Raw genomic sequence first — 72,089 nt, forward strand, 5'->3', positions numbered from 1 at the left:
TGCCTGCGCAGTATGTGTGACAGTGGCTGCTGTCAATCACAGGCAAATATACCATCACAAAGAGCATGAGCAATCACTGAAAGACATTGGCTGACAGCTCTCCAACAGAAATCTACTAGGATCTCCAATAATAGAAGCTTTGGTTAAAATCCAAGACATATTTAAATCAGATGACTTGTGCAGAAACATTAGGAGAGCTATATGAGATTGACAGTCCTGGGGAAATGATATGTTCAAAAAATTACAACAACAAATTAGGAATCATACAGTAAAGAAAATGTGCAATTAATGAAAGGAAGGATGGAAGGAAGAAAAGAGGAAAGCCCAAAAAAACAAGAGAATTAATCCTAATTATTATCATTTCTCCCATCTCCAAATCAATTCTTACAGTAAGGACAAGGAACAGTGCCTTGGACTTTTGGGTTCCAGTTTCTGGGCCAAACACTGAAAAGAAATGTAAAGAGAAGCCCATAATCGCTCTGTGGATACTGGGGACATTAAATTAAACCTGAGATCAGAGGAACTTTAATCTCAAAGCAAAGCTAAACCCAACATAAGCTAACACGCATCCTCCCTACAACTTCAGGACAGAAATAGAACTCTACATTGGGGAAATGAAGAGGAATAAAGAAAAAAAGATTTCTTCAAGAATTCGTGGAAGACACACTTTGCCAAGAGTATTTATTCCAGAAATGCATATTTTAGGATAATTTAGATTAGCAGTATTAAAACTGGGTTTAATGCTATGGGATAATGCTTTTATACACTGGTTTAATAAAACCCGTTAGGCCAGTAGCCAGGCAGGAAGTATAGGTGGGATAAACAGACAAGGAGAATGCTGGGAAGATGAAGGCTGAGTCAGGAGATGCTAGCCCGCTGTCCAGGGAGCAGCATGTAATGGCACACAGGAAAAGCCACAGAACACATGGCAACATATAGATTTACAGAAATAGGCTGAGTTTAAGTGTAAGTGCTAGTCAATATTAGGCCTGACCTAATGGCTGAGCAGTTTTAATTAATATAAGCCTCTGTGATTTCTTGGGTCTGAGTGGCTGCAACCCCGGTTGACGGGAGAACACTCCAGCTACAGGTTAAGATGGTCTTGCTGACAGAATGAAGAGGGGAAAACCCTTCCCAGCAAGGGGAACAACCATCCTAAATCAAGTAACAGTTTTACAGAAACCAATACACCTCAACATCACAGATGGTTCCCATCCATTGGAAAAAAATGTTTGAATGTGAATGAAAATCAATAGCAATAACAGAAATCACAGAACCTGTCTGGACTTCAGGTTATTTGAATCTGAAAATATATATAAAAAGTTAACTATAAACCCAGTATTATGTATAAACTACAAAAAAAACAGAAAAATAAATGAATCATTAAAATATCATGGTAAGGAGTCAAGGTTCACATCTGAAATCCCACAACTGGGGAGATAGAAGCAGGAGAATGGGGCATTTGAGGCCAGACTTGAGGCCAGACTAACCTATGAATGGAAACAATCTCTCAAAAATATGTATTATAAATCAACTGCATAAAGCAGCTCATGGCATTTGATATGCAAAACAAAGTAGTTATCTGACATTAATGTTTAAGCATTAAGCCAAGAATACTACTGAAAAATAAATAAGCATTTAAGTAACCTGCACTTACTTTGTATTTTACATTAATTATATAATTGCATACATCTACTTTTCGTGCTCAAAATATTAAATTATTTCTGATGAACATTTTCAGATCTCCTCTGTCAACTGCAAACACACCATCATATGAGAGAGATAAAGAGGGTGTGGATTAAGGAAGTTCCCCATCTCAATCAAGGTCAAGAATTTGACAGATGAGTAACTGCCCCATTCAGAGTCGAACGAGTTGCCATGTGCTCTCGATTTTGCTAAACTTTGTACCTTGCTTTGTGACAGCTGCAGTGAGCTCAGATTGTGCTTTATGTCATTTACTGCTGCTCATTCACATTGGACACAAGGTGACTGGGGTCTTGTATATCCAAAGTCTCCTGCAGTTAATCATGTGCTTCTCATACTGTGTAAGTGGAGAGCATGAAGAATAAAGGACAAAATATCCGTGTTCTTTTATGTGTAATAGAAAAAGCTGGAAAGTCCTTAGTTACTGCTTTGCCCACAAATCAAGTTTCCACACTGTACAGGTGCATTACGTTCCTTGGGCTGGCATTAAAAGTGAACTAACTACAAACCTACTGGCTGAAAACAACACATTAATTTGCTCCCAGCTTTGATCCAGGAAGTCTGATGTTGATGACCTTGAGCTCATGAGACACAGCACCCTCTTCCATGGGTACCACTGTGGAATGAGGCCCAGGGAAGTCCTATTTCATCTGTAAAACAAGCAAAATGGAGGAAGAAGATGTTGTCATTTATTATGGTGGAAAAGGCACTCAATCTCTACATACAGGACAGTAGCCTAAAATGCAAACCTCCCTAATTAAATGGTCCAAATGCTATCACATGTTACTTATCTTTGGCACATCATTGAATATTTCCTGAAATTGTGTGAGAGGAAGAACAATAGACCAACAAGTTACAGCTAAGTTCTGTACACCATAGGAAATCAGCATCATTCAGGCAAAACCTTAATGGTCCTTTCAGCTCTACCATCCTCAGTATGGAAAAATGAAGCAAAAGAATAAGCATTATCCAATCTCTTCTAAATAAATAGATATGATTGAATGTAAGGGAAGTTTCAGGGTACCAATAATTCTTATTGTTCTGAAGTTGGTTAGTGACTTTTACATGATCTTTTATGCCTTCTTGTCATTTTTGGCTATGAGATAGAAACCCAAGCAAAAACAAAAAATCACCTCATCTGAATAATGAACTAAAAGGAAATCAGGATAGTGACTATAAATGACAGGCAGACAGAACAGAAAGAGCAAGCAGTATAAGCTGCTGGAGGGAATGCAACCTAGTACAACCACTGTGGATATACAATATGATTTAGCTCCTCCAGCACTAGGTATATATCTGAACAAATCTTCATAAAACAGATATACTTCCACATCCATGTTTATTGCTGCACTATTCACAATAGTAATAATTTAAATCAACCCAGTGTCTCTCAACAGATGAATGGATTTAAAAAAAAGGTACATATGGCAAAGAAATTCATACAGCTATAATAAAAATATAAATCACATAAAAGTGTTAATTTTTTCTCTGTGGCTCAATATATAGATTTGATTCAAAAAAAGACTCATTGTGCATGTGAATACAATACTTATTTTTCTTCATTTGTGGATGGAGTTCAGCCAACTTCTCCTGGTCCAGGCTGGTTAGTGGCAGTGTTGAAATCTTCTACATCCTTGGTGTCTTCCTTACTGCATATCCCATCAGTATCTGTGACAGCCATTGGGCAGGGTGGCACATGAGTGGTTGAGTCAGGACATTTGCAAAGTCAACGTAATCTTAGAAAACTTAGTAAGACCAAACTGAAAAAAAAATAAAAGGTTGTACTGCTCTTACAATGAGATGTTTTGAGTACCCGCATGAGAATGCAACCTTGACAACACCTTGGCTATAACTTACTAGAGCCTGAGGAGAGGACCCAGTCATACCCTGCTCAGATAATTATGCTGAGCTCATAAGTCACTGAGTTTGTGATAACTTCTTGTGCAGTAGTAGGAAAGTCATACAGTACATACATACATACATACATACCATTCTGAGATAGAACTGTAACTTGAAAAACTCAGAGATGTACATCTGAAGATCATTTTGTTGAGTTTTTCACTCCATGTGGGGAGGATACAAAAGCCCAAAGAAGGTTCATAAAGGAGTGAAGAATGTCTATGAAGTAAAACTTCCAAGACCATGACTTGTACACTTGAGCCTCTAGAGTTCATGTACCTGCAATGGGAGAACAACCAGAATATGAAAAGGACCTGGGTTAGTGTCATAATTCAGCAGTCAGGATGAAGAGGCTGCTGGGTTGCAGGTTCATAGTCACTGTATGCTAGATAGTGATTTCCAGGTCAGCTCAGGATATATAGTGAGACTTTGTACTCCTCCACCTAAGAAGACAACAAAAACTGAATCAGGCAAGAAGAGAATGTGGCCATATTATGGAAGATATTATAGAGAAAGATGTGAGTATCGAACAAGGGGAAAAGAACAGCTAATGAGTTTAAGCCCATGAATGAGCATATGATGGGCACAGAGAGGTAGATCAGAAGCTAGGCAGTAAGTCAGCTGCAGGAGGCTTGGGTGTGTGATCTGCTGAATAGGGACTTTGAAATCTCAAGCAAATAAAAGTGGAAATGTGACATCAGAGTGAGGATATCAACTACTGTCTTAAGACAACTAGCAATCTTCAATATTCAAAGCTCTTATTTTGAGATACCAAGGAAAAATTCCTGTGAATTTTAAATGATTGTGTACTCAAATCTATTGAACATAAAAAAAATGCTTTGAAATAGTATCATCGGGATCTTTATTAAGGAAGCAAATTGAAAAATTATAAAGCATACATAGTAGGAAAAACACACATTAGTTTAAGAAATCTCTGTTTCACGGCTTCTTCCTCTTTACAAACAAGATTTATAAAATCACATAGTTGAGATGTCTGGTGAGAAACTGCTCAGAGATTAAGCTTCAGTAAACAGCAAATCAAGGAGGTTTGTGTTTAGGCCTGGAGCACTATGGGAGGAAACTCAAAACTCTGCTGACAAAAATAGCTTGCAGCATCATCAGCCTCCACAGGACAGATGGTGAGGGTGAAGTCTGTCCCAGACCCACTGCCACTGAACCAGATGCTAGAGTAGATGCTAAAGAGACGAGGACTTCAGGGGTTCTCCTGGTTTCTGTTGGTGCAAGTGCATATAACTATTAGCAGATGAAGTGACACTCTTGCTGGCCCTGCAGTAGATGTCGGTTCTTTGTCCTAGAGGCACAGGCATTGAAGCTAGAAACTGGGTCAGCATGATGTCGCCAGTGGAACCTGAAATAATAAACACACCTTGTCACAGATATACTAAAAAACACCCCAGTGAAACACCATTATGTGTGTGGAATCTGTAACAGCACTCATGAGCTACACTCTGAGAAGCCATAAAATAAAAGGGAAACTTAACACAAATTAAATGCCATAATTTCAATGGTCAGGACATCAAGGCATGGAAAACAACAAGGTCTACAGGGGATGTTCCCAACATTTTATCCTCTCACCTGGAACCCAGAGCATCAGTACCCACACCAAGAGAGCAGCTGACCCCATCTGTGAGACCTGGACTAGAAGCTGCTTCTTGGGCACTGGTAAGCTGCCTTGAGAGGTATTTGAGCATTCTGCACTGTGACTAAAGTCTCAATATGCAAATCAGCTCAGAGAAGCTTGACTTGGTGCTCACAGGACACCTGCTCTTGTGTCACCCTGTGGCAGTTAGAGTTAGCAAAGGATTCCCTAGAGTGTTCTAAGTGGGGTATCCCAGGTGACTTTTTGTCTGGCCTTTCGGAATTGTCACTTTCTGTTATTTTGAGGTCCCATGTGAGGATTTTACTGTCACTGCTCTGATGTAAAGAATGTGAGTTGCAGAAGCCCTGTGATCCCTCATAATTAATCTTTTTTAAAATGATGTATTTATATTTATTCTGTGTGGAAGTGTTTTCTCTATAATTACCACAATCTGGTTGCCTTTGGATTCCAGAAGAGGGCATTGGGTCATTTGGAACAATTGTGGTAGATAGCTGCGAACTGCCATATGGATGCTGGGAATTAAGCCTATGTCCACTGCAAGACCAAGAAGGGCTCTTATCCACTGAACCACCTCGCTATCCTACACTAATTTTTGTGTCTCATAACCACAACATATTTTACATTGGGATACTTCTCAGCAAGAGAAAATAATTGGATTTAATAAGATTAAGAAAAAGGAATGTGTTCTGAATCAGATGACAAGGGACATTGGCTCCACTAAGAGGCTTTAATCTAAATGTCATCAAGAGCAGAAGAAGCAGAGAGCTGTGAGCACGGGATGAAGAAGGAGGCTGGAAAACTAACTTAGAGTGAACAAGCATTACTGAGGATAAGGCAGGTCTCTCCATCTCTTCCTCTAAAGCCAATGCTGAGTCCCATGAAGCCTTCACAAATGGAGAAACATTTAACCCTGTAACCACTAACACCTCAGAATCCACAGTTCCTCTCAGTCAGCATCCAGCTTAGGAGTCCCAGCTTGGTCTGTGGACAGAGTGTCAGATATCCCAGCAATGTCCCTACTATGAAACCCAGGGCAGATAATGATGCTGGACTTTGTGTCCCTCTGGACACTCACCATACCTTCTACTCCACATAGGACTACAGCTTTAAAAAAAAAACCTCAGGTTAACGGGGAAGTGAGGCATGTTCATAGTCATCATTTCCTTTCTATGTGGCACCTGAATGGAGGTACTGACAATGTGAGGGAAAGTCAGAGATTTCTGTTTCCAGGTATTTGACAAGTAGAAATGGCTCAGACCCTGATATCTTTGCACAGTATCATTGTATTTGAAGAAACTGAATGAAGTTCAGTCCTCTCCAATCAAGGACTGCAGTACATTGTAGCATGACTATCCCCACAAAGCCCATGCGGTAAATCCATGGTTCTAGACTGTTTTGTTGTTGTTGTTGCTATATTGGTTTGGTTTGGTTTGGTTTTTGGTGGTGGCGAGCATGTATGAATCAGGGCTACTAGGAAGGTTTGAGATCCCTAACCCTGTGCTCACGTGGAGAACTATGTGTCTGTGATCTCCTCCTCTTTCCTGCCCACAAGACACTTAGCTTTGCTCCATAGACTCCAGCCCCTGATGGGCTGCCTCACCACAGACTCGCACAGGGCCTTCTTCTCAGGGAGCAGAACCTCCAAAACTGAGCCAACATTAAACTCATTATTTCCTTTTCTTCTCATGACTGAAGCAGTGATGCACACACAGGGCTTCACCATTTCAACGTAATTCAAAGCAAGAGATGCTTAAGTCATTGCACAACTGAACACTGCAACACTCACTTCAGCGGATGTTAGTGAGATTTTCACTATTGCTTGTGGTGGTATTGTGTTCCCCGAAATATTGTGCAACCTAATAAATTTATCTGGGGTCAGAGAACAGAACAGCCACAATATTAAATATAGAGGATAGGCAGTGGTAGCACACGCCTTTAATCCTAGCATTCCAGAGGCAGAGATCTACCTGGATCTCTGTGTGTTCAAGGATACAGCCAGGCATGGTGACTCACGCCTTTACTCCCAGAAAGTGAGCCTTTAGTCCCAGGGAGTGATGGCAGAAAGCAGAAAGGTATATAAGGCGTGAAGACCAGAAACTAGAAGCTTTTGGCTGGTTAAGCTTCAGACTTTTGAGAAGCAGTTCAGCTGAGATTCATTCTGGATGAGGACTCAAAGGCTTCCAGTCTGAGAAAACAGGATCAGCTGAGGAAATGGCAGGGTGAGGTGGCTGTAGCTTGTTCTGCTTCTCTGATTTTCCAGCGTTCACCCCAATACCCAGCTCCAGGTTTGATTTTTACTAATAAGACCTGTTAAGATTCCTGCTACAATTGCTTTTCCAATTCTGTAGGCAATGTCCCTGGGATATTGATGTGGATTGCATTCTTGTATCGCACTGTTACCACAGCCTGCATGGCTTTCTCTATTGTTAAGTGTTGAAGGTCATTCTATACTCTATCTTCTCTCCAGCTTCATTATTGAACATCCCAGTGATTTTATTGTATGGATCTTTAACTTCCTTGCTTAAACTGGTTCCCAGGTAATTGTTTTGAAGTTGTGAATGAAATTTACCCCTAGCTTCTTCCTTAGTAAGTTTGTTACTATTACACAGAAAAGCTACTGATTTTTTTTAGGTTGACTTTGTATAGTGTTCTTTGTTTATATCCTGCTCTTTGCTGAAAGCATTTTCAGGTCTAGGAATTTTATGGTTGGATTTTGAGAGTCTTTTAAGTATAAGAATGTTTTGTTGTAATTTGACTTCTTCCTTTTATATCTCATCCTTGCCTTTTTTTTCTATGACTGAGGTTTGAGCGTTACATTGAACAAGAATGAGAGAATAGGTGTTCACCCTTTTCTCATTTCAGATTTGGGAAGCATTGCTATTTTCCCTCACTTAGTATAATTATAATGATATTTTATCATTTATAATCTTTGTTTTTGCTTTATATTGTTTTACTATGTCATTACACATTTCTTTCAGAAATACATTTTGTTTTATTATTATTATTATTATTATTATTATTATTATTATTATTATTATTTAATCCCATTGTGAAGCAGCTTGTCAATCAACTACAACACTGTCTAGCAGATGCAGAGTTAAAAACAGCTTGGCTTTTAACTTCTTTTAGAAGGGAATGGGGGCTGGGTTGGAGCAGGGAGACTGAAGGGGCGGGAGGAGGGAAGAGGGGATATCTTTGATTGGTATGTAAAATGAATTAAACAAATTTAATTAAACAAAAATACAGCTTGGCTCAGAGCTGCCCAGATCTGTCATTCTCTCATCCTCCACCTCTTCTGCTGCTACCAGGCCCCTGGTCTCTGGATCAGTAACACAGTTGCTGGGATGGGGACCCAGATCTATGATTTTTGAGCTGGCAACCACAGTGCCCTTAGCTCTCTGGAGATGCTTCAGGGGCATGAAGTTGCAGAAGCCTCTCTTGTGCACTCTCCCATTTCAAATTGGAGCCAGCAGGGTTTTCTGAAGTTAGACACCCAGGACAGCTGTGTATGGATTGACTGCCTATTAATCCAAGGTATATTCAACTCCTCACAGCCTTCTCAGAATCCTCTTAAAGGAGAAAATTGACATACATGTTCCCCAATAGGTGGGCTCCCAGGATGTTACAGACATTCATCTCCACTAGTACGTTGGTTCCACATCAGTAAATACTTCCTCAAAGAACCCATCACAGTGCTCCTGTGTCTCCATGTCTTTCACAGAACAGTGTGAGCCATCATACATCTGGGTACTATTTGGGGCTTTGTTTGATATTGTCAATAAAAATAGTCTCCCTAAGGGTCAGTTCCTTGTGCAACCAAAAACATCTGCCTCCTTGACCACATGTTCCAATTTTGAAGAAAAATGAATAGTTGACTTTGTCTGTCTCAGTGTTGACAATAGACATCAAGTATTATGCCTTCTACCAGCAGAAGCTGAAGACGCAGCTGCATACGCCACTAACTATGCCCTGTATTCTTAATTATCCAGGAAAGATCCTTCTATTCCTGGTTCACTTAGCAGTTTTATCATGAGTTTAAACGAATTTTCTGAACCTGTCAAGATGATGACAGGATATCTGCTTAAGCACTTTGTACTGAATTGCAGTTAGTATTTTTGTGTTTGAGCCAAGCTTTCATCCCTCAATAGAAGCCAATTTGGTTATAGTATACATTCCTCTTCATGTGTTCTTATATTTCATTTGCAAGAATTAGGGGGTCTTTGTATTGATCAGGGAAATTGGTCTCTCCTCTCTGGCTTCTTTTTCTTTTTTATCTTTGCTTTGTCATCTGGGTAATACTGGCTCTATACAATGAATCCGGTGGTGTTCCTTCCTTTTCTATGGCATAGAACAGTTCCAGGAGTGTAAATGTCAGCTCTTCATTAAAGGTCTGGCAAAATCCTGCAAAGCATCCATACGTCTTAATAATTTTATAAATAAATTATTTGTACTATACTTTGAAATGTTGTACAAGAAAAAACTGAAAATAATAATGCTTTATTACTCCCCACTTAGAAAGAAAATGCATTGCAAAATGTTGGCATTAAGACAATAATTATATTTCTTGTTTTTAACAGGTATTATACTTGACAACCTTTGCTAATGAGTTCACTAAGACTTGCTCCCCTTTCCCTTATGAAAAGTTTTACATTGCAAGTATTACCTTTGAATGGCTTCTACTGGAATATACAGTTGGAATGTAGTCCAAAACAAAATGTGCTACTAATGTAAAATATATTCAAAAGACTTACACACAGTTTCTTTTTATATTTTAAAGTGGTTAAAAATTAAAATTTACTATGCAGTTCTTATCATGCTGCCTAGTGCTAAAAGGACCAAGTGTCATCATGTCATCTGCCTCTTCCACATGGATGACCAGGAGCACCCATTGTAGATACCAAGTGTGTCTTCATAGACAGCTCTCTCTACAAACAGGCTACAGTTTTGATTTACCGTTATCTGACACATTTGTTATCTACTTTTAAAATTGGATTGCAAAATAAACTGCAATTTTATGATTTTTTGATTTTTTATTGAACATAATAATACTTATTCAACAGAAAAGGTAAACATCTTCTATAATTTATAACTTCAGAGCTGCCAAAAATTAGGACTGTCATTTATTAGACCTGGACTATATTAAGGGATACATTAACCTATGCCATTACTTGTCACTTTATATCAGGCTCCAGAAGCCCATGAGAACTTGCTGTTTCCCTGTACAGAAGTTACAACAATCATCTAAGTAGAGAGGATGCTCCACAGTTCAGCTGTCAGATTGTTCCCACTATGGGGTCCACCTTTCTCTACCCATTTCATGAGAAAGAGCTGATTTTCTGACATGTAAAAAATGAAAGGCACACATCTAATCTATAAAACGTGGCTGAGGATGAGTTCTTCTCTTCCTCCACTGTAGGACAGGAGTGAAACCTTTTGCTGTAAAACTTGCTAGTTGTGGTCTTCTGACATTAGGGAACCTGCTCATAAGTCATTTCAAATGTGACTTGTACAGTTTTGAGTAAAATCACCATGATGTATGTTCTTTTTCCTGTTGGTTCAAAACAGTTAATTCTGACATGTTACTCTGGTGGTGTTCATGTTTGACTGTGTAGTGAAATCATATTTTTCAAAAAGTGTCCCAAAGTGGCACGTTTTCATCTGCTTTCCAACAAGGTCACTCAGATCCAATTTCCAACTAAAACTCTTGCTGTATTCACTTCATCTGCAAGAACAATTAGTACATCTACCCCACTTGGTGCAGCTCTAACAGAACATCGAACATGGAGTCTAATTATGTGCATAACTTGTTCACCTCTCAATTCTTTATAACTGTGAAAGTCTCTTCATTTCTCAACTCCCTGTTTTGCTCAGTTTCTACGACTTGCCGTGTTTGCTATATTAGCTTATGAAGTTGCTGCTTTATCTGCTTATGCTACATCTCCAATTGCCTACTCATCCTTTCTAAGCCCATGAAGTGTTTCATATCTGGTAAAGGGTTTTCATTGTCTTCTTTCAATTCTCCCAAGAGTTTTGTAATCTGTCCTGTATGATTTCTTCTCCAACTGGATAAATGCAAGGATTCTTGTTTACCCTTCAATTCATTAACTTGACCATGGAAATGTTTTATAAGCACCTCTTTAGTCATGATTTTGCAATTCAGTTTGGCTGCTTTGGAAGAGAAATTTTCTAAGGCATTTTGGCAAAGGAGTTTCTCTATTTCTCTCTGATGTGATACTTTGACAGGCTCAACATATGTGGCTGTGTTGTCCTTGACCCTTTTCACGGGATTTTCAAATTGCTCTATTAATACTTCATGTTCCATTCTCAGCTTATTTCACTCTGAAATCAATCTGTCTATCTCATTTCTCAATCTGTAGTTTTCTCATAAAACCTTAGAAATATGAGAATCAGTAAAGGCATGTCTGTGGTACAGTTTGGCATGTAGGATTCCAGGGAAAGAGTTTGCATTTCCTATATTGGGTGCCAAACTTCTTCCTTCAGCCTTTTGGCAGAAGGTTCCTCTCTGATCGTGGGTCTATGTCTGGACAACATCATTTTTCTCTCCTTCTGCAGTCTCTTAACCATTTTCAACAGGTCTTGTAACTGTCTCCCTTTTTCTCCCAGTTCTTAGTCAAGTCTTTCCAGCTGTGCTTTAGCATGTGCCTGCTCTACCTAGAATTCTATGGACTAAAGGTTCTGATCCTCCTTGTCACTCTTCTTGTGTTCTAACAACATTTCCATGCTTAAGAACATCTATTTCAGCTTCCAGATTTTTGACAGTGATCCAAAGGACTTCCTTTATGTCCCCAAGTCCTGTCTTTAGTGCTTTTCATAGACATTTTATTGCTGCTTCAATAGTGTTGCTTGCTATGGTTCTGATAAGGTTGTTGATACTTTTGATTTAATTTTATGATAGTTCTGTGTAGAAACACCAATTTCTTCTAGATGTTCCAGTTTTGAGAAGTATAAGATTTCTAAATACTCCTTGGTGATCACCAGGATTTCATTTTAATCTATTTCAAGCCTCTCTCTTCTATCTCTGATTTTATTAATTTAGATATCTTTCTTTTCTCTAAGTTAGTTTGCATGCTGTTGCCCATGTATTTATTTAAAGAACAAACTGTGAATAATTTCATGTATTGTTATTTTAATCTCCATTTACTTGTCTCCTCCTACCACAGACTGCCTCTGAGAGTGGTTTTATCATTTCCTTAGAGTTTGAGGCTCATCACTACGTGCTTATTTGAGATCTCTCTGAATTTGGTCATTTACTTGAGGTCTTCTTGTTTTTTAATGTCGGCATTCAAAGCCATTAACTTCCCTCTAAGCAGCACATAGCTGCCTCCCAAAGATGCAGGGAAGCTGTGCTGTCAATTTAATTTGACTCTAGGAATTGTTTGGTTTTCCCTCTTACTTCTTCAATAAATCAATGGTAATTCAAGAGGATATTGTGCTGTCTCCAATTAATTATTTGGTCCCTGTAATTTCTCTCTGTACTGGTTTCTAGTTTCATTTAGATTCTCTTATTCTTTTTAGAATTTACATTATGACTTAAAATGAAGTCTACTTTTAGAAGGTTGATGGGATCTAAGAATGATAGATAATATACATGTTTACATGATAGCTGTGATATATTTTAGATGTCATGGTAGCCATCCATTTTTCATGCAATTTAATTCTAAAATTTCTAGAGTGGTTTTCAATTTGAATCTAAAGAAGAGAGCAGTGTGCTGAAATGACCCTCTGATATTGTATCAGGACAAATCTGAACTTCTGTGTCCATTCTATTTGTGGAGTACCCTTTTTTTGCAATCTGTTGACTACCAGTCAGTAGGACAAATGGGCAGAAGCCGTGACAGAGAGCTTTAAATCATCTGTGAACACAATAGAAATAGCCTTCTGGAAGGCATCTTCAGTGAGGCAACTCAACTTTATTCCAGAGTGAAGGGAAATTTAAAAGATGGGGACAGTGACTGAATACAAAAAGCCCAGTTATTGCTATCTGGCAAATTATTTAGCCCTGACACCTATTTCTGACCTCAGTTTGTGAAATGTATACTGAATAGTCTAGGCTATAGAAAATAACTTGAATCTATAACCCCTAATGAGAGCTGCAGATGTACTTAGACAATCAGTAGTTCCAGGAGAGAAAAATATATTTCAAGATTTAAAACACTTTTTATGTCACTGTGCCTTGGAAAACACCAAAGTGTGCCAATATTAGGAGATTTAAAGTCAACCTGAGTTCCAATCAAAGTACATAAAACACAGCTCTCTTTCTGTAAAAACTTGAGAAAGCCAGCACTTTTGTTAATCACAAAATGTTAATTTTCATTGTTAATACACTTAGAAATATAGGATGCATGCACAAATTCCTTATATTTCTTAGACTTCTCAATAGTTTAATTTTATAAAGCTATCTCTGTAAATATATAACAATAACTGGTTCTTTCTTTGAAGCTGCAGCTGCGAGATTACAGCCCAATCAACACGAGAGCTGTCCTTCACGATTTCCATACTACACGTATATCAGTAACTGTGAAGACACTGTGAAAACTCAAGTGGATCAGGATTCTATTCTGGCACATGAAGGATTGAGTGAGAACCTTTGCAAATTCAAGGTAATCTTGGGAAACTTAATGAAACCCTATTATAAAATTAAAAGAAAAAAAAGTTGTGCCAACATCCTCACTGGTCCTAGAAGAAAATTCTTTTGAGTACCTGGATGAGAATGTAGCCTTGACAACACCTTAACTGTAGCCTATGAGAGCCTGAAGAGAGAACCCAGACAAACCCTGCCCAGAATATACCTGTTAGGATTGTAGTCACTATGTTTGTGCTAACTTATTGTGCATCAGTAGGAAAGTAACACAATATGGTTTCAATATCCTGAATTGGAATTAAACTTAAAAACTCAGAGACCTGTATCTCAGAAAAATTGCTAGGGATCATTCTCTTGAGCTTTCTTACTCTACATGGGGAGGATGCAGAAGCCCAAAAAAGGCTCATATAAAAGTGGAGGGTGTGTACAAAGTAAAACTTCAATGACCATGGCTGTCCACACTTGGGCCTCTGGAGTTCATGCACCTGCAATGGTAGAACAACTATAAAGTGAAAAGGAGTTGGACATGGTAACATGTTATCCAGCAGTCAGGGAGGAGGGGCAGGTGGGTTTCAGGTTCAGGTTCACTAGGCACTAAATAGTGATTTCCAGATTAGCTGGTGATATACATATATGTATATGTATATATGAGACACTTGACACTCACCCCATATTAAAAGAAAGAAAAATGTAAAGCAGGCAAGAAGAGAATGTGGCCACATTGTGGAAGATATTATAGAGAAAGATGTGAGTATTGGACAAGGAGAAAAGAACAGCTAAGGAGTCTAAGACTGTGGATGAGCATCTGTGATGGACATGGAGATGCAGATCAGAATACAAGCAGTAAATCAGCTGGAGGAGGCTTTTGTGTGTGGTCTGCTGAAGAGGGGCTTTTGAAATCTCAAGAAAATAGAAAGAAGTGTGACATTAGTTTGTGAATGGCAGCTGTGTCTGCACACCACTAACAGTCTTCAGTGCTCAAGCTCTGATTATTTTGAGAGACTGAGGAAAGGTTCCTGTAAGTTAAATTGGTTGTCTACTCAGTCTATTGAACACACAAATTCACATACAGGTGCATGCATTCACACGGATGTGTGCACACACATATGATATTTTGAAAAGGAAATCTTTGAATGGGTGAGACAGTTGATTGGCTTGATCTGTTTGGGAGGCATCCAGGCAGTGGGACCGGGTCCTGTGCTCATTGCATGAGTTGGCTGTTTGAAACCTGGGGCCTATGCAGGATCACTTGGCTCGGCCTGGGAGGAGGGGACTGGACCTACCTGGACTGAGTCTACCAGGTTGATCTCAGTCCGTGGGGGAGGCTTTGCCCTGGAGGAGGTGGGAATGGGGGGTGGGCTGGGGGGAAGGTGAGGGGGGCGGAAGGGGGGAGAACAAGAGAATCCGTGGCTGATATGTAGAACTGAATTGTATTGCAAAATAAAAATAAAAAATTTAAAAAAAAGAAATCTTTAATAAAGAAGCAAATTGAAAAGTTATAAACCATCTGTGTTTGGACAAACACTCATATCAGTTTAAGAAATCTCTGTTTCACAGCTTCACCTATTTTAAAAACAAGATTTCTAAAATCACATGGTTGAGATGTGTGGGAAAGACACAGCTAAAATTGAGACTCAGTGAGGAGCAACCCCAAGAGGGTTTTATTTAGCCCTGAAGCACTGTGGGAGGAAACTTCCTGCTCTGCTGACAGTAGTAGCTTACAGCATCATCAGCCTCCACAGGATGAATGGTGAGGGTGAAGTCTGTCCCAGACCCACTGCTGCTGAACCTGGAAGGGACTGCAGATGCTAGGTTGGATGCTCCATAGATGAGGAGTTTGGGGTGCTGTTTTGGTTTCTTTTTGCACCACTGAATATAATTACTACAAAATAAAGTGACACTTTCACTGGTCTTGCAGGAGAAGGTGGCCCTCTACCCTAGAGATGCAGTCAATGAAGCTGGAGACTGGGTCAGCACAATGTCTCCAGTGGAACCTGGAATGACAAGCACACATTGCTGCCACAGATGTACTGAAAGCACCCCACTGTAAAAAATCATGTATGTGGAATCTGTGTATGTTAGTCTTGAGCTACACTCTGAGATCATAAAATAAAGGGGAAACTTAAAACCAATTAAATGACATCATTTCAATGATCAGGATACCAAAGCATGGAAAACAACAAGGACTACAAGGGATGCTCCCAAACTGCACCCTCTCACCTGGAACCCAGAGTAGCAGTACCCACAGCAGGAGAAGAGCTGACCCCATGTCTGAGAGCTGGAGGAGAGGCTGCCTCATGGGAACAGGCAAGCTGTCTTGCCTCAATATGCAAATCAGCCCAGAAAAGCTTGACTTGGTGCTCACAGGACACCTGCTCTTGTGTCACTCTATGGCAGTTAGGATTAACAAAGAATTCCCTAGAGTATTTTAAGTGTATCCCAAGTGATTTTGTGGCCGGCCCTGGGGAATCACAATCTGTTACTTTGAGATTCCATCTGGGGAGTGCACTCTCACTGCACTGCTTGCTGGGAAAGATTTGAGTTGTTTTCCATTTCCCCTACTCCTCAACTTCATTAAGGTTTTCCGGCTTATAGTGTTGGACAGACTAGATTCCTTTCCTGATAGCCATTATTCATCTATTTCTCTCATGACATGTACATTATGTCTGTGCTCTCATGATTGAAACACTGTTTTTTCTGTGTGCATAGTATTTTATTGTATCTTCTGAAGGGCTGTCTTCATGGTCATGAAACATCTTAGTTTGTGATTGTCTTGTAATGTCCTTATTTTTCCCTCAATTTATAATACAATTCTGCCTTTTTACTGTTGAGTAATATTCCATTGTGCAAATGTACCACATTTTCTTTATCCATTCTTCTGTTGAGGGGCATCTAGGTTGTTTCCAGGTTCTGGCTATGATGAAATTTTAAGGCAAATGGATGAAACTAGAAAAAAAAATCCTAAGTGAGGTAACCCACAGACAGAAAGACAAACATGGTATGTACTCACTCATAAGTGGATATTAGACATAAAGCAAAGGGTAACCAGACTACAGTCCACAACTCCCAAGGAGCTCAGTAACAAGGAGGACTCTAAGAGGGACATGCATAAATCTCCCTAAGAGATGGAATGAGATAAGATCTCCTGGGTAAACTGGGAGCATGCACAGGGAGGGGTGAGGGGGATGGCAGAAGGGAACATGAGGGAACAGGATTGTTGAGTTGGGGCAGGGACAGAGAGGGAGAACAAGGAAAGAGATATCTTGATAGAGGGAGTCATTATGGGGTTATGGGGGAACCTGGTGCTAGAGAAATTCCCAGGATGAACCCAGCTAAGGCTCCAAGCAATAGTGGAGAGGGTATCTGAACTGGCCTCCCCCTGTAATCAGATTGGTGACTACCCTCATTGTCATCATAAAACCTTCATCCAGTAACTGAAGGAAGCAGATGCAGAGATCCACAGTTAATCACTGGACTGAGCTTCTGGAGTCCAGTCAAAGAGAGGAAAGAGAGATTTTATGAGCAAGAGGGGGTCAAGAATATGATGGGAAAACCCACAGAGTCAGCTGACCCAAGCTAGTGGGAGCTCAGGGACTGTGGACTGACAGCTAGGGAAACTGCACAGGACCTAACTATGTCCTCTGAATGTGGGTGACAGTTGTGTGACCTGATCTGTTGTGGGGCCCCTGGTAGTGGGACCAGGATTTATCCCAAGTACATGAACTGGCTTTTTGGAGCCCACTCCCTATGGAGGAATATCTTGCTCAGCTTTGATGCAGGTGGGAGGGACTTGGTCCTGCCTCAACTTCATATGCCAGACTTTGTTGACTCCCCATGGGAGGCCTTACTCTCTCTGAGTAGTCCATGTGGAGTGGGAGAGAGGGGGGAGTGAGAGGAGGGAAAGGAGGAGGAACTATGGTTGCTATGTAAAAAAGTTTTTTTTTTAAACAAAAATATACAATTTTGCTGGAAATAGGTAACCAATTTAACAATTACTTACTATCAAGACCTGAAATATATTGTGCCATGTTTTCTGGACTTTAAGGTTTCAAATGAGAGTTCAGACATCATTCTGACAGATTTGTCATTGGAGTTGAGTTGGCATTTGTCCATTATATCATTGGATTTTTTTCCTTTGTACTTTTTACATTATAGACACAATCTGTGACATGGGGAGGTTCTTCTCTGGTGTCATCCATTTAGACAACTAAATGCCTTTCTGTGTTTGTCACTTTTTCCTTTTTATATGTAATTTTCTGTTCTCATTTCACTCAATATGTTCCCTATGTCTTTGGTTTTTATCTCAGATCTTCTCTATCTTATGATTCTTGGTATGGGTCTCTTCATCACATGCTAGAATTGTTTGATATTATAGTCATGATAATTTTTTTAACATATGATACTTCAATGTTGTTTCTTCTACTACAACCTTGATCCAGGATGTCCTTCTTCTGTTTTATTGAGACTGTTGATGATTTCTTTGTTCAGTGTGTTGAATCTAACACACTCAGTTTAACTCCCAGCATTCCAATTTTGGTTTTCCCCTTACTCACTTTTTCTGCCCTGTAGCTGCCTGTTTTATTCATCTTGCTTATATTTGTCCATATATCACTAACTTCTTGTGTGGTGATACATTGTGTCCCCCATATATTGTGTACCCTAATAAAACTTATCTGGGGTCAGAAAACAGAACAGCCACTAGATTGGACCTGGGAGCCAGAAAATGGTGGCACACACACCTTTAATCCTATCACTCAGGAGGCAGAGATCCGTTTGGATCTCTGTGAGTTCAAGGCTACATGAGAAACAGCCAGGCATGGTGACACATACCTTTAATTCCAGCACTTGAGATCTCATATCTTGCTTGGGAAAGACACACATCTTTGATCCCAAAAAGTTATGTCAGGAAGCAGAAAGGTATATAAGGCATGAGGACCAAGAACTACAGGCTTTTAAGCTTCTAGGATTTTTAGCAGCAGTTCAGCTGAGATTCATTTGGGTGAGAACTCAGAAGCTTTCAATCTGAGGATTCATGGAAACAGAATCAGATGAGTTGGGAGATGAGGTTGGCTGTGGCTTGTTCTGCTTCTCTGATCTTTCAGAATTCACCCCAATACCTATCTGGCTTCACTGTTTTTTGTTTTTTGTTTTTGTTTTTGTTTTTTTTATTAATAGGATCTTTTAAGATTCGTCTTCCATTTCTGACTGAATAAATTTTTTGTTTGTATCTCTTATGGTGATTCACATTTTTATGAGCATGTTTTTGAAATCTCTACCCAACATTGTACCTATTTCAGATCTTCGAGTTGAATCCTTATGGGAATTATGATCCTTTGGGGCATCATTTTTTATTTGATATTTAAGGATCCTGTGTTTCTGTGTTATGATTTGTAGCTCTTGGTTTACACAACCCTTTCGGTTTCTCTGATGCTTTTCTAAATTTATCAACCTACACTCAAGTTTCACTACTCAAAATCACTCAACTTTAAGGCATTTGTTGGAGATCACCAGCAATTTTATGTAGTCTATAACACACTTGTTCCCTGCCATATCTCTGAAATAGATGCTCAATAAGTTTCTTAACCAGAATATGGACATGATTAATTAGCACATTGATTTTACATAGAAGCACAAAATATTCCTTTCTGAAAACATTAAGCTTTATTAATTGATATGAAATGTAAAGACTTGAAGGCAGCATCTGCTGACATAAAGTTATATCCACCATTAGAGTGGACAGAGGTTTCTCAGATTCTACAGTTGCAAATCAGATATGGAGACTTCAGAGGGAGATGTGACCTGAGAAAAAAAGGCAACAAATATCACATTTCCCTCTTTTGTGGATCCTAATTATGTGGATTCTGAGTATGTGAAGTCCATGTATGTATTGTGTATATGTGTGTATGGATATGGATATGTGTGTATCTATGTATGTATATGTGTGTATGTATATGTATGTGTTGAGTATGGGGGTGTGTCTGTATGTATGACATAGACAGATAAAAGTAGAAGAAGAACTAGGGAAGAAAAGATAGCAGGAAAGGGAAGGAGGAATGGGAAAGGTTAGTGCATAGGGTCAAAATATGATATACTGGAAAAATATTGCTTTTAAGAAAATTGTGTACAGTGACTTAACATCAATAAAATATTTTAAGTGTCAGCAAGATGGATCAGATGGCAAAGACACTTGACACCAAGCCTGATGACAAACCTGAGCTTGATCCCAGACCCAAACAACAAAGAGATATTCAAGTCCAAGTGTCCTCTGACCTCTAGAAATATGCCTTGTCACATGTGCACCTAGAAACAAGCACACTCATATGCACATTAAAGAAAATGTAAAAAAAATGTTGAAGGAATTTATGGAAAGGAAAAGAAAAAAAAAAAACAGAAGAAATGGAGAGCAGTAAGGAAGTAAGAAAGCACTCCAGAATCTAGAATTCTAGAATCTAAGAAAGAATTCCAGAGTCTAGAAAAAAGCAGGAAACACTCTTCCACAGCCTCCAAACCAACATACAGTTTGTCATCATTGTCACTTCAGCCCACAGACTCTTATGCTGGACACCGGACTCCACAACTATAAACAGAAAAATCCCTCACATTCAAGCAAAGAATGAAAGGAAAATAATGCTGAGTTCTCCTTTGTATTATCATATAAAGGTTTTTCTTCATACCCAAAGACATAGTACACATTGAACGCATTAATTTTGCTGGGCTCTGCAAACATTTTTGTGAGTGTTCATTGATGTTCAGGCTCTCAGGCAGAAGGGGGAAGTGCGCAGGTCCAGGGCTGTGTGTGGTGCAGGCAGCTGGTGAGACTCTCAAAGGAGGTTTTTGCTGGAGGCTGAAGCACTGTGGGAGGAAAACTGTGTTCTTGCATACAGTAATAATCTGCCAGGTCTTCAGCCTGGACACTGCTGATGGTGAGAGTGAAATCTGTCCCAGACCCACTGCCTGTGAAGCGATCAGGGACCCCAGTGTCCCGAGTGGATGCCCAGTAGATCAGGAGTTTAGGAGACTGCCCTGGTTTCTGCTGGTACCAGTTCAAGTAGTTCTTCTGGTCATCACTGTCTAAAAGACTCTGACTGGACTTGCAGCTAATGGTGACCTTCTCTCCTACTGACACAGCCAGGGAGGATGGAGACTGGGTCATCGTGATATCTGCACAGGCACCTGCCATATGGAAGAGCAATGATCATGTGTAATAAAAAAAAAAACTACAGAATTCAATACAGGTGAAATTTCTCATTTAATGTTCTTATAATGCCATATTGTCAGAGTATTATTGCATAAAAAATATTACACCCTGGCACACATTGTAAATTTTCTATATACAAAGAAGTAACTCTAAAATGATTATAATACTTTAAAATTTCTCACCAGACACCCAGAGCAGCAGGGACAGAAGGACCTGGGTCTGCAACTCCATCTTCCTCCCCATGTCTGTCCGATGCTGCTCACTTCTCACTGTAAAGCGCTGGTTTATAAATTCTGAGCAGCTGGTCTAGGCTGGAGAGGCCCATGCAAAGCAGTCAGCAAATACAAAGGCGGATGCCTGAGCAGTGTGTGTGACAGTGGCTGGTGTCAATCATCAGGCAAATATACCAACATAAAGAGCATGAGAAATCCTTGAAAGATATTGGCTTACAGCTCTCCAACAGAAATCTACTAGGATCTCTAATAGATGCTTTGGTTAAAATCCAAGACATATTTAAATCAGGTGACTTGTGCAGAAACATTAGGAAAGCTATATGAGATTGACAGTCCTGGGGAAATGATATGTTCAAAAAATTACAACAAATTAGGTAACATAGTGTAAGTAAATATGCAATGAAAGAAAGGAAGGATGGAAGGAAGAAGAGGAAAGCCCAAAAAAAGAGAGAACTAATGCTCATTATTTTCATTATTTCATTATCTCCCCTTTCCAAAGCAGCTCTTACAGTAAGGACAGTGAACAGTGCCTCAGACATTTGGACTCCAGTTTCCAGGCCAAACATGGAAAAGAGATGTAAAGAGAAGCCCATAATCATTCTTTGGTGATCCTGGGGCATTAATTTAAACCTGATGTCAGAGCAACTTTAATCTCGAAGCAAAGGTAAACCCAACAGACACTAACATGCATCCTCCCTACAACTTCAGGAGACAGAAAGAGGGTTCTAAATTGGAGTGGAATGAAATAAACAAGATTTCTTCCAGAAGTCATGGAAGGCCAACACTGCCAACAGTATTTACTCCAGAAATGCATATTCTAGGATAATTTAGAAATTAGAAGTATTTAACTGGGTTAAGATGGTCTTGCTGACAGAGTGAAGAGGGGGAAACACTTCCCAGAAGGGGACACAGCCATCCTAAATCAAGCAACAATTTTACAGAAACCAATAGAACACACCATCAGAGATTGTTGCCATCCAAAGGAAAAAAAATATTTGAATATGAATGAAAATCAATAGCAATAATAGAAATCACAGAATCTGCCTGGACTTCAGGTTAGTGGACTCTAAGAGCATATATATGAAATAAATTATAAACCCAGTAATATGTATAAAGTACAAAAATAAATAAATAAATAAATAAATAAATAAATAAATAAATAAATAAAATATCATGGCAAAGAGTCAAAATTCACATCTGTAATCACAGAAATATGGAGAAAGAAGCAGGAGCATGGGGTGTTTGAGGCCAACTATGGGTACATAGAAAGTTCTAGGCTGGTCTATTCTATGCATGGAGACAATCTCTAAAAAAAATATACATACTATTAATCAACTGGTTACAAAGCAGCTTATGGCATTTGATATACAAAACAAAGTAATTATCTGACATTAACATTTAAGTATTAAGACAAGAATATTTTTATTAAGAGACTTTCTATTTGTTTTACATATCCACAGATTCCCCCGTCCTCCCTCTTCTAAGAAAGCTTTTAAGTAACTTGCACTTACCTTTTATTTTGCATTAATTATATACACTTACCTTTCATGTACAAAATATTAATTATTTCTGATGAGCATTTTGAGATCTCCTCTGTAAACTCTTATCACACCATCTTAAGAAACAGACAATTGTATATAGGAAGGGTACTGATCTTTTTTAGTTGATCTTGTATCCTGCTATGTTGCTGAAGGTGTTTATAAGCTGTAGCAGTTCCTTGGTGGAATCTTTGGGGTCACTCAAGTATACTATCATGTCATCTGCAAATAGGGAAAGCTTGACTTCTTCCTTTCCAATTTGTATCCCTTTAATCTCTTTATGTTGTCTTATTGCTCTGGCTAGAACTTCAAGTACTATATTGAATAAGTATGGGGAGAGCAGACAGCCTTGCCTTGTTCCTGATTTTAGTGGAATTGCTTTGAGTTTCTCTCCATTCAATTTGATGTTGGCTGTTGGCTTGCTATAAATTGCCTTTATTATGTTTAGGTATGTTCCCTGTATTCCTGATAACTCCAAGACCTTTATCATGAAGGGGTGTTGGATTTTGTCAAATGCCGTTTCTGCATCTAGTGAGATGATCCTGTGGTTTTTTTCTTTGAGTTTGTTTATATGGTGTATTACATTGACAGACTTTCGTATGTTGAACCACCCTTGCATCCCTGGGATGAAGCCTACTTGATCATGGTGGATAATTGTTTTGATGTGTTCTTGGAGTCTGTTTGCCAGTATTTAATTGAGTATATTTCCATCAATGTTCATAAGGGAGATCGGTCTGTAGTTCTCTTTCTTTGCTGTATCCTTGTTTGGTTAGGTTCATATCAGCATTGTTTGTAATAGCCAGAACATGGAAACAACCTAGATGCCCTTCAACTGAAGAATGGATAAACAAAATGTGGTACATATACACAATGGAATACTACTCAGCAGAGAAAAACAATGACATCATGAGGTTTGCAGGCAAACCGATGGATCTAGAAAAAATCATCCTGAGTAAGGTAACCCAGACTCAGAAAGACAAACATGGTATGTACTCACTCATAGCAGGATACTAGATGTGGAACAAGGATGACTGGACTGCTACTCACATCACCAGGGAGGCTACCTGGAAAACAGGACCCCAAGAAAGACATGGGGATCACCCAATGATGGAGAAATTGATGAGATATACATGAACAATCTGGACATGAGTGGGGGTAATGAAGGGCAAGGGTGGAGGGAAAGAGGGCTTGGGGGAGCGGGAGATCCCAGCTGGATCAACAACAGAGAGGGAGAACAAGGAAGAGGAGACCATGGTAAATGAAGACCACATGAGAATAGGAAAAAGCAAAGTACTAGAGAGGCCTACAGAAATCCACAAAGATACCCCTACAATAGACTGCTGGCAATGGTCGAGAGACAGCCCAAACTGACCTACTCTGGTGATGGGATGGCCAAACACCCTAATTGTCGTGCTAGAAACCCCATCCAATGACTGAGGGAACTGGATGCAGAGATCCATGGCTAGGCCCCGGGTGGAGCTCCGGGAGTCCAATTAGTGAGAAAGAGGAGGGTTTATATGAGCGAGAATTGTTGAGATCAAGGTTGGATAAAGCACAGGGACAAATAGCCAAACAAATGGAAACACATGAACTATGAACCAATGGCTCGGGGGGGGGGGGGCGGGCAACGGGATCAGGCCCTCTGAATGGGTGAGATAGTCCATTGGCTTGATCTCTTTGGGAGGCATCCAGGCAGTGGGACTGGGTCCTGTGCTCATTGCATGAGTTGGCTGTTTGAAACCTGGAGCTTATACAGGGTCGCTTGGCTAGGCCTGGGAGGAGGGGACTGGACTTGCCTGGACTGAGTCTACCAGGTTGATCTCAGTCCTTGGGGGAGGCTTTGCCCTGGAGGAAGTGGGAATAGGAGGTATGTTAGGGGGAAGAGGAGGGGGGCGGGTGGGGGGAGAACAAAGGAATCCATGGCTGATATGTAGAACTGAATTGTATTGTAAAATAAAATAAAATAAAAAATCTAGATGGGGCAGAACTAAGATTGGGCAGAATTAAGATAGAACTTAGAGGGGACAACAGTTATAGGTAGAGACAAATCAGGCAAGAAAGGAGCTAGGGGATGAGAGCAGAACAGAAGCTGTGTAGAAAGAGAACTGACACAGAATAATAAAGTATATGGACTAAGGAGTTCTGTGTACATGGATTCATTTCTTTTCATCAAAGATTAAATTATCAGCTGTTTGTATATTCTTCCCGGACCCTGGAAAGGGACTATCAAGGGGCCGGGCAACCCTAGTCACCAATAGAACCTGCTCATAATGTCATCTCTAATGTGATTCGTTAATGGTTTGTGGTAAAATATACTATCATGTATGTTCTTTTTCCTGTTTGCTGAGGGCACTTAATTCTGACATGTTACTCTAGTGATGTCCACATATGGTTGTGTAGTGGATCCATGTTTTTCAAACACTGTCCCAAAAGTGGCACATTTTCATCTGTTTTTCAATGAGGTCACACCGTTCAGAGGTCCAACTAAAACTCTTGCTGTGTTTACTTCCTCTGCAGCAGCGACTGGCACATCTAGTTCACCTTCCACAGAACCTCTAGTAAGGAGTCTAATTTTGTGCAGAACTCATCCAGCTCCCGATTCTTTAGCTGTGCAAGTCTCTTCCATTTCTCAACTCCTTTGTTGTGCTCAGTTTCTACTACTTGGTGTGTTTGCTGTATTATCTGTTGGAGTTCCTGCTCTCCCTGCTTATGCTCCATCTCCATCTGCCCCATCATCCTTTCTAAGCCCATAAAAGGTTTCATCTCTGATGTATGGTTTCCATTATCTTCGTTGAATTCTCCCAAGAGTTTTGTAATCTGTCCTGTAGGATTTCTTTTTCAACTCGAGAAAGGCAAGAATTCTTGTTTACCCTACAGATCATTAACTTGACCTTGAAAATGTTTTATAAGCACCTCTTGAGTTGTGATTTTGTGATGCAGTTTGTCTATTTTGGAAGAGGAATTTTCTAATCCATTTTTGTAAAGGAGTTTCTCTGTTTCTCTCTCATGAGATGCTTTGAGGGGCTCAATGTGTACAGCAGCAGCATCCTTGACCCTTTTCATGGAGTGTTCAAATTGCTGTATTGTATTGTATTCAGATTCCATCCTCAGCATACTTCTCTCTGAAGTCATACTGTGTAGCTCATTTCTCAATCTGTAGTTTTTTTCATAAAGCCTCTGAAATATGGGGATCAGTAAAGGCATGTCAGTGGTACAGTTTGGCATGTAGGGTTCCAGGGAAAGAGTTGGCATTTCCTCTATTTGGTTGCCAAACTTCTTCCTTCAGCCTTTTGGCAGAAGGTTCCTCTCTGATCCCGAGGCTATACCTGGACACCATCATTCTTCTCTCCTTCTGCAGCCTCTCCACAGTTTTCAACAGGTCTTGTATCTTTCTCCCTTTTCTCCCAGTTGTTAGTCGAGTCTTTCCAGCTGTGCTTTAGCATGTTCCTGCTCTACCTGGAATTCTATGGACTACAGGTTCTGATCCTCCTTGCCATTCTTCTTGTGATCTAACTTAGCATTTTCATGCTTAAGAACATCTATTTCTTGAGTTAATCTTGTATCTGGCTCCATTATTGAAGGTGTTTATCAGTTGTAGGAGTTCCCTGGTAGAATTTTTGGGGTCACTTATGTATACCATCATATCATCTACAGGACTGGACAAGGCTCTCTGGGTAAACAAGACAGTTGTGTAGCTTGATCTGCTTAAGGGGACCCCTATGGGGAGATACCTCAAACAGCCTTGAGACAGGTGGAGGGGCTTGGACCTGCCTCTACTGAATGTACCAGGTTCTGCTGACTCCCCATAGGAGACCTTGCCTTATCTGAGGAAAGAATGGGGTGGGCTGGGGGGAATGCTGAGGGGAGGGACAAGAGAAGAGAGAAGGATCTGTGGTTGGTATGTAAAATGAATAAAAAAATCTTAACTAAAAAAATGTTAAATATTTTTAAAATTAAAAAACAACATGTGGATGTATATTATAAATGCAAGACTTTCAAAGTGCATTTGAAATAATAAAACCAAGAACCTAAACAAAAGAAAACTGTGTACAATGAGTTTACATCAATAAGAGATTTTAAGGGCCAGCAAGATCGCTCATATGCCAAAAGCACTTGCTACTAAGCCTGATAACAAACCTGAGCTTGATCCTCAGAACCCAAATATCAAAGAGACAATCAAGTCAAGTGTCTTCTGACCTCTAGAAACATGACATGTTACATGTGCAACTAGAAACATGCACACTCATGTAGAGATGAAAGTAATTAATTAACTAAGTGTAATAAAAAGTTAAAAGAATTTATGGAAAGGAAAAGAAAAGACAGAAGAAATGGACACCAGTAAGGAGGACAGAAAGCCCTCCAGAATCTAGAAAGAGCAGGAAACACTCTTGCCAAAGCCGGCAACAGAAATATAGTTTGTCATAATCGTCACTTCAGCCTCTAGACTCTTATGATGGACACCAGGACTATAAAAAGATAAATCCCCCATAGTCAAGCAACAGAGTTTATGCTAATGTGTTACAGAACAAATAGAAAGATAATACTGAGTTCTCCTTTGTATTATCATATACAAGTTTTTCATACCAAAAGACATAAGAGATATTGAACTCATCATATTTTTCTGGGCTCTGCAAATGTTTTCATAACTGTTTCAGGCACACTGGCTCTCAGCCAAAAGGGGGAAGTGTGCAGGTCCAAGACTGTGTGTTCTGTAGGCAGCTGGTGAGACTCTCAGAGGAGGTTTTTATTGGAGGCTGAAGCACTGTGGGAGGATAGCTATAATGCTGCTGACAGTAGTAATCTGCCAGGTCTTCAGCCTGGACACTGCTGATGGTGAGAGTGAAATCTGTCCCAGACCCACTGCCTGTGAAGCGATCAGGGACCCCAGTGTGCCGAGTGGATGCATAGTAGATCAGCAGTTTAGGAGATTGCCCTGGTTTCTGCTGGTACCAGTTCAAGTAGTTCTTCTGGTTTTCACTGTATAAAAGACTCTGACTGGACTTGCAGCTGATGGTGACCTTCTCTCCCGCTGACACAGCCAGGGATGATGGAGACTGGGTCATCACGATATCTGCACAGGCACCTTCAATCAGGAAAACAAGTGATCATGCATAATAAAAAATCCCCACAGTATTCAATACAGATGAAATTTGTCATTTAATGTCCTTGTAATGCCATATTGTCAGAGTATTATTTTTAAAAACTACTACCCCCTGGCAACATTGTAAATTTCTTATATACAATGAAGTGACTGTGAAAAGGTGAAAAGATTATAATACTTTTAAATTTCTCACCAGACACCCAGAGCAACAGGGATATGAGGACCTGGGTCTGTGACTCCATCCTGCTCCCCATGCTTGTCTGATGCAGCTCTGTTCTCACTGAAAAGGCCTGGTTTATAAATTCTGAGCAGCTGGGCTGGGCTTGAGGGGCCCATGCAAAGCAGTCAGCAAATACAAATGCAGATGCCTGGGCAGTGTGTGTGAGAGTGACTGGTGTCAATCAACAGGCAAATGTACCATCAAAAGAACATTTGAAATCACTGAAAGATTTTGGCTTACAGCTCTCCAACAGAAATCTACTAGGATCTCTGATAGAAGCCTTGGTTAAAATGGAAGACATATTTAAATCAGGTTACTTTTGCAGAAACATTAGGAGAGCTATCTCAAATTGACAGTCCTAGGGAAATGATACAACAACAAACTAGGAAACATACAGTAAGAAAATGCACAATAAAAGAAAGGAAGGATGGAATGAAGAGAAGAGGAAAAAAATGAGAGAAATAATGCTACTTATTTTCATTATCTCCCATCTCATAAGCAACTCCTTTTTATTGAATTTTTTATTTATTTTACATACCAACCAGAGTTTCCCCTCCCTACTCTCATCTTTTCCATCTCCCAACTCCTTTCTACCCCCTCATCCACTCCTCAGAAAGGACCCTAGCTGTGGGTCTTGAGTCCATGGGCTCCCATGACCTCAGGTCAGATGTCTTCGTGGTTTTTCCTGTCATGATCTTGAACACCCTTCCTCATATAATACCTCCTCCCTTGTTCAACTAGACTCCCTGAGCTTGGCTCAGTGCTCAGCTGTGGATTTCTGCATCTGCTTCCATCAGTTCCTGGATGAGGTTCTACAGTGACAGGGTAGTCTCCAATCTGATTCCAGGAAAGGCCACTTCAGGCACCCTCTCCATTATTGCTAGGAGTCTTAGCTGAAGTCATTCTTGTGGATTCCTGGGAGTTTCCATGGCACCATGTTTCTCCCTAACTGCGTAATGGCCTTCTCTATCAAGATATCTCTTTCACTACTCTCCCCATCTGCCCCACCCCCAACTCGACCATCCCAATTCCTCATGTTCCCATTCCCCATGCCCTCCCCTCTACCCACTCCCTTGCCCCAGTTTTCCCAGAAGAACTCATCTATTTCTCCATCCCAGGGAAATCCATGCATCCCTCTTTGTGTCCTCCTTGTTACCTAGCCTCTCTGGGGCTATGGATTACAGCCTGGTTATCCTTTGCTTTATATCTAACGTCCACTTAGGAATGAGTATATATGGTGTTTATCTTTCTGGGTCTCAGTTACCTCACTAAGGATGATTTTTTTCTAGTTCCATCCATTTTCCCGAAATCTTCATGACATCATTGTCTTTTACAACTGAATAATACTCCATTGTGTAAATGTACCACTTTATTCTTCAGTTGAGGGGAATCTAGGTTGTTTCTAGGTTCTGGCTATTATGAATAATGCTGCTATGAACACAGTTCAGCAAGTGTCCTTGTGGTATGATTGAGCATCCTTTGGGTATATGCCTAAGACTGGCATAGGTGGGCTTGAGGTAGACTGATTTTCAATTTTCTGAGAAACTGTCATACTGATTTCCAAAGTGACTGTCAAGTTTCCACTCCCACAAGCAGTGGAGGAGCGTTCCCCTTGGTCAACATCCTCTCCAACATAAGCTGTCATCAGTTTTTTTATCTTATTTTGATCTTAGCCATTCTGATAGGTGTAAGGTAGTATCTCAGAGTCATTTTGATTTGTATTTCCCTGATAAGTAAGGATGTTGAGCAATTCCTTAAATATCTTTGAACCATTTGAGATTTCTCTGTTAAGAATTCTCTTTTTAGAACTGTACCCCATTAGTTAATTGGATTATTTGGTATTTTGATGTCTATTTCTTGAGTTCTTTATATATTTTGGAGATTAGCTTTCTGTCAGATGTGGGGTTGGTGAATGTCTTTTCCCATTCTGTAGGCTGCCATTTTGTCTTATTGTCCATTTCCTTTGCCTTACAGAAGCTTTTCAGTTTCAAGAGGTCCTATATTAATTGTCAATCTCAGTGTCTACACTACTGGTGCAGGAAGTGAATCAATGAATTCAAGTCTATTTTCCACATTCTCTTCTATCAGGTTCAGGGCATGCAGGACCAGAGAATTGGCACCCACCATCAGGTGTTGATCCACATAGACCCAATAAAGCTTAAAGAGTATTCTTAATGCACAGAAAAGGAGCCACACTGGGCTTCCTGGTCTTGCAGTGTCATGCCAGCAGCCGCACAGAGTGTGTCTTCCAACAGCCGCCTGCAAGATGGAGCTGGCTGCCAGCCCCCATGAGCTAATCAGCATGGTGGGCTCTCACAGTCTCTCCCATAATCTGTGGTACAGAAACGCTTCTTCCAGCCACTGCTGCTGCCTACAGGCTTGAGAGCACAGCGGAAGGCTCTAGAATACAACTTCACACTACCTAATACTGCTTCCCAGAGAGAGTGGTAAAAGTAACTCCAACATGTTGAAAAGCCAAGCCTACAGCTGCGGCTGCTGTTTTGGTCCTAGCCACACTGCATTTTACAACAATGGTCAGAAGGAATAGACAATCATAAAAAAGAAATATATTCTTTTAAAATAATAAAACGAAGTCCTTAAAAAGGAGAATAAAGTAATATAAAAAAATAAGACACATAGCCGGGCGGTGGTGGCGCACGCCTTTAATCCCAGCACTCAGGAGGCAGAGGCAGGTGGATCTCTGTGAGTTCGAGGCCAGCCTGGTCTACAGAGCGAGATCCAGGAAAGGCGCAAAGCTACACAGAGAAACCCTGTCTCGAAAAAACCAAAAAAAAAAAAATAATAAATAAGACACATAAAGATGGAAACTACACAGAGAATCTGGATTATATTGTGTTTGGGATTTTTAACTGCAGAAAGACGTTTGATTGTATGGGCTATTTAGTTAAAACCATATGTGTATGTTATAGGTATCTTGACTTCAAAATTCACGTCTAAGGATGCATTGCTTTAGAAAAGAGGTTCTGCTTTTGTTTCCACAGAGATGAGGACAGATAGATTATTTCCAGGCTAATATGATTTGATCAGCCAAGACCCCCTGAAAGATCGATACAGCCTGACAGACTACTACAGCCAAGATTTAACTATAATTCTTAATTTTCTCAGAATCTCCAAAGACTGCCAGTGCCCCCAAACACCAGGAATTAGTATGAGAAGCTATGCCCAAATTCCCAAAATATTGTTTATAAATGTTTATTTTTATTTAAAGGAGGTTGATTATAAATACAATCTCTTTCTAAAGAAAAAAAGGGGGATATAGATATGATAGGATAAAAGGGTAGATTATTGAATCTACTTTTAAAGAGCAAAAACTTGTTTAAAATGTTTTACATTGTTATTGATTTTAGTTTATTGATACAAATTTAAAGTTAATTTTGTTACACTGTATATATATTTCTACTCTTGTTTAAGGTGTTATATTTATGCAATTCATTTAATATTGTAATTTATAATTAAGAAATACAGATTAATAATTAGTCATCTATGAAAATCAAACTTACAGTCATGTTAATTAAGTTTTCTAGGTATACATAGATATATTTCAATTATGTATGTAATCTTCCAACACTTCGAATATGGTATTTAAAATGTTTCAAGAACTTCAACTTTTCTGGACATTGAGATATGTCTGTTCCTGGTAGCACCAATCTACTTCAGAGAAGATGATGGGCATCAAAGAAACTCCATTTGAAGTTTGCTTTCTTTATGGCAAGAATCTGCTCTTCCTTGCTTGCCATGAGACTTGTCCACCACATGTGACTTGCCCTTGTGACTGTACATTTTCCTCATATGACGTCTCAAAACCCTCAGTGTATAAATTGCATGATGCGCTGAATAAAATGGTCTATTACATGAAAAAAAAGAATCTGCTCTTGCCTGGACTGCTTGACAATATGTTGTATAAACTGGATATGCAGGACTCATAGGAAGATGACCACTGAACTTTGCAAGGTGAGATAATCCTTCAGGTTCCTGCTTTGCAAAAGAAACTGCCAGACATTCCACAGGACACAGGGAAAAATGACAGATGAACTTTGCAAGAATGGGTGGAAGAGCCCTTAAAATATCCTGAATCTCACTGAAAACTGTCCCAGATACTCTAGGCATATAGGCTAAAGATAGATGCCCCAACATTACAGTGGAAATATGAATGACTGTCCAGGCAGCCAAATGTCTCTGTAATTTCTAAAATTATGGAAGTTGCTTGCAATGCACTTCCTGTTTATTTAGGTAATATTATATCCTTCTGGGGTATTTGATGTACTTGAAAACTAGATAGTTATAATTTTTCTTGGTTATGACAAAAGATAAATTAGATATGAAACTTTAGACTCACAAATATAGGATAGATGATAAAATATTTTCTTTAATTTTGCCAAATAAGAATAGACAAAATATTGTAACTATAATTCTTTCTTGATAACTATTTTGTTATATGTAATTTTACTATATTAAAATTAAAACCTTCTTTTTTTGATTAGACAGAAAAGGGGAAGTGCTGTAGGATGTCTTTCTGTTTGCTGTGAATGTGTGTTACTCTGATTGGTTGATAAATGAAGCTGCATTGGCCTATGGCAGGTCAGGATAAGATTAGGTGGTACATTCAAACTGAAGATGAGACAAAGAAGGGTGGAGTTGAGGGAGATGCCAGCCTGCCACTCAAGGAGAAACAAGATACCAGCAGACAAGTAACTCCATGAACACATGGCAAAATATATAGAGAGATTAATAGAAATGGGTTGAATTAAGTTATAAGAGCTAGCTAACAAGCACCTGACCCTTAGGTCATACAGTTTGTAAATAATATAAGCCTCTGTATGTTTGCTTGGGACCAAGCAGCTGTGGGATGTGGGTGGGAGAGATTCATTCCAACTGCAGGGCTAGGCTAGACCTGAGAAACTTCCGGCTACAGAGCCTCTGCAATGGGGCACTTCTGTGAGATTGCAGAGAGCAAAATCATGCTTTATCAACAGCCTGTGTTTGGAGGGGTGGGATTTCCATGGGAACCCCTTGGCCAAAAGCTCAATTGAATGCAACCTAGTCCTACCACTGGAAGCCTCACTTGGCTACAAGTGATGGACATATCCCCCAATACAACAGTCCTCATTCTGCTCACCTCCATAGATTCCAGGAAGTTTCCACTCTAGTAGGTTTTCAAACACTCCCAAGGGGATCCCAATTCCAGCCATGTCTCCCCACCATCTCTCCCTTCAACTCATCTCTGCCACAACTGATTCCACTGCTCCTGACCATAAAATCCATTCTATTTCCCACTACCAGAGAGATCCATGCACTCACCCTAGACCTCTATTTTTACCTACTTTTCTTGGGTCTACAAGTTGTATTTTGGTTATCATTTGTTTAGAGGCTAATGTCTCCTTGTATATGAACATATAACATATTAAACAGAATATGAACGTGATTAGTTAGCACATTTTTTACACAGGAGCACAAAATACTTTCCTTTAAAAACATTAAGCTTTATTAATTGATATGAAATATAAAGACTGGAAGGCAGAATCTGCTGACACAGAATTATATCCAACATCAGAGTGGAGGGAGATTGTTCAGTTTCCACAATTGGAAATCGATACAGAGACTTCAGAGGGAGATGTGACCCCAGAAACAAGGGTAAGAATGATCACGTTTTCCTGCCTTTGTAGATTTTAAGTATATAAAGACCATATGTGTATGTGTGTGTATATGAGTTCATGTGTGTATATATGAATTCATGTATGTATGTATGTGTGAATATATGCATATGTATGTGGATATGCATGTATCTATGTATGTATGTGTATGATGTATATGTGCATATGTTTATATATATATATGTGTGTGTATATATATATATATATATATATATATGATGGATGGGTGGGTGTGGGTGTGTATGAGAGACACAGATAAAAGTAGAAGAGAGACTAGGGAAGAAGAGATAGCAGGAGAGGATAGAAATAGGGAAGGCTCGTGCATATGGTCAAAATATATGACATACTGGAAAAACATTGCTTTTAAGAAAATTGTGTCCAATGAATTTACATCAATAAAATATTTTAAAGGAAAGCAAGATGGATCAGATGACAAAGACACTTGCCAGCAAGCCTGATATCAAACCTGAGTTTGATCCCCAGAACCCAAATGACAAAGAGAAAAGTCTGCTGCAGAATATTAATTAAAGATGTGTTACATTTGTTTATGCTGTGGAGTATTTCTTTAATGACACAAAGATGTGGTGCATTCTTTTATGTTGCATTTGTTTGACTCTGTAAACCTATGTTACTTTGCCTGTCTAAAACATCTTGTTGGTCTAATGAAGACCTGAATAGCAAATAGTAAGACAAGAGAAAGGATAAGTGGTGCTGGCATGCAGAGAGAATAAATAGGAGGAGAAATCTGGGAGAAGATCGAGAAACAAGAAAGAGGGGGAGAGGAAGACTCCAGGGGCCAGCCATCCAGCTACATAGCAAGGCATGGAGAAAGAAATTAAAAAGGGTATACAGAAATAGAGAAAGATAAAAGGCCAGAGGAAAAAGATAGGATAATTTAAGCTAAGAAAAGCTGGTTAGAAACAAAGTATTCATAAGTAAGAATAAGCCTCCATGTATTCATTTGGGAACTGGTGGCAGGCTCCCAAAAGACCAAAGAGTAAAAGAGTAAAAAAAAAAAAAAAAAAAAAAAACCAACAACACAAGTCCAAGTGTCCTCTGATTTCCACAGCTATGGCATGTCACATGTGCACCTAGAAACATGCACACACATACACACAGAGGTAATTAATTAAGTGTAATAAAAGTTAAAAGAATTTGTGGAAGGAAAAGAAAAAACAAAAGAAATGGTCACCAGTATGGAAGTAAGAAAGCACTCCAGAATCTAGAAAAAGCAAGAAACACTCTTTCCACAGCCTCCAACAGAAATGCAGTTTGTCATCATCATCACTTCAGCCCATAGACTCTTACGATGGACACCAGAACTCCAGAACTATAAAAAGATAATTCCCTCATAGTCAAGCAACAGAGTTTGGATAATAGGTTATAGGAAAAAATAGCAAGATAATGCTGAGTTCTCCTTTGCATTGTCATATAAAGGTTTTTCATACCAAAAACATAAGAGACATTAAACACATATTTTGCTGGGCTCTGCAAACTTTTTCGTCAATGTTTCAGGCTCACTGGCTCTCAGCCAAAAGGGGGAAGTGGAAGTGTGTAGGTCCAGGGCTGTGTGTGGTGCAGGCAGCTGCTGAGACTCTCAGAGGAGGTTTTTGTTGGAGGCTGAAGCACTGTGGGAGGAGTACTATAATACTGCTGACAGTAGTAATCTGCCAGGTCTTCAGCCTGGACACTGCTGATGGTGAGAGTGAAATCGGTCCCAGACCCACTGCCTGTGAAGCGATCAGGGACCCCAGTGTACCGAGTGTTTCCCCAGTAGATCAGCATTTTAGGAGACTGCCCTGGTTTCTGCTGGTACCAGGCCAAGTAGTGACTAGAGCCTGAAGTGAGACTCTGACTGGACTTGCAGCTGATGGTGACCTTCTCTCCTGCTGACACAGCCAGGGAGGATGGAGACTGGGTCATCACAATATCTGCACAGGCACCTGCAATCAAGAATATCAAAGATCATGCATAATAAAAAAACCTACAGAATTCAATACAGATAAAAATTTTCATTTAATGACCTTGTAATGCCATATTGTCAGAGTATTACTGCATAAATAATATTATAGCCTGACACACATTGTAAATTTTTTAAATACAAAGAAGTGACTCTAAAAAGGTTATAGTACTTTAAAATTTCTCACCAGACACCCAGAGCAGCAGGGACATGAGGACCTGGGTCCGTGACTCCATCCTGCTTCCCCTGCTTGTCTGATGCAGCTCTGTTCTCACTGAAAAGGCCTGGTTTATAAATTCTGAGCAGCTGGTCTAGGCTGGAGGAGCCCATGCAAAGCAGTCAGCAAATACAAAGGCGGATGCCTGGGCAGTGTGCGTGAGAGTGGCTGCTGTCAATCAACAGGAAAATGTACCATCACAAAGAGCATGAGCAATCACTGAAAGATATTGGCTTACAGCTCTCCAAGAGAAATCTACTAGGATCTCTAATGGATGCTTTGGTTAAAATCCAAGACATATTTAAATCATGTGACTTTTGCAGAAACATTAGGAGAGCTATATGAGATTGACAGTCCTGGGGAAATGATATGTTCAAAAAATTACAACAACAAATTAGGAATCATACAGTAAAGAAAATGTGCAATTAATGAAAGGAAGGATGGAAGGAAGAAAAGAGGAAAGCCAAAAACGAGAGAATTAATACTAATTATTTTCATTATCTCCCATCTCCAAAGCCATTCTTATAGTAAAGATAATGAACAGTACCTCAGTTATTTGTGCTCCAGTTTCTGGGCCAATAATTGAACAGAGATGCAAAGAGAAGGCCCTGATGGCTTTGTAGAAATCCTGAGTACATTAATTTAAACCCAAAATCAGAGGAACTTTTATCTCAAAGCAAAGGTAACCCCTACAGAAACTCAGGAAACAAAAATGGCTCTAAATTGGGGGGAATGGAAGGGGAATGAAACATACAAGATTTCTTCAAGAAGTCATGGCTGTAGACCAACACTGTTTATTCCAGAAATGCATATTCTAGAGTAATCTAGACATTAACAGCATTAGAACTGGGTTAAGATGGTCTTGCTGACACAGTGAATAGGAAAAAAAACCTTCCTAGAAGGGGGCACAGTCATCTTAAATCAAGTAACAATTTTACAGACACCAACAGACCTTACCATCAGAGATCATTGCCATCCAAAGGAAAACAAATGTTTGAGTATGAATGAAAAATCAGTAATAATAACATAAATCACAGAACCTGCTTGGATTTCAGGTTAGTGGTCACTGAAAGTACATATAAGAAGACATTTGTAAACCCAGTATTATGTATAAAGTGCAAAAAAAAACCGAAGAATGAATGAATGAATAAATAAATAAATAAATAAATAAATAAATAAATAAATAAATAAATAAATAAAATATCATGGCAAGGAGTCAAGATTCACATCTATAATCCCAGAACTGGGCAGACAGGAGCAGGAGCATCATGAGTTTGAGGCCAGCCTGGGGTACATAGCAAGTTCGAGGCCAGTCTAATCTATGCATGGAGACAATCTCTCCTAGACTTGTCCACACCTAGCCTCCAGCAATTTATTAAAATATGTCAGGTTTTTCTTCTCTTCCCTGCTTCCAAGAGAGAATTATGTCTTGTTATCTTGTGATTCTCTGTAACAGCCTGTGTCTGTAACCTTGGGGAGTGGCTTTTGATCTGTGACCTCCTTTCTCCTATGGGTCTAAACAGAGTTGATGATTTTACAGTTTGTTCAATTTCTTCCTTTTTGTTAAAATGGAGTGGCCTCTTCTAGGAACCTCACATGAAGAACTAGAAGCTTCAAGGCTCTGTTCCATTAACTTTTCTGAACTGGATGTACTAACTCATTGATTTCTCAAACCAGGTTTGGAATATATGGCTGTGTGTACTCTGTAGGTATGTTTATGTGTTTTGTGTGAGCTTAGTTGTTCCTATGACTGCTGGACACTCAGAGTGAGGATAAGCCACAGTGTCTGATTTTCATGAGGTATTCAGACTCTTCAAAAAAAACTTCCATTAGCACTTGAGTATTCGATTTAATTTTAAGCACCAATATCACTTTCAGCTGATGTTTTCTCTTTTTTAATATGAAAACAATTGTCTGTCCTCTTTGTTACATGCAGAACATGTGAGAGGACCACCTCCTACATAATTAAATTCTTGACTTCTAGTGGAATCATATCCTATTATGTAAAAGTAACCTCACTTTGCTTCTTGAATTTATCATTCTTCCTATAAAGAATGATGTTTTAATGGACACATTTGTCTAGTGATGTCTTCCATGTCATAACCAAAGTTGTGGAATGCTACAGTCTCTCCAAGGCTTTCTCCATTTAGTTTGTTCTTCAATGGTGCACTTTTGATCTAAAACATCAGAAGAAAGAAATCACATGCTTTAAAAACAGGTATGGTGGAGGAGCTGACAATTAAACCTGGAATGAAATGCGTTTTGTCTTTACAGCAGCTTCTGCAGAGTTAAAGGGCTGATGAAGGTGCAGCAAGAACAGTAACAGACTCTGACTGGTCCCAATAGAGAGCATCAGCACAGGGGACATTCTCATTACTCTTTTCAGTATTTCTGTCTTTGCTCTGGGCTTCTGACAAGTGATGGCTGTGGTGGTATTGTGTTCCCCAAAATACTGTGTAGCCTGATAAACTTATCTGGGGTCAGAGAACAGAAAAGCCACTAGATACTTAGGATAGACAGTGGTAGCACACACTTTTAATCCTAGCATTCCAGAGGCAGAAATCCATGTGTTCAAGGATACAACCAAGCATGGTGACTCACGCCTTTACTCCCAGAAAGCGAGACTTTAATCCCAGGGAGTGGTGGTAGAAAGCAAAAAGGTATATAAGGCATGAGGACCAGAAACTAGAAGCATTTGACTGGTTAAGCATTTGGCTAGTTAAGCTTTCAGGCTTCTAGCAGCACAGTTCAGCTGAGAGCCATTCGGAGATGAGGACACAGAGGCTTCCAGTCTGAGGAAACAAGATCAGCTGAGAAGTTGGCCAGGTGAGGTTAGCTGTGGCTTGTTCTGTCTCTCTGATCTTCCAGTGTTCACCCCAATAACTGGCCTCAGGTTTGATATAATTAATAAGACCTTTTAAGATTCCTGCTACATACAGCACTCATCATTTCTGGAAGCTCCTCGAGATTGTGTTTTACTGGAGAAAATGAGGCTTTGACTGAACACTGTTTTCTTATTTAGACTTAATGTCCAAGAGGTGGAGCCACTAACACTAATTTTACTATACAGATCACTTCCCACAGTGTGCAAAGTGACTTGAATGATTATAGAATAATCCAAGGTTATTATTCTTAAACATATCAATATTTCAAACTTCCAATTCTCACTCTTTTCTTTGAAGTAAAGTGAAGCTAGAAACACCTTAACCTGTATTTATGGGATTGTGAAGAATAAAAATCCATTTGAGTGATTAATGTTGCAGATTCTCATCCAGACATGTTCAAAACATATTAGCATGGCAATGTTGCTTTCTGTTTGTGGTGACTAATGTATATTGAAAAACATGATATTAGCTCAGAACCAGACAACAAAATAGAATAAGGGGAGAGGGTGTTAGAGCCCTACATCACTCCTCATGGATGTGCCATTGATGACCTAAAGACTTATCGTTAGACCTGAATTTTGAGATTCCTCCCACCACCCAAAATGGCATGTTGGGGAGCCAACATTTTGTCACATGGACTTGAGGGTCATTGCAGATCCAAAGGTGAAAACTCTTGTAGCTTAATAGAAACTGATTTTCACTTAGACCCTCATATTGTAAATAACATTACTAATGAATATCTAGAGTGAAAACCTCCTGAATAGTCAAATACTTTACAGGAGATGCATGACTTTGCTAATATCTTAAATTTTCACCCAAACATGCCCTTTTCAGTGACTTCCATGCTGCAGAGGAGGGAAGTGATTGTTAGAAAAGAGCATTATCTGGGACTTGGCTAGGATTTGTCTTCAAAGTTCCGCCTTGTGCGGAATTGATGGTGACTCTGAGAAGAGTAACAAAGTACAATTATCGAAGCTTCCCCGTGTTTCATAGGGAAGACAGTGCTGTTTTATCTGATTCTCTGCCCCCCCAAACCAAGCTGAGACTGCTGAGTTAGAAGCTGATTGACAGGATTCCTGGGTCCAGAGTGAATGACTATTCCCAGCTTAAGTTCTCATGAGCACATCTTCTGTCTTAAGGGTTGATGATGACTTTCAGAACTTCAGGCCTCACACTTTCATTGTAGTGAAGGGAAGTGACAAGAACTACAGCTTTACTGAAGCATTCTGGTCAATGTTGATTGGTGTACACAAAGGACTTTCTTAAGAGTGCTTGACAAAGATTTTGTTTACTTAATAAAAATAATGTCCTACAGAATTTAAAATAAATGAATAGAGTATATAGAGTAAAATAACTCATGTCTAACCAAAAATGTCAACTATCTGACACTATAATGTTTTTAACCCTTTGTATTAACTGATATATGTTTGTCTGTGGGTTTATTTAATAGAATTCTTTAAGATCTTTCAATTGACTCCTTTCATCTAAACCTCCAAGCAATGTTTTAACTTAAAAACTTTAAGTGATTCTCTATTATTCTGAGAGAATATTAACAAGTTTTGGTGGGATCATTTTAAGACAGCATAGTTGAAGTAAAAATAGTGGTTATTTTACTTAGAAAATAAGGCAGAAGCCCTGCATTGGATCTTTGATAACGCATTTGTTATTACTTTGAATTTTAAAAGACCACAAAATGCAGATTATCTTTAAAATCCTCTAAATATTTGTATTCAGATGTACATTTATTTATATATGTAACATGATTAAGGCACAGACATAAGTTATTCTAGTCTAAAGAGGGGAATCTTATCCAGTAGGAAACTTGTGCTCTAGAGCAGGAAGAATCACATCTTTAGGCATTAAGACCCAGCATCTCTTCAGTGGCAACAGCTGGCATTATCCTTTAAGGATTTTGTTTGTTTGTTATTCTGTTGTTGATGAAATCTTTCCATCCAAAAGTGTTAGCACTTTCTGCTAGTATGTCAGTGTTCTGTATCATGTGAAAACTGTATCAAAATTAAAACATTAAAATCAAAACATAGACATCTTTTTAGCCCAGGGAAGCTAAGCCCTTGGGTAGTTGAGAGGGTGGTTGGAGGAGAGGGAAAGTGATAAAATGGAGTAACATTTAAGTCTCCCTAAGGAGTGTTACCAGCTCAGCTTTACCTTCAACTTTTTGTAATTACCTTTTAGACTGTTTTGTTTTCCTTTTTCAGGTAACAGAGTCAGAGGGCCCTCTTCCCCAGAAAAGGAGTTCAGGATATCCGGAGAAATAACACGTTTGATTCTGAAGTGGGAGGGCTGACTCCCACATTCCAGAGCATTCTTCTCAGCTCAAACTTACACAACACAGGACAGGTTGTCAGCAGAGGCGCTGCTTTGACAGGGAAGGGGCCCATCAGCCTGATTAGGTGAGAGAGGGTTCAGGGAATTAAGTTTAGAGGTTTGAGCTGCCAAAACCTGATGTGCAGAAATGAAGAACTGGGACGAAAACAGAACGGAGATGGTGGCAAATATTTTAGATCTTTTGTCATTTTGAAGTTGTCTGAGTCAATGCCTGCCTGTCCCTCGCACTCCTCTGTTTCACAGGGCGGCTTCCTTGCAACACTGTAAGCAGATTTCGGTCTCAGACAAGCTCCATGCTGGACCACAGTATCAGGAAGAGATGGGGCCTTTCATCAGCTGGCATACACACACGCACACATGCAAGCACGTACACACGCACTCATGGGTGTTTGACTGGAGCTAGAGCAACCTCCAGCTAGTACCTCCATCTGCTAAATCCTTCCGGGGAATCTCTTGCTCTAGTAGATACAGTTAGTTCAGCTAAATGGATAAGAGCCATTTTAGGAGATCTCATAACTGCATTATCAAATGAAAACAGCAAGAAGAAAAGAAAAGAAAGAAACAACCTCAATGTGCCACTATTGATCCAGCATATCATGCAAACAGCTCACAGTTGTAGATTATGTATGTTCAATATTGGAGAAAGTTCCATGAGCTGCTGAGAAGAAGGTATATTCTTTTGCATTTGGCTGAAATGTTCTGTGAATATCTGCTAAGTTCATTTGAAGTATGACATTATTAATTTCAGCGTTTCTTTGTACAGTTTTGTCTGGATGACGTTTATCAGCAAGTGTGGAGTACTGAAGTCATCCACAATCACTGTGTGAGAGTCAATATGTGCTTTCAGCTATAGAAGTATTTCTTTTATGAACTTGAGTGCCTTTGTGTTTGGTGTATACATGTTTAGGGTTACAATATCCTTTTGAAAGATATTTTTCTTTGATGATTATGTAGTGTCCTTCCATATATCTTTTGATTTGTTTTGGTTTGAAATCTATTTTGTCAGATATTAAAATAGCTATACCAGCTAGCTTCTTGGGTCCATTTACTTGGGATAGCTTTTTTCAAACTTCTACAATGCAGTGATATCTATCATTGATGTTAAGGTCTACCTCTTAGATGCGGCAGAAAGATGGATCATGTTTTCTAATCCACTGTGTTATTCTGTGTCTTTTGATTAGGGAATTGAGGTCATTGAGAGTAAATTCTTTGATAACGTTTATTCTTTTAAATTCTGTTTCCTGGAATTCGTTTAGTAAATTCTCATTTTCAAACATTTCTACTGTACTGGTAGGTTTTGAAGAGGAGATCTTGGCTTGATCTTTCATATTGTTGGTAATTTTGAGATGAGATCTGGGCATGAGGACTTCTTTGGTTAGTTCTATGCTGTGGATAATTGATAAAGTGCTGATTGGCCAGTAGCCAGGCAGGAAGTATAGGCGGAACAAGGAGAGAGGAGAATTCTGGGAAGTAGAAGACTGAGGCAAGGAGAAAAGCTGCCAGCCACTGCCATGAGAAACATGATGTAAGATACTAAGCCACTAGCCATGTGGCAAGGTATAGATTTATAGAAATGGGTTAATTTAAGATATAAGAACTAGATAACAAGAATCCTGCCACAGCCATACAGTTTATAAGTAATATAAGTCTCCGTGTGTTTGATTGGGTCCAAGCGGCTGTGGGACTAGCAGGTGAGAGAGATTTGTGCTGACTGTGGGCCAGGCAGGACCAGGAAAACTTCAGCTACAGTTCTAAGTTGACGTGCACAAAGTATGTTGGGACATAAAGGAGGATATATGGGATGGTTGGGTCTAGAGGTTGGAAGTGGCTTGGGAAGAAGAAAGTCAGATAGATATAGGGTCCTGGAATGGTGAACAGAATGTGCCTCCTGGTCCAGTCCTTGAAGGTGTTTGTATATCTGGCTGGGTGAAAAGGCTGGGTGTCCATATGGGAGGGCCCTGTAAGTTGAAGGATCAGCAGGAAGAAGTCCTAGCAGAATTCTAGATGTTGCTTGATGCACAGACAGGAGTAGCCAGATAAAGTTGGGACAATGAATATGGGACTGGGGCTTAGTCTGGCTGGTGGGGGAGGGTGTGTGGTGGAAGGAAGTCAGGGAGATTCACTGGGTTAGTCTGAGGAAAAGGATGTAGGAGATGTGGTTGGAGAGGTTTTGTATTCTATTTTCATTTAATTCTAGGAATTTCAAATTTTTCTTCTTGATTTCTTCCTTGACACAAATATCACTCAATAGTGTGTTTCCTAGTTCCTAGGAGTCTATGTATTTTATATGTTTTCCATTGCTCTTCTTATCCAGTTTTCTTACCTTGTGGTCATATAAAATACATAATGTTTACTTACTTTACCTATATTCGTTGAGCCCTGCTTTCTGTCAAAATACATGGTAATTTTTGGAGTAATTCCATGAGCTGAGGAGAAGAAAGTATTTTATTTTTTAGGGTTCAATGGAATGTTCTGTGGAGGTCTGTTAGGTCCATTTCATTCATGCTTTCATTTAACTCCAGTGTTTCTCTGCTTAGGGTTTTCCCAAATGACTTGTAATTGGTGAGAGTGGGGCATTGAAGTCATCTACTATAATTATACTGTGGTTAATCTATGGTTTCAGATATAATAATATCTCTTTTATGAAATTGAGTACCCCTGTTTTTAGAACATATGTGTTAATGATTTTATACTTCATATTTTGATCATATGAGGGAGTGAATCACCTCAAAACTTGAACTAAAATAAATCTTTATTTCTTAAACTGTTTCTAATGGGGATTTTAGACACAGCCATACAAAGGTAATTAATTATAAAATAATCTCTTGTTTCAAGGAAGTAGATATCTCTAATAGGAGATTTATTATTGCCCATTCAGATACCTATGGTGAGGTAGAGACTTCAAAGTCTCTTGTCTTCAGATATGTCCAGGAAGCCCAGGATGGGGCCTTGATGTTCTTTTGTCCCTACAGTACTTTCCTGGTGATGCTCTAGTCCTCATTTCTACCAGCATCTTTATATGTATGCTTAGATATGAACATTGACTCTTTCCACTCTCACTCTCATACCACACAGTGGGACCCATAGTTGAAGGCCCTAGACAAGACAAAGCTTATGTAGGAAATGGGCTTCCAAAAGTGCTGGTGATGAAGAGGAGCAAAAAACAGGTAGTATTAAGAGAAAATTCAGAATCCTCACTAAGTCATAATGGGAAAAGAAAAGGAGGAATGTCATCACATCTATAGAATTTTTTAAAAAATAGATTCATTTCTTAGTATGCAAATGACTTGATGCTCAAAATTTTCCAGAATGCAGAGTACTAATTTAATCTGCATTTCCATAAAATGATTGCTATATAACTGTTGCTGATGAATTATAGACTGTGTAAGTTTTCTCAAAGGAACACATTTTTGAGCTCTCACATTAGATCTGAGAGTCAGAAAAGCACAATACAATAAACAGCAACAACTGCAGATAGATGCAAGGATATATGTAAGGATTGTAAAATACCATCATGCTGTTGCAGGCAGATGGGAGCCATGGCACTCCAACCCTGGGTCACAAGGCAAGTATCAGGAGCACATGTTTACCCAGTCCACAAGTTCTTTGACAAATGAACTCTAACTTCTAGGCAAGCAGAATATTCCTCACTTACATCTACAAGCTTCCTGAACACCTGACACTATTTTACCTAAGCAAGGTAATGGCTCCAGAGTAGATCTCAAATTCTAGCTCCTTGTGTCTATAGTGTCTTCTGCTTTGTTTCAGAATGTCAACTGAATATACAACTCAGACCACTAAGGGTAGTAACCTATGTATTTACTGCACTTGAGAGGAGAGTAGTTGTTTCTGTGCTACACATGCTGAAAAGATGAAAAGTTGGGATTCACGAGATTCACCTGGCTGCTTACACAAAAAGCTCACAGTGTCCTTCAAGGGCAGACAGTACCTCACAAACATTCTTGCTGATGCAGGCACCAGGAGGAGCAGGTGAGGCAGCTCAGGTTCACACTTTTGCTTCTCTGAATGATTTAGGGCATGACATGTGTCACTGTGCGAGGGGTGTCAGAACTTTGCTGACAGTAGTAAGTGGCAGTATCTTCAGCCTCCAGGCTGCTAACTGTGGGAGAATATTGTATCTCAGATCCACTGCACTGAACCTCAATAGGACCCCATCTTCCAAGTTGTTTGCACCATAGATCAGGAGCTTAGGAGCTTTCCCTGGTTTCTGCTGGTACCATGATAATATAGTATAAATGTCCTCACTGGACTTCCAAGTGATGGTGACTCTGTCTCCCAGAGATGTAGACAGGGAGGATAGAGTTTGTGTCATTTGGATGTCACATCTGCCACCTTCAATTAAAAGCACAAATCATAGACCAGTGAGGTTTCTCAGTCTTCACAATTCAAAAGAGGATGGATAGACATCAGAGGAGAATGGGGCCCATAAAAGAAGGGAAGAAAGAAGAAATGCTTTTGAGTATGTATGTGTGTGGGGGTCATACCTTAAGTATAATTTATAGACCCTAGATATTATAGAAATCTAAATTCTCATATGTATATGAGTCTTAATTAGAAAGTGGGGGGAGGCAAAGCAGAGCAAAACTAGAGAAAGAATGCACCAAGTAGGTGGTAGAAAAGGGAAAGGATAAGAAGAGGGCAAATATTTTTCAAAAGGTATGTTATATTTTAAAGGAATTGAAATACTTTTAAGACAATTAATATACTACAGCAAAATTTTTGATCAAACTAAAAAAAAAACAGAAAGAGTGGAGGTACTAGTCACAATGGCAGAGTAGGGAGCCCACCAAGAGATGGAAAACAAAAGAAGGTGTAGTGTCTTCCTGAGCCTCCATATGGAAATGTAGGGACTGGAGTGATGTCTCAGCACTGGCTGCTCTTCCTGAGTACCCAGGATCAATTCCTAGCACCCATATAGCAGTTTACTACTATTTGTAACTCCAGTTCCAGGGACTAAATGCCCTCTTCAGGCTTCTGTGGGCACTGTATGCACAAGGTGCAAGACTACATACAGGCAGAACACCCATGCACATAAAAATTACATAATTAATATTAAAGCCTTCACCTAAGATTGGGGGCTGCCAACATCTTACCTTCAGGCCATTGAGTCTTGTGTTAGACTTCTGGGTTGCAGTATTACAAAATGATGAATTTCCTTAGTTCAAGCCATAGTCTGTGGTAAATTGTTACAGAAGAAATAGCCACTTAAACTGAGAACTTAAATACACTGTGCTCCAGAGATCTAGGAGACAATGTGCTTATTAATTGTCTGGTGGGTCTCACAAGTTTATTCATCAATGTGCCAGGTTCACTGACTGTAAGGTAGATGAAGGAAGTGTCCGTGTGTGTGTGTGTGTGTGTGTGTGTGTGTGTGTGTGTGTGTGTGTGTGTGATGTATGATGCAGGCAGCTGGTGAGACTCTCAGATGGGGTTTGTGTTGGAGGAGAGCTGTAATGCTGCCGACAGTAATAACATTCAGGGCTTCAGAATAGACAGCAATGATGGTGAGAGTGAAATCTATCCTAGATCCACTGCCAGTAAACTTATCAGGAACTCAAGACGCCTAAGAGACCAGCAGTTTGGAAGACTGCCCTGGTTTATGCTGTTACCAGGCCAAGTGGTTCTTCTGGGAAGACCTTCAAAACAGATTCTGACTGGACTACAGTTGATAGAAACTCTCTCTCCTGCTGACACAGCCATAGACTTTGGAGACTAAGTCATCATAATATCACCATAGTCACATGCAACTGAGAAGAGATGAATGTGATACATACACATTAGAGATTTCATGACACAATCACTGATATTTAAAATGTTCCTGCTCCCCCCCCCAAAAAAAAAAAAAAAAAAAAAAAAAAAAGCCGGGCGGTGGTGGCGCACGCCTTTAGTCCCAGCACTCGGGAGGCAGAGGCAGGTGGATCTTTGTGAGTTCGAGGCCAGCCTGGTCTACAGAGCGAGATCCAGGAAAGGCGCAAAGCTACACAGAGAAACCCTGTCTCCAAAAAACAAAAAAAATTAAAAAAAATTAAAAAAAAATAAAAAAAATAAAATGTTCCTGCTCTACTACGAATAAAGGAATCTATGAGTCTACTCAAACTTGAGAGCCTAAAATTTCTCCCATCTTACACTCTATCTCATCACTTAATTCATTGTTTCCTTTGAATACCTGAATCTTATGTCGTTGAAAGGGTGTGAAAATGTCTTCAGCACTGTCTATGCTGTGGCTACAGTCATCATTTCCTGACTGTCCTTTATAGGCAGGAAGGTCTATTTAATTGCTGTTTTGCTATATTTCGCTATTTAATACTTATTTCCTTTTTTGGTTGCCTGATATAGAACATGAAATTAGGACTACGAACCATTCTTTATTTTGTGAAGTATCATTGCTCAATTTCCCATTTGAGTGCTGATTTAGTGTAACCCACTAGTTTTAATCCCACATACTTATATTTTCAATCAGATTCAAATGTTATCTTATTATATTGGTCTGTGAGTTATTTGAAAACAGATAGGGAGTGACCAAATATTGGAGAATTTTTCAGATATATTTATTTATAGCTTAATGATGTTATATGTCAATATTGTTTAATGTGTAAATGTGACCAAATGCACATAATATATGTCACTGTTTCAAGAAAGACTGATTGGGATTTTGAAAACAATACTTATATTGCTGTGTTTAGAAGTACAGTTCAACCAACTTCTCCTAGGCCAGGCTGATTAGAAGTAGTATCAAAATTTTCTACATCCTTGATGACTTCTAGACTACATGTGTTGTGGTTTGAAAGAAAATGCATGGCCCAAAGGGAGTGGCATTATTAGGAGATGTAGTCCTATTGGAGTAGGTGTAGAGGAAGTATGTCACCGAGGGGGTATGCCCTGAAGTTTGATATATCCTCAAGCCATGCCCAGGTTCTCAGACTGCTTCCTGTTTCTTTAGGATCAAGATGTAAGGACTCAGCTCCAGCACAATGTCTGTCTGCATGCTTCCTGCCATGAAAATAATGGACTAAACCTCTGGAAATTTAAGCCACCCCAATGAAATGTTTTTACTTTATAGGAGTTGCTGTGGTCATAGTGTAGCAATAGAAACCCTAAGACAGAAGTGGGTACCAGGGACTGGGATATGCTCTTCTTTGAAGGACCTTGGAACTGTGTCTTAGAAAAGTAGTTGAACACTTTAAGTACTGCCTAAGGGGTCATCTAGTAAGAACATGGAAGACAGTGATGCTAGGTGTGATTTCAGTGGTAGGGGGATGGCTCCAGGGGTTTCACAGAAGAAGTTTAGTATGTTACCTAAGAGATTGCCCTTGTGAAATTTTGATGAACAATGGGGCTGCTTTTTGCCTCTTTCTGAAGAGTTTGCCTGAGGCTGATGTGAAGATTTGAATTAAATCCCTTGACAAAAGAAATCACAGAACAGCCTAGTATGGACTCTGCCATGTGCTTATTAGTGGTAACTCTAATGAACAATTATAATGAAAAGGAGAAAGCTGAGCGAGAAAAATACACAATGTAGAACAATTTCAGGAGAAAAGAAGCACCAGGAAGTAAAATGGAGTTAAGTCCCCTGTTCAAGGAGATAAACAGATTAAGAAATGGAATAAAAGGAGTGGTGGCCTCAGGGCAAGATCCTACCCAGCTAAGTTTCCAACTTATGAATGTAATTAAAAGGAAAGCTTAGAGCCAGGTGTGGTCATCTTTAATCCCAGCACTGGGAAAGCAGAGGCAGGCAGATCTCTGAGTTTGAGACCAGTCTGGAACAGAGCAAGTTCCAGGACAGCCAAGCTTAGGCAGAGAAGGAAACCATGGAAACCAGAAAGCTGGTGAAGATGTAAATGAATGAAGGGGCCATGTTCCAGCCCCAGCAAGCAGCAGAACTTGGTGGTGCTTTGGCTGCGTGGTTCTGGCTTTAGAGGCAAAGAGAGAAGAAATGGGTTATGGAGTATTCCTCTGAGACTAAGGAAAGCTGCTGAGCCAGGCATGTGTCAGGGTGTCCCTGAATGGTAGCCTAGTTTAGAGGCCATTGCTTGAAGCTGTGAGGTTGATTTCCTTGGAAACCCCAAGATGTTGGAGATGCCAGAGTAGTGGGATATCTGCTGAGGAAAGCTGCTAACAGGGAGTGGAACCAGTCCAAGAGAAAGAAGGGTGTTGCAGTCACAAAGCTGAAAGAAGTTGGAGATCTGAAGAGTGTTTTGACATCAGACATGGAGATACAGAGTTTGGAGTTTGCCAAGCATGTTTTCAGTCTTGCTTTGGTCCAGTATTTTCTCACTATGCTTTCTTTCCTTCATTTTGGAATGGTAATGTATATTCATTATATGTTGGAAGTATGTGATCTGTTTTTCGACTTTGATTTTATAGGGGATTATAGTTAAGAGATTGCATGAATCAGAAGAGACTTCGAACTTTGAACGTTAAAACATTGTTGAGACTGTTATAGACTATGAGGACTTTTGAAGTTGGAATTAATACAGTTTTTGCATTACGATATGGCTACAAGACTTTGGGGGCCAGGAAGTGGAATGTGGCAATTCGAAAGAATATGGCTCCCAAAGGAAGTAAGACTATTAGAAGGTGTGGTTCTATTAGAGTAAGTGTGGCCTTGGTGAAGAAAGTGTGTTACTGTGGGTTTGGGCTTTGAGGTCTCATATATGCTTAGGCCACTCCCAGTGTCTCAGACCACTTCCTGTTTCCTTTGGATCATGATGTAAGAATGCTCAGCTCCAGCATCATGTCTACCTGCATGTTACATTGCTTCCTGCCATGACAATAAGAGACTAAACCTCTGAAATATAAGCTAGTCACCCCATTAAATGTTTTCCCTTGTAAGAGTTGCTGTGGTCATGATGTCTCTTCACAGTGATAGAAACCCTAACCCTGACAGCATGTGCTGTCAGTAACTGGGAAAGTCATTGGGCAGGATGGATCAGGCTTTTAATTCTGGCACATGAGTGGTTGAGTCAGGACATTTGCAAAGTCAAGGTGAACTTGGGAAACAAAATGAGACCCTATTTTTAAATGAAAACAAAAAAATGAAGGCCTGGTAAAAGAGTTTGTTAATAGAACATAGGTCTGGCATGTATAATACCTATTTACAGTTCTAAAAATGATATAGAGAAACATGTTTAACTCCCCCAGGTTTGTTAATTCCATGATATTTCCTTAACACTTATTTCAGCTATGTTGAGAACTGCATGAATATGGAAATGACTATGTTTCCTATTAAATCCACCATTTCATTATTATGTAAAACCCTCCTTTATTCCAGGCATCTACATGTTCTCCACTCCTCCCCTTTTCTCTCTTTATCTTTCTCTCTCTTTCTCTCACTCTCTTTTTCTGTATCTTTCCAACCAAAATTCCAAACAAACAAATTTAAAAATAACTACACAAAAAAGTGCTGTATGTATGTTCTTCTGTAAAAATTATGAGAATTTTGGAATCACTTTGAAATCTCAATAATATCATGCTTTCAAGCAATAGTGCTTTTTACATTGTGATCCTTAGCAAGAAGAGAAAGCAATTGAATTTTATTCAGTAGTGAAAAGATATGGCTTTCTCTTGGTTCCAAAGGGAATTTACAACACTAAGTGGACCTAAGCCAAATTATAAATGGCATCAAGAGCTAAAACACTAAGACATATGAGCATGGAATGCAGATCATTGTGAATAAGCTGGTTCTCCCCATACACTAGTCCAAAAGCCAATTCTGAGCCAACAAGATACCCTAAATACAGAGCAATTGTCCAACTGGGACATATTCAGAGTGGGGAGCAGCTAGTTATCCAACTACCACTTTTTCTGTTCTCATCACTGGAAGTTTCAACTGATGAACCCAGGTTATTCTTTCAAAAGTTCTAATGTATCTAAGAGACTGGAGTGATTACTAACTAATGTTAGATTGGTTTTGAAAACATGAAAACATAAAGTCAAAACTATTACCGTAAAATATCTTAGTGGTTAAAAATATAAAGAGTCAACTGAAAAATCTAGTGAAACAGTCTACTTTGTGGTCATGAACAAACACATCAACTATCATAAAAGTTTTACAAATATTATAGTCTTTGCAACAGACAGAAACCATAGTAGAAAACTATAACCAGTTGAAATCTGAGTTGTCAAGCCCAGTCCCAATGGATACACCTACAAAATAACTCCCTCACCCAAAATTAAGAGTGGTCAGAGTGATTGTAAGAGCCAGAGATTCACGAAGTTTCCTATGAGACTGTGTCTCCTAGTGTGGTCAGAAGACATGCCTATAAAGTCTTCCCATAATATCTGCCTAAACACAAACTGAACAAGGACAGCAATAGACATGCTAAAGTGAACAGGGAAAGATCTTAAGGCCTCAATCCTATACAAAGAATCAGAGGCTACTAAGGAGTGCAGAGTGTGGAAGAGTCTTCTCCAGGAAGACCATCCAACACCCAGTGCTCATTCTGAAAACATACATACAATAACACTACACAGACTGAGCAGGTTGTATTCAGAAATATATGTGTATACAAATATACATATATGTATACAACAACCATTAGTGAAAAGAGATGCCATGAAATTGAAACAGAGCAAGGAGTAGTATATGGGAAGGATTAGAGGGAGAAAAGGGGAAAGTAAAATGATGGAACTACATTATAATCTCCAATAACAAAAGAGGTAATAAACATTTTGAAAACTACTATACACTACAATAATTGACCTATTATTTGCATATGACATTATGTATTGTCATATACTTATTTATATATATTTTGATTTTACAAAATTGTATCTTTTGAAGTAAACAAAATTGTAGGTAAGATCTCTGAAGAAAGAAATTAAATTACACAAACTGATTTGAATAATGTGTACCCAAATTAATGCCCAAGATTTTGCCTTTTTCCTTCAGTGTGTGTGTGTGTATGTGTATGTGTATGTGTGTTGTGTGTTTATAAAAATAAAACTAGACCCATATTTATCACCTTCCACAAAACTAACTTCAAATAGATCAAAGACCTAATTCAAAAATTCAAAAACAGAAACTTATACAAGAAAGTACAGGCAGATTTCCACATGGTATCAGCACAGGAAAGAACTTTTGAAGAGAAATTCATTTACCCAAGAATCATAGCCAATTATTAACAAGTGGAACTTCATTAAAACTAAAAGGCTCTCAGACATTAAAGACAATCAACTGGGTTAAGAGGAAACCCAAAGATTAGGATGAATATTTGCCAGGTAATATCTAAGAGAGAAATAATATCCAGAATATACAAAGAGTTCAAAAAACAAAGAATAAAGATAAAGCAAACAAACAGCATAGTTCATTCAAAAAATTAGCTTGTGATCTGAAAAGATATCACAAAATAGAACAGAAATAAAAATAACTGAGATATATCTTTAATAATTTGTCATTCCTAGCAATTAGTGATAGAATTAAAATAACTTTGAGATTTCATATTATCCCAGTGAGAATGGCAAAGATCAATGGAAAAACTGAAAGAAATGCTGGGAAGGATGAAAAGAAAAGATAAATCTCATTCTCTGTTGGGGGAACTGTAAACCAGTCTAGTCACTCCAGAAATCTATGTAGAGAACCAAATAAAACTACAAAATAAATATGACAAAACTACTCCATTTCTTCCATATGCCCCAAAGACTCAATCAACAGCCTACTCCACAGATAGTCGCTCAGTCAGTCATGTTCATTGGAAACAACCTAAGAGTCCCAGAATGGATGAATGGATAATTAAAATGTTGCACATATACATTATGGAATATTATACAACTCTAAAGAAAATTTCATTTGAACATAATGGATGGAAATAGAAAAGATCTTATTGGATGAGGTAACTCAGAACCTGAGAGACAAACATCAGAAACCTCTATCTCCAAATCCACATTCAAATATATAACCTGGAGTAACTTCAGAAACCAGAAACATATAAAAGAAATCATTGTGGGGAAGAGAAGCAATAGATAAGGTAATGGAAGGGTAAAAGTGATCTGAAGTGGAAAATACGTGCTGTAATTAAATAGAGAGTGGGAGAAATATAGTAAAAGGAGATTGAAGAGTAAAGTAACTGTAGAAATGTCTGAAATGTGTAGGCAATCATATTATTAACTATTTAATTGAAAATTCCTATAGTACATATAATTTTGTATATGTGTAGACCATACACATACGTATATAATATTTTAATGAAGTTTCTCATTTATGCTGACAATGTTCTCCCCAAGAGCCATAGACTAGCAAAGAAAGAAAAAGGAAAAAAAGAAAAATATCAGCCATGAAACACTGTCTTTTGAGTTGTTGCTCAGGGTTGTTCAAGAGACTCCCAACACTTTTAGGCTATTGCTGTTGCCCTTTATCTCCACCCAGAGGCAGAAGAAGGTAAGTCCCTATTATACTTTGGACAGAAGATCCAGAGGACCCAAGCTGGATATGGCATGTATGCACACTCTCTGAAGACTAGCTTTAGGTAACATAGAAGCTTCCAAATCAGGAAAGCAACCAATAATCCTTCCCAGCTATGATGCCTATGAACCACAATAATGACAACCATGGCACAATAACCCTACAATTACAGTAATCATACACATATCCTGAGAGTAACCAATAGTTCTCTGACCCAACTTAAAGCCTGTTCAACAAGAAAAACATTGTCCCTGGTACTGGAAACCTATCCAACTATTTGGTGCTAGTGAAGCCACAGGTACTGGAGGAGAACCTACAACTATCATTTTACTAAGGCAGCACAATCACTACATTATTATTGTCTTTATACCCAAAGATCAGCACAGTTCTCACTCCTCATCAGGGAAACTACTCTTTGAAACATATGAAGATTATTTCAGAAAACCACAATAGATCAAAATGCAGACATGAGGAGTTTAGTGACGAGTGACACACCTAAAACACAACTCTTACACCTAAGGCCTAGGGATCATTTAGGAAGAGGAGTTGAAAAGATTGTATGAGTCAGAAAAACAGCAAGTTTTCTGTGAGGTTGTGTCTGCTATAAATGTCAGAAGCTACACACGTGAAGCCTCACCAACATGTCTATCTAAACATGAACTGAACAAGAATGACACCAATAGACATTAATGTGAAAAGGAGAAAGCTCAGGAGCCGTCAACCCTAACATAGAACTACAGGTAACTAAGGAATGCTGAGATTAGGAGAAATAGTCTTCCTCAAGGAAGAGTACACTAACTGGTTATCCAATATCAAATGGCTAACCCTGAAAATGTATGCATACAAGTCATATTATATGGATGGATTGGGATGTATTTATATATTATATTTAGAAATATATTTATATATGTATACAGATGAGTACATATATAACAATTCAAAGAGATCATGAATTTTAAAGAGACCAAGACAGGTATGTGGGAAGGGTTAGAGAAAATTGGATATACTCGTAAGGAATGTTTCTGATGCTGGTCTGGGAATAAAGGGGACCCCATTTAGGTTTTCTCTGTCTAAACATGAGAGGACCTTCTCACGCATCTCCAGGAGATCTCAGGCATGGGCTCCTGGGCAAATGAGCTGTTGCAACAATAGAAATTCATTAGTTGGTTAAAAAAAATACAAATCAGTGTCATGAGAAACTCGGAAATCTATACAGCCATCACCTTCCCCACTGAGCTCACTGCCAGAGAGATGCTGAACCTTTTAACTTAACCTGAATCAGACACGCCTCTGTTCTTTTTCTGCCACAGGAATTTTCCTAATAGCATCCATAGTCAAATGATCAGTGTTGAATGCTATTCTACAAAATACAAGTAGGAACTGATTGGAAGGCCATGATCTGTCCCTTCTGACTTCCTGACCATGTTCCATAACCACTGAAGGAGCTCTGAGCAAGGACAGGAGAAAACCAATAGCAATCTAAATGAACCTAATCTCATAGCTGAGCACCCTGCACTCATGGTTAAGACAGCAACATTTCAAGCTCCCAAAACAGACATTTCCTTTGATGTGTGTCAACAAAATGTTCAGATTGTTATCTTCTTCTAAGGTAAAGTACACTTTCCATCTCTCTTATAGTTCATGTTGGGGATTCTTATTCTCCTGTTCTACATATATTCCAAAATGAGTCCACTTGCATGTCCTTCCACTGGCTTTTTTTTTTTTATATTATAGTTCATTTCCGCAATGTGAAAAGCTGCCCATGTGAAATAAATACTTGGTTCCCAAATTATGGCTCCAAGGATTCAAAGTGAGTGGATCATGGGTGCTCTGACTCAATTACTAGATTTATCCATTGCTGTGTCATAATTAAATGGCATTATTGGGAGCTTTTGGAAAGTATGAAGTTAGTGCAAACTGAGGAACTAGAGGAATGCTTCTAGAGACTGTGTCGAGTTCCTGGCTTCCTCTTACCTCCCTTTGCTTCTCAGCTGCCATGAGGAAAGCATCTTTCCCCTCTCATGCCCTTCTGCCATGCTATTCAACCTCAAACTGGCATAGCTGTGTTTCTAGACACAACCACATTATGCAAGTTTGGACACATTAATTCCCAAGTACATATCTTTAAGGTATTTGGAGATCTCCAGCAATTTTGTGTAGTCTGTAACACACTTGTTCCCTGCTATTGTTGCTCAATAAGTTTCTTAATCAGAGCGCTGATGAGATTAGTCTGCTTATTCTTTACACAGGAGCACAAAAGATTGTTCTCTAAAAACACTAAATTCTAATAATCGATATGTGATGGAAAGACTGGAGAGCAGCACATGCTAACACAACATTACATCCAACATTAGAATGCAGAGAGGGTACTTGGTCTCCACAGTTAGAAAGCAGATGAGGGGTCTTCAGAGGGAGATGTGGCCCCAGAAACATGGGCAACAAATATCACATTTTCATTCTTTTGTGGGTCCTAAATATGTTGTGTTTTAAGTCTGTGTGTGCACATATATAAGTGTGTATGTATATGTATCTCTTTATGCATGCATGATCTTATATGTGCATGTTTGTGTGTATTTGTGTATGTGGATATGTGTGTGGTACATGTGTACAAATGTGTGTATGTACATATATATATATATATATATATATATATATATATATGTATGTCTCTGAAAAAAATACAAGACATTACATGGATAATGTAAAAATGTGTAACAGCAGGAAAGGGAAGGAGAAATGAGGAAGGTCAATGGATATGGTCAAAATGTATAGTATACTTGAAAGACACTGCTTTTATGGTGTTTGTATGCAATGAATATACATTAATAAAGAAAATTAATGTGAAGCAAGATTGCTCAGAGAGCAAAGACTCTTGCCACAAAGCTTTATGTCAGACCTGAGATTTACCCCCAGAACCCATATCACAAAAAAGAAAGACTCATGTCCAAGTTGTCCTCAGCCTGTACTTGTGCACCTACACACATATAAACATGCATGCTTGCATGCACAAAAAAATGTAATTAACTAAAATGTAATTTAAAATTAAAAGAATTTATAAAAATGGAAAGAAAAAACTTGAGAAATATTCAGCAGTAAAGAAGTAGAAAGTTCTCTAGAAGCTAAAAAGAAAAGAAACTTTCCTAGAGCAGCAAGCTGAAGTGATGTTTGCCTACATCATCACTTCAGCCAGTAGAGTCATATGTTGGACACCAGAACTCAAGAACCATAAAAATACAAATCTCTAATATTGAAGCAACAGAATTTGTGGTAATGTATTACAGAAGAACAGAAAGATAATACTGGGTTCTTTCCTGCATTTTTCCATATATACATTTTTCATACCGAAAGACATAAGAGACATTGAACCCATTATGTTTTACTTGGCTCAGCAAACTTTCACATCAGGACTTCAGGCACACTGGCTCTTAGGCAGTAGGGGGAAGTGTGCAGGTCCAGGGCTGTGTGTGGTGCAGGCAGCTGGTGAGACACTCAGAGGAGGTTTTTGTTGGAGGCTGACACACTGTGGGAGGATAACTGTGTTGCTGCATACAGTAGTAATCTGCCAGGTCTTCAGTCTGGACACTGCTGATGGTGAGAGTGTAATCTGTCCCAGACCCACTGCCTGTGAAGCGATCAGGGACCCCAGTGTCCCGAGTGGATGCCCAGTAGATCAGACGTTTAGGAGCTTGCCCTGGTTTCTGCTGGAACCAGGTTAAGTAATTCTTGCTATTGCTGCCAAAAAGACTCTGGCTGGACTTGCAGTTGATGGTGACCTTTTCTCCTGCTGACACAGCCAGAGAGGATGGAGACTGGGTCATCAAGATGTCCCCACAGATACCTGTAACCATGAAAAGACAATGAACATGCACAGAAACACAAACACAATTATGACAATTAATTTGTCATTTAATGCCCTTATAAGGTCATATTGTCAAAGTATTATTATGTAAGAAATATTATGCCCTGACCTTGAAATAATTATAATATTTTTTAATTTCTCACCAGACACCCAGAGCAGCAGGGACATGAGAACTTGAGTTTGTGACTCCATCTTGCTCCCCCTGCTGTATGATGCAGTTCTCACTGGAAAGCCCTGGTTTATAAATTCTGAGCAGCTGGGCTGGGCTGGAAGGGCTCATGCAAAGCAGTCAGCAAATACAAAAGCAAATGCCTAGGGAGTTTGTATGAGAGCAGCTGGTGTCAATAAACAGGCAAAAATACCATCACAGAGAGCATGAGCAATCACTGAAAGGGATCCATTTACAGCATTTCCAAGAAAAATCTACTAGGTGCTCTAATAACAGCTGTGGGTTAAAATCCAAGACATATTTAAATCAGGAATGTGAGGAATGCTATCTCAGATTGTCAGTCCTAGGGAAATCATAAGATATGCTCTCAAAAATTGCAACAACAAATTAGGAAACAGAGTAAGAAGACATGCAACAAAAGAAGGGAGAGAGATGGGGAAGGAGGGGTATTGGGTCAAAATTTGTTATCACCCATCTGCAAAGCCACTCTTACATTGAGGACAATGAACAGTGTCTCAGACATTTGGCCTCCAGTTTCAGGATAAGTATAGGACAGAGATGCAAAGAAAAACCCAGAAGTCACTCTGTGGAAATCATGGGGGTCATGAATTTAAGACTGGGATCAGAGAAGCTTTAATCTTGAAGCAAAGATAAACCCTGAAGAAACTAGCAAGTATCATCCCCACCACTTTGCTAACTGAAAGATGCCTCTAAATTTGGGGAAATGGAAGGGAAATAAAAGAAACCAAATGTATTATGGGACTTGGAAACAAGTGGTAAGAATAAAAATTGTGTCATCTCCTTAAAAAAAAAAAAAACCAAATTTCTCCAAGAAGTCATGGCTGTAGACAAACACTGCCAAGAGTGTTTATTCCAGAAATGCATATTCTATGGTAATTTAGAAATTAGCTATATTGAAATGAGTCAAGGTGGTCTTGCTGACATAGTGAACAGATAAAAACTTTGCCACAAGGGGGCATAGCCATCCCAAATCAAGCAATAATTTTACAAAGACCAATAGACCACAACATCATAGATTTTTGCCATCCAAAGGAAAAAATATTTGTGTATGGATGAAAATCAATAGCAATAACACAAATCAAAGAACCTTCCAATATTCAGAGTACTGAATTATGAAAATACATATAAGAAGTGCATTATAGACCCAGTACTCTGTGTAAAGTACAACAAACAAAAATAAATAAAATATCATGATAAGGAGTTGAGATTCACATCTGTAATCCCAGAACTGGGGAGAGAGTAGCAAGAGGACCATTAGATTAAAGCTAGCCTGGAGTACACAGCAAGTTCTAGGTAACTCTCTGTGATTTCCTGTTTTCATCAATCCTGTAGTGTCTGGAAGACACTGTTTCCTTGATGTCATCCATCCCTCTGACTATCAAAATCTTTCCCTCTCTTCTTCCACAGACATCCATGAGCCCTCAAAGAGAAGTTTGATGAAGACATTCCCTTTAGGACTGAATGTTCCAAAGTCTACCACTCTCTGTACCTTGTCTACTTGTGATTCTCTGTATTAGTTCCTATCTACTGCTACAAGAAGCTGCTTTGATGGAAGCTAAGCAGGACATTGACCTATGAGTATAACAGAATGTCATTAGGTCATTTCATTGCTGCATTCCCTTAGCAGAAATAATACCTAGATTTCCACTGGGCCCATGACCTATCTAGTCTCAGGTTCTTGATCACCAGAGCATTATCAGGCATGGGTTGTATCTCATGGAGTAAGCATTGAATCCAATTACATATAAGTTGGTTGCTTCCACAACCATTCTAGATCACAAGGTTTATGACTGGGTTGGTGGTCACCTCTCTCCTCTGGTAGCATGCAGATTATCTTTCAGCACCATGAACACTAGTCAGTAGGAGTGAAAGCTCTAGTTGGGCACCAGCTCAATTTCTCCATTTTTAATGAGATATGTAAGGGATGAAAGAGAGGAGTGAGGGAAGGAATACAGGAATGGACAATTACCACTAAGAGCCATTTGAGAGATCACATGGAAACTTACTTCAGTAGAGACTTCCTAACATGTAAACATATGAAAGAAACCTAAGGGAAATCAGCAAATAACAAAGGTTTGTCATACCTCAACTAGACATCTTTCACCACCACGTGAAACCTCTAGTGTCAGGAATGGGTTACATCTTAATAAGTTGTTGCTCAGGGCGTCCCAATGGAAACCCCAAACAACTCTGGCTGTTGCTTGCTCTCCACAGACTGGTGACAAAGATCTATTGCTGAAGACACCTGTTTCTTTTTTTTTCTTATTTTTTTTAAATTTTATTTTATTTTATTTTACAATACAATTCAGTTCTACATATCAGCCATGGATTCCTTTGTTCTCCCCCCAACCGCCCCCCTCCTCTTCCCCCTAACATACCTCCTATTCTCACCTCCTCCAGGGCAAAGACTCCCCTGAGGACTGAGATCAACCTGGTAGACTCAGTCCAGGCAGGTCCAGTCCCCTCCTCCCAGGCCAAGCCAAGCAACCCTGTATAAGCCCCAGGATTCAAATAGCCCACTCATGCAATGAGCACAGGACCCAGTCCCACTGCCTGGTTGCCTCCCAAACAGATGAAGCCAATCAACTGTCTCACACATTCAGAGGGCCTGATCCCATTGGGGGCCCCTCAGCCATTGGTTCATAGTTCATGTGTTTCCATTAGTTTGGCTATTTGTCCCTGTGCTTTATCCAACCTTGGTCTCAACAATTCTCGCTCATATAAACCCTCCTCTTTCTAGCTAATTGGACTCCCAGAGCTCCACCCGGGGCCTAGCCATGGATCTCTGCACCCAGTTCCCTCAGTGAATGGATGGGGTTTCTAGCACGACAATTAGGGTGTTTGGCCATCCCATCAACAGATTAGATCAGTTCCGGCTGTCTCTCGGCCATTGCCAGCAGTCTATTGTGGGGTTATCTTTGTGGATTTCTGTGGGCCTCTCTAGCACTTTGCTTCTTCCTATTCTCATGTGGTCTTCATTTACCATGATCTTCTACTACTTGTTCTCCCTCTCTGTTCTTGATCCAGCTGGGATCTCCCGCTCTCCCAAGCTCTCTTTCCCTCGACACTCCCCCTTCATTACCCCCACTCATGTCCAGATTGTTCATGTAGATCTCATCCATTTCTCCATCATTGGGAGATCCTCGTGTCTTTTTTGGGGTCATGTTTTCCAGGTAGCCTCCCTGGTGATGTGAGTAGCAGTCCAGTCATCCTTGTTCCATAGTATCCTCCTATGAGTGAGTACATACCATGTTTGTCTTTCTGAGTCTGGGTTACCTCATTCAAGATGATTTTTTCTAGATCCATTCATTTGCCGGCAAATCTCATGATGTCATTGTTTTTCTCTGCTGAGTAGTATTCCATTGTGTATATGTACCACATTTTATTTATCCATTCTTCAGTTGAAGGGCATCTAGGTTGTTTCCAGGTTCTGGCTATTACAAACAATGCTGACATGAACACAGCTGAGCAAGTGCTCTTGTGGTATGATTGGGCATTCCTTCGGTATATGCCCAAGAGTGGTATAGCTGGATCTTGGGGGAGATGGATTCCCAATTTTCTAAGAAAGCACCATATTGATTTCCAAAGTGGTTGTACAAGCTTGCATTCCCATCAGCAGTGGAGGAGAGTTCCTCTAGCTCCACATCCTCTCCAGCATAAGGTATTTTAAGTGTTTTTGATCTTAGCCATTCTGACAGGCGTAAGGTGGTATCTCAGAGACATTTTGATTTGCATTTCCCTGATAATTAGGGATGTTGAGCAATTCCTCAAATGTCTTTCAGCCATTTGAGTTTCCTGTGTTGAGAATTCTCTGTTTAGTTCTATAGCCCATTTCTTAATTGGACTGTTGGGCATTTTGATGTCTAATTTCTTGAGTTCCTTATATATTCTGGATATCAGTCCTCTGTCAGATGTGGGGTTGGTGAAGATCTTTTCCAATTCTGTAGGCTGTCGCTTTGCCTTGTTGACCGTATCCTTTGCTCTACAAAAGCTTCTTAGTTTCAAGAGGTCCCATTGATTGATTGTTTCTCTGTGTCTGTGCTACTGGTGTTGTATTTAGGAAGTGATCTCCTATGCCAATGCGTTGAAGATTACTTCCTACTTTCTCTTCTAGCAGGTTCAGAGTAGCTGGATTTATGTTGAGGTCTTTGATCCACTTGGACTTAAGTTTTGTGCACAGTGATAGATATGGATCTACTTGCAGCCTTCTACATGTTGATATCCAGTTTTGCCAGCACCATTTGTTGAAGATGCTTTCTTTTTTCCATTGTGCACTTTTGGCTTCTTTGTCAAAAATTATATGTTCATAGGTGTGCAGATTAATGTCAGGGTCTTCAATTCGATTCCATTGGACCACATGTCAGTTTTTATGACAGTACCAAGCTGTTTTTATTACTGTAGCTCTATAGTAGAGCTTGAAGTCAGGGATCGTGATGCCTCCAGAGGTTATGTTATTTTACAGGATTCTTTTGGCTATCCTGGTTTTTTTGTTTTTCCATACGAAGTTGAGTATTATTCTTTCCAGGTCTGTGAAGAATTGTGTTGGTAATTTGATGGGGATTGCATTGAACCTGTAGATTGCTTTTGGTAAGATTGCCATTTTTACTATGTTAGTCCTGCCTATCCATGAGCATGGGAGATCTTTCCATTTCCTGACATCTTCTTCAATTTCTTTTTTCAGGGACTTAAAGTTCTTGTCATATAGGTCCTTCACTTACTTGGTTAGTGTTACCCCAAGGTATTTTATGTCATTTGTGGCTATTGTAATGGGTGACATATCTCTCATTTCTTTCTCAGCCTCTTTGTCAATTGTATATAGGAGGGCTACTGATTTTTTTGAGTTGATCTTGTATTCTGCTATGTTGCTGAAGGTGGTTATAAGCCATATCAGATCCTTGGTTGAATCTTGGGGTTCACTCAAGTATACTATCATGTCATCTACAAATAGGGAAAGCTTGACTTCTTCCTTTCCAATTTGTATCCCCTTAATCTCCTTATGTTGTCTTATTGCTCTGGCTAGAACTTCAAGTGCTATATTAAATAAGTATGGTGAAAGCAGACAGCCTTGCCTCATTCCTGATTTTAGTGCAATTGCTTTGAGTTTCTCTCCATTCAGTATGATGTTGGTTGTTGGATTGCTGTAAATTGCCTTTATTATGTTTAGGTATGTTGCCTGTATTTCTTATTTCTCCAAGACCTTTATCATGAAGGGGTGTTGGATTTTGTCATATGCCTTTTCTGTATCTAGTGAGATGATCATGTGGTTTTTTTCTTTGAGTTTGTTTATATGGTGTATTACATTGACGGGCTTTCATATGTTGAACCACACTTGCATCCCTGGGATGAAGCCTTCTTGATCATGGTGGATAATTGTTTTGATGTGTTCTTGGAGTCTGTTTGCCAGTATTTTATTGAGTATTTTTGCATCAATGTTCATGAGGGAGATTGTCTGTAGTTCTCTTCCTTTGTTGTATCCTTGTTTGGTTTAGGAATCAAGGTAATTGTAGCCTCATAGAAGGAGTTTGGTAATGTTCCTTCTGTTTCTATTGTGTGGAACAATTTAGAGACTATTGGTATTAACTCTTCATTGAAGATCTGGTAGAATTCGGCGCTAAAACCACCTGGTCCTGGGCTTTTGTTTTGCCTGGGAGACTTTTAATGACTGTTTCTATTTCCTTAGGGGTTATTGGACTATTTAAATAATTTATCTGGTCTAGATTTAACTTAGGTATGTGGTACCTATCCAGAAAATTATGCATTTCTATTAGGTTTTCCAGTTTTGCAGAGTAGTGGTTTTTGAAGTATGACCTGATAATTCTCTGGATTTCCTCAATGTCTGTTGTTATGTCCCCCTTTTCATTTCTGATTTTGTTAATTTGGATACTTTCTCTGTCTTTTGGTTACTTTGGATAAGGGCTTGTCTATCTTGTTGATTTTCTCAAAAACCAACTCTTTGTTTCATTAATCTTTTGTATTGTTCTGTTTGTTTCTATTTTATTAATTTCAGCTCTCACTTTGATAATTTCCTGGCATCTATTCTTCCTGGGAGACTTTGATTCTTCTTGTTCTAGAGCTTTCAGGCGTGCTGTTAAGTCACTAGTGTGAGATTTCTCCAACTTCTTTATGTGGGCATTTAGTGCCATGAATTTCCCTCTTAGCACTGCTTTTATAGTGTCCCATAAGTTTGGGTATGTGGTGTCTTAATTTTTGTTGATCTCTAGGAAGTCTTTAATTTCTTTCTTTATTTCTTCCTTAACCCATTGGTGATTCAGTTGAGCATTATTCAGTTTCCATGAGATTGAAGGTTTTCTGTAGTTTTTGTTGTTGTTGAAATCTAACTTTAAACCATGGTGGTCTGATAGAACACAGGAGGTTATTCCAATTGTTTTGTATCTGTTGAGATTTGCTTTGTGGCCAAGTATGTGGTCGATTTTAGAGAAGGTTCCATGGGGTGCTGAGAAGAAGGTACATTCTTTTTTGTTAGTGTGGAATGTTCTGTAGATATCGATTAAGTCCATTTGAGTCATGACATCAGTTAAGTCCTTTATTTCTCTGTTAAGTTTCAATTTAGGAAATCTGTCCAGTGGTGAAAGTGGGGTGTTGAAGTCTCCCACTATTAATGTGTGGGGTCTTATATGTGGTTTAAGCTTTAGTAATGTTTCTTTTACATATGTGGGTACCCTTGTGTTTGGGGCATAAATTTTCAGAATTGAAACTTCATCTTGGTGGAGCTTTTCTATGATGAGTATGTAATACCCTTCTTGATCTCTTTTGATTGATTTTAGTTTGAAGTCTATTTTGTTGGATATCAGGGTGGCTACACCTACTTGTTTCTTAAGACCGTTTGATTGGAAAGTCTTTTCCCAGCCTTTTATTCTTAGGTAGTGTCTATCTTTGAATTTGAGATGTGTTTCTTGTATGCAGCAGAAAGATGGGTCCTGCTTTTGTACCCATTCTGTAAGCCTATATCTTTTTATAGGTGAATTAAATCCATTGATATTAAGGGATATTAATGACCAGTGTTTGTTCATTCCTGTTATTTATTTTTTTTTTAAATTTTTATTTTGCAATACAGTTAAGTTCTACATATCAGCCACAGATTCCCTTGTTCTCCCCCCTCCCGCCCCCCTCACCTTCCCCCCAGCCCGTCCCCCATTCCAATCTCCTCCAGGGCAAAGCCTTCCCCACAGACTGAGATCAACCTGGTGGACTCAGTCCAGGTAGGTCCAGTCCCCTCCTCCCAGGCCGAGACAAGCGATCCTGCATAGGCCCCAGGTTTCAAACAGCCGACTCATGCAATGAGCACAGGACCCGGTCCCACTGCCTGGATGCCTCCCAAACAGATCAGGCCAATCAACTGTCTCACCCACTTAGAGGGCCTGATCCAGTTGGTGACCCCTCAGCCATTGGTTCATATTTCATGTGTTTCCGTTTGTTTGGCTATTTGTCTCTGTGCTTTATCCGACCTTGGTCTCAACAATTCTCGCTCATATAAACCCTCCTCATTCTCGCTAATTGGACTCCCAGAGATCCACCTGGGGCCTAGTCATGGATCTTTGCATCCAGATCCCTCAGTAGTTGGATGAGGTTTCTAGCACAATTAAGGTGTTTGGCCATCCCATCACCAGAGTAGGTCAGTTCGGACTGTCTCTCGACCATTGCCAGCAGTCTTTTGTGGGGGTATCTTTGTGGATTTCTGTGGGCCTCTCTAGCACTTTGTTTCTTCCTATTCTCGTGTGGTCTTCATTTACCATGGTCTCCTATTCCTTGTTCTCCCTCTCTGTTGTTGATCCAGCTGGGATCTCCCACTCACCCAAGTTCTCTTTTCCTCGACCCTCGCCCTTCACTACCCCCACTCATGTCCAGGCCGTTCATGTAGATCTCATTCCATTTCTCTGTCATTGGGCGATCCCTGTGTCTTTCTTGGGGTCCTGTTTTCCAGGTAGCTTGCCTGGTGTTTTGAATTCTCAACAGAGGAAACTCAAATGGCTGAAAGACATTTAAGGAATTGCTCAACATCCCTAATCATCAGGGAAATGCAAATCAAAACAACTCTGAGATACCACCTTACGCCTGTCAGAATGGCTAAGATCAAAAACACTGAAGACACCTTATGCTGGAGAGGATGTGGAGCTAGGGGAACTCTCCTCCACTGCTGGTGGGAATGCAAGCTTGTACAACCACTTTGGAAATCAATATGGCGATTTCTTAGAAAATTGGGAATCCATCTCCCCCAAGATCCAGCTATACCACTCTTGGGCATATACCCAAGGAATGCTCAACCACACCACAAGAGCACTTGTTCAGCTATGTTCATATCAGCATTGTTTGTAATAGCCAGAACATGGAAACAACCTAGATGCCCTTCAACTGAAGAATGGATAAACAAAATGTGGTACATATACACAATGGAATACTACTCAGCATAGAAAAACAATGATATCATGAGGTTTGCAGACAAATGGATGGATCTAGAAAAAATCATCCTGAGTGAGGTATCCCAGACTCAGAAAGACAAACATGGTATGTACTCACTCATAACAGGATACTAGATGTGGAACAAGGATGACTGGACTCCTGTTATTTTTTTGGTAGTAGTGTGTGTGTACTTGTCTTCTTTGGAATTTACTGCTATGGTTTTATCTATTGCCTTGTTTTTGAGGGTGTATCTGACTTCCTTAGGTTGGAATTTTCCTTCTAGTGTTTTCTGTAGGGCTGGGTTTGTGGATAAGTATTGTTTAAATCTGGCTTTATCTTGGAATATCTTGTTCACTCCGTCTATGATGATTGAAAGTTTTGTTGGGTATATTAATCTAGGCTGGCATCCATGGTCTCTTAGTGTCTGCATTACATCTGTCCAGGTCCTTCTGGCTTTCAGAGTCTCCATTGAGAAATCAGGTGTTATTCTGATGGGTTTGCCTTTATAAGTCACTTGGCCTTTTTCCTTAGCTGCTCTTAATATTCTTTCTTTATTCTGTACATTTAGTTGTTTAATTATTATGTGGCGAGGGGACTTTTTTGGGGGGTCTAGTCTGTTTGGTGTTCTATAGGCTTCTTGTATCTTCATAAGCATTTCCTTCTTTAAGTTGGGTAAGTTTTCTTCTATGATCTTGTTGAATATATTTTCTGTGCCTTTGAGTTGGTATTCTTCTCCTTCTTCTATCCCTATTATTCGTAGGTTTGGTCTTTTCATGGTGTCCCAAATTTCTTGGACATTTTGGTTCATGACTTTGTTGGCTTTAGTGTTTTCTTTGACTGATGAATCTATTTCTTCTACCATATCTTCAACGCCAGAGATCCTCTCTTCCATCTCTTGCATTCTGTTGGTTGTACTTGCATCTGAAGTTCCCGATCATTTACTCAGATTTTCTATTTCCAACATTCCCTCTGTTTGTGTCTTCTTCATTTTTTCTATTCCCTTTTCAGGTCTTGGACTGTTTCCTTCATTTGTTTCCTTGCTTTTTCATGATTTCCTTTCAGTGCTCTATTGTTTTCTTCCAGGACTTTATTCTTTACTTCTACTTTATTTGTCCTTTCCTCTAGTTTTTTAAAGCATTCTTCCCATTTTTTTGTCTTTTCCTCTATATAAGCCTCTACCTTCTTCATGATGTTATTCATAAGGCTGTTTTCATCTGCTTCTTCCAATTTTGATGTTCAGGTCTAGATGTTGGAGGAGGGCTAGGTTCTGGTGATGCTGTATTGCTCTTCATTTTGTTGTATGTACTTCTGCCTTGACGTCTGCCCATCTCCTTGTGGTTCGTTCTTGGTCTTATCAGCGCACTTGGTTCAGACAGAGCTGACAGAATCAGCAAGTCTCTCTCTCTTGTCCAGATGGGAGCTCTCTTGTCCAAATGGGAACTCCGGGGCAGGATGGGAACTCTTGTCCAGACGGGAAGTCCAGGGCAGGATGGAAGCTCTTGTCCAGAAGGGAAGTCCAGGGCAGGATGGGAGCTCTTGTCCAGAAGGGAAGTCTGGGGGCAGGATGGGAGCTGAAGGCCTTTCTCTAAGTCTCAGGAAGTGGCTGGGGTCTTGGGCAGATGGGCGTGGGGGCAGGGCATGGAGATTGCAGGGTCTGCCGAGGGTCTTGGAGAAGGGGAGCCTTCCTGGTAGGGCTAGAAGGGAACCTGCCCGGTGGCCAGAGCCTGGGGCCAAGTTGGGCAGGTCTTACCTGGAGTGGCTGGTGCCCATGGATGGGGTCTAGGCTGAGCCAGGACACTTACCTCTGGTCCAGAAGGGAAGTCCGGGGCAGAATGAAAGAGACTTGTTTCTTTTTAATGACAGGCTGAGGGAGAGTCACAGAGTTGCCTGTACAAAATACACACACACACATACACACACACACACACACACACACACACACACACACACACACATACACACATACACACACACATAAACACACACACACAGAGACCTGTACTTCTGGTGTTGTCATAATGGGGCAGGGATATATATATATAATGTATTCTCCACAGATCTCAGACATTCACCGTGGAATAATGTAGGCTGGTTCAAGAAACATGGATTTTATGTCTATTGGTTTTCCTTCAAACATAAAAGATACTTATATCACTCGCCTCACCCCAGGGGAAAATTACTTTTGTCTGGCTCTTTCTCTTTACCCACCAGGAGATTTACATATTGTTCTCTGAGCCTTCTTTGCAAGTGTGAAATAAAAGTTCACCTACATGCAACCTTGCTTTAACTGGTCTGGAATCCTTAGTTCAGCTTCTCAAATGAGATTCTCTACACAGTTCCTGGGGCTGCTGATGCTCTGGATTCCTAGCAAGGAAGTAGAAAAGAAATAAAGTGAATAGGGATGCATGGTGATCTGTGGGATGCTGTTGCCATCCATGTGTATTCAGTTCACATATAACAAATGCTGGAACTATGATGTTTGTACCTGTGATTTTGAGAGAGATTTGACAAGAAGGACCTGTGCTCTGATCAAGATTGCCACATAGAAAGAGTGGACTGTTATGAGCAAATCCTAGAACATTGTTTACAAATCTTGGCTCTTTCTAAAAACTATTTTTAGTTCATAAGTCACAGCAAATGTTAAATTATTAAATAGATGACCGTATTGTATATGACAATGATTTTCTCTCCCAGGTGAACATCTTTCCTTCCCATTTAAGACCTACTGAAGATTTTGAGATGACCCAAACTACACTCTCTCAGTCAATCTTTTGAGAGCCAGTCTCTATCTCCTCAGCTCTACTCAGAACCTCTTATACAGTGATGGAACCACTAATTATCTTAGCTTCTACATAAACCAGTCCAGTTTTCACAGTTTCTGAATTATGAGGCTTCCAGCTAAGGTCTCTGACTTGTTCAATGGCACTGGGGTAGGGATAAATATGAGTGGGGTGGTGCCTGAATATGTGGGAGTTTATTACCGCATTCAAAGTTTAGGAAGTCTCTCTACAGAGTGGCTTCCATGAACAAAATCTGTCCTGCCTAAGCAGACCCAGCATCCACTCATGCTGCATCTCTCAGGATAGCCTCTCAGGAAGAGATTCACTGAATCTCTGTGAGAGAATTACATTGGAGAACTCAAAGCAGCCAGTCGGAGCTGAGGACTCTTTAATACTTGTTCCAACATGCACTTAAAATAAACCCATTATTCGACATCTAGTATCCTCCTATGAGTGAGTACATACCATGTTTGTCTTTCTGAGTCTGGGTTACCTCACACAGAATGATTTTTTCTAGATTCATCCATTTGCTTGCAACTTTCATGATGTCATTGTTTTTCTCTGCTGAGTAGTATTCCCTTGTGTATATATACCACATTTTGTTTATCCATTCTTCAGTTGAAGGGCATCTAGGTTGTTTCCAGGTTCTGGCTATTACAAACAATGCTGATATGAACATAGCTGAACAAGTGCTCTTGTGGTGTGATTGAGCATTCCTTGGGTATATGCCCAAGAGTGGTATAGCTGGATCTTGGGGGAGATGGATTCCCAATTTTCTAAGAAAGCATCATATTGATTTCCAAAGTGGTTGTACAAGCTTGCATTCCCACCAGCAGTGGAGGAGAGTTCCCCTAGCTCCACATCCTCTCCAGCATAAGGTGTCTTCAGTGTTTTTGATCTTAGCCATTCTGACAGGCATAAGGTGGTATCTCAGAGTTGTTTTGATTTGCATTTCCCTGATAATTAGGGATGTTAAGCAATTCCTTAAATGTCTTTCAGCCATTTGAGTTTCCTGTGTTGAGAATTCTCTGTTTAGTTCTATAGCCCATTTCTTAATGGAATAGGAGACCATGGTAAATGAAGACCACATGAGAATAGGAAGAAGCAAAGTGCTAGAGAAGCCCACAGAAATCCACAAAGATAACCCCACAACAGACTGCTGGCAATGGTCAAGAGACAGCCCAAACTGACCTACTCTGGTGATGGGATGGCCAAACACCCTAATTGTCATCCAAGAAACCCCATCCAACAACTGAGGGATCTGGGTGCAGAGATCCATGGCTAGGTCCCAAGTGGAACTAAAAGATGTTATTACTCAAATGGACTTAACAGACATCTATAGAACAGTTCACCCAATACAAAAGATTATAACTTCTTCTCAGCACAACATGGAACCTTCTCTAAAACTGACAACATACTGAATCACAAAGCAAATCTCAACAGATACAAAAAGTTTTGAATAACCCCCTGTATCTTACCAGACCACCATGGTTTAAAGTTAGAATTCAACAACAACACAAGTTACAGAAAGCCTACAAATTCATGGAAACTGAATAATGCACAACTCTTTCACCAATGGACCGAGGAAGAAATAAAGAAAGAAATTAAAGACTTCCCAGAATTCAATGAAAATGAATGCACAACACACCCAAATGTACGAGAAACTATGAAAGCAGTACTAAGCAGAAAATGGATAACACTAAATGCCCACATAAAGAAGTTGTAAAAATCTCACACTAGTTACTTAACAGCACAACTGAAGCACTCCTGAAAGCTCTAGAACAAAAAAAAAAAGCAAAATCATCCTGGAGGAATAGATGCCAGGAAATATTCAAACTGAAGGCTGAAATCAATAAAATAGAAACAAAGAGAAAACACAAAGAATCAATGAAACGAAGAGTTGGTTCCTCGAGAAAATCAACAAGATAGACAAGTCCTTATCCAAACTAACCAAAAGGCAGAGATATCATCCAAATTAACAAAATCAGAAATGAAAAGGGGGACATAAACAGACAATGAGGAAATCCAGAGAATCATCAGGTCATACTTCAAAACCTATACTTCATAAAATTGTAAAATCTAAAAGAAATGGACAATTTACTGGATAGGTACCACATCTCAAATTAAATCAAGACCAGATAAACAATATAAATAAACATTTAACTCCTAAGGAAATACAAATAGTCATTAAAAGACTCCCAACCAAAACCAGCCCAGGATCAGATGAAATCAGGTCAGAATTCTACCAGAACTCAAAGAAAAGCTAATACAAATACTCCTGAAATTGTTCCACACAATAGAAAAAGAACGAACACTGGCAAATTCTTTTTATGAGACTACAGTTATCCTGATACTCAAACCACACAAAGATGCAACTAGGAAAGAGAATTACAAAATAATCTCCCTCATGAACATTAATGCAAAAATACTCAATAAAATTCTGGCAAACTGAATCCAAGAACACATCAAAAGCCTTATCCAACAAGACCAAGTAGGCTTCATCCCAGAGATGTAAGGATGGTTCAACATATGAAAATTTGTCAATGTAATCCACCATATAAACAAACTTAAGGAAAAAAACACATTATCATCTCATTAGATGCTGAAAAAGCCTTTGAAAAACCCCAACACCCCTTCATGATAAAGGTGAGATCAGGAATACAAGAAACATATTTAAACATAATAAAGGCAATTTACAGCAAGCCAACAGCCAACAACAAATTAAATGGAGAGAAACTCAAAGCTATTCCACTAAAATGGGGAACAAGACAAGGCTGTCCATTCTCCACATATCTATTTAATATAGTACTTGGGGTTCTAGCTAGAGCAATAAGACAAGAAGAGGAGATCAAGGGTATACAAATTGGAAAGGAAGAAGACAAACTTTTGCTATTTACAGATGACATGATAGTATCATCAAATGACCCCAAAAATTATACCAGGGAACATCTATACCTGATAAACACCTTCAGTAAAATGGCAGGATACAAGATTAGCTCAAAAAAATCAGAAACTGTCCTATATACAAATGATAAATGGACCATGAATGAAATCATAGAAACATTACCCTTTACAATAGCCACAAATAATATAAAATACTTTGAGTTAACTCTAACTAAGCAAATGAAAGACTTGTATGACAAGAACTTATAATCTTTGTAAAGAAAGAAATTGAAGAGGATATCAGAAAATGGAAAGATCTCCCATGTTCATGGATAGGCAGAT

General features: G+C 39.4%; 1 pseudogene and 4 gene segments (V, D, J or C); all 5 read right to left on the reverse strand.

Annotated features, from left to right (window-relative positions):
- Positions 1-4,799: 4,799 nt before the first annotated feature.
- LOC131906412 (splicing factor U2AF 26 kDa subunit-like) lies at positions 4,800-9,133 on the reverse strand (annotated as a pseudogene).
- An 11,450-nt stretch (positions 9,134-20,583) lies between these two features.
- On the reverse strand, positions 20,584-21,255 carry LOC131906413 (immunoglobulin kappa variable 4-1-like). The segment is given in 2 exon segments: positions 20,584-20,999; positions 21,207-21,255. Coding segments are annotated over 2 exon segments (465 nt in total).
- Positions 21,256-27,462: 6,207 nt separating this feature from the next.
- On the reverse strand, positions 27,463-28,138 carry LOC131906414 (immunoglobulin kappa variable 4-1-like). The segment is given in 2 exon segments: positions 27,463-27,878; positions 28,090-28,138. Coding segments are annotated over 2 exon segments (465 nt in total).
- A 7,177-nt stretch (positions 28,139-35,315) lies between these two features.
- LOC131906415 (immunoglobulin kappa variable 4-1-like) lies at positions 35,316-36,002 on the reverse strand. The segment is given in 2 exon segments: positions 35,316-35,731; positions 35,936-36,002. Coding segments are annotated over 2 exon segments (465 nt in total).
- A 21,040-nt stretch (positions 36,003-57,042) lies between these two features.
- Positions 57,043-57,668, reverse strand: LOC131906416 (immunoglobulin kappa variable 4-1-like). The segment is given in 2 exon segments: positions 57,043-57,455; positions 57,620-57,668. Coding segments are annotated over 2 exon segments (462 nt in total).
- Between the last annotated feature and the right edge of the window lie 14,421 nt (positions 57,669-72,089).

The sequence above is a fragment of the Peromyscus eremicus genome, chromosome 3 (assembly GCF_949786415.1).
Source record: "Peromyscus eremicus chromosome 3, PerEre_H2_v1, whole genome shotgun sequence".
NCBI lineage: Eukaryota > Metazoa > Chordata > Mammalia > Rodentia > Cricetidae > Peromyscus > Peromyscus eremicus.